Genomic DNA, 50,813 nt, shown 5'->3' on the forward strand with positions numbered 1-50,813 from the left:
AGATAGATAGATAGATAGATAGATAGATAGATAGATAGATAGATAGATAGATAGATAGATAGATAGATAGATAGATAGATATAAATATAGATAGATAGATAGATATAAATATAGATAGATAGATATAAATATAGATAGATAGATATAAATATAGATAGATATAAATATAGATAGATAGATAGATAGATATAAATATAGATAGATAGATAGATAGATATAAATATAGATAGATAGATAGATAGAAACTGTAGATAGATAGATAGATAGATAGATAGATAGATAGAAACTGTAGATAGATAGATAGATAGATAGATAGATAGATAGATAGATAGATAGATAGATAGATAGAAACTGTAGATAGATAGATAGATAGATAGATAGATAGATAGATAGAAACTGTAGATAGATAGATAAAAACTGTAGATAGATAGATAGAAACTGTAGATAGATAGATAGATAGATAGATAGATAGATAGATAGATAGATAGATAAAAACTGTAGATAGATAGATAGATAGATAGATAGATAGATAGATAGATAGATAGATAGATAGATAGATAGATAGATAGATAGATAGATAGATAGATAGATAGATAGATAACATACTTCATAGAACAAGTAGGTTTTATTTAAAAGGCAAACAAACTCAAAGAACTGAAGCCCTCGGTTCCACACAGATGCTAAATACTGTACAAAATTGCAGCAAACACAAAGGAGGAAAATTGCGACAATGTTCTGTATGAAACACTGTTTTTTTTTTCCAGAAAAAAAAAGATATTGTGTAGGTTACATAAGCTCCAAACACAATTATGTCTTTTTACAGCTCTGAGGTAGTACAGCAAGCTTACTAAAAACACAAAATAACACAACACAAAACAATGTTCTCAAACATATACGCGATACCAAACATTTATCAATTCAAATATATAACTTTTAAAAACATCAAACATGCCGTAAACAGAATCTTTGTAAAATACATCTGTGTGATTTGTGTGATTTGCAGCATATCATCCATCCATTTCACTCAATCTTTTCTATTCTGTTCTGAAATTGAAAAGAGATCCACATTGTGTGCGGACAAACTGAAAGTGTCTTGTTGCTAATACACTTCATTTCCCAATACAATCGCTCAAAAAAAAAAAAAAAAAAACATCTGCCCTGCTTCATATAAACAGAGGACATTCTTTGGGGGAAAAAAAAGCATTGTGTGGAATAAATTGAACACACTCTCATGTACAGATAATCAGCTCAGATATGCTTTAAACATCTCATGAGACATCATTCAGACTTCCCATAAGTAACATAGTTTTTCAAAATAATGCTACAGAATAAATAAATCCAGAGGTTTTTTGCTGAAGTGTTTCATAGGATGGAAATGAAAAATAACAATTTATGCTATGTTAACTAGCTACTCAATACTCACTATGTCTCTCTATTCACAATTCTCTCATTCAGACTCACCACAAAATTGCAGAGTCCACAGGTTTTTATAGGAGGGGCGGGGCCAACAGTAGTGGTACATGAAGTAAAAAGTCACCAAAATGTCTCATTCTCAGCCAATGGCAAAATTTGATTGTAATAGCCACGTTCCAACCCATAGCAGAAAGTCACATTTTTACAACAAAGTACACCAAAATTAAAACAGTTTGTTTAAAATGTCAAAAGTTGGAAAATAATATATCAACAGTACTATTTCATACCCAGTTTTAGCAGAAAAAAAGAGGTTTGGGTGTTTAGTTACTCTTTAAATTCTCATTTTAAATGTGCAAACTATAGTTAACTGTTAATGTCAGACCTTTGGTCCTCTGGGTTCAGAAATGACGTACCTGGTTGGACTGCTAAGTATTTAAGGCATTTAGTATGGATAGGAATCAGAATTATTGGTTATATCTTTAGTCTGAGTCTGGATCAACCTGATTTCCATGTGTTTAAATGTATGGCAGTTGAGGAAAACACAAGAGACGAACAAAATAGAAAATAATGACAGATCTTTGTATAGAAACATTCTGTAAGTGTGGCTCAGTGGAGAAGAGGTTGGCTCACAAACATAAAAACCTCTGTAGAGGCCTTTGTGAGCGAGGCCAGCATTAGCCTTAAACACAGAGGTTTTATTACAGTGTCAAAAAGTGTAAATGTACTGTATGTGCTTGAGAAATGTGTGGGAAGGGAAGTATTTAGAATAGGATTAGGTGGTTTCATAGTAGGGGAAGATAAGATGAACTTTCTACAGGTTAAAAGGGGCCACCTATTGGCTCACACTCAGGAAGCAGGAAGTGGACCAGAATGCTGGACGCCAAACGCCATTAAACGAGAAGAAGCAGAAGAAGAGGCTAGCATGTTCTTTTTGTGCATGCATAGGTTTTCTGCAAGTACGGTATTCTGCTTTACCTCATAGCTTGAAAAAAAACGCAGAGTATATATGAGTTTGTTTGGAGCTCCAAGTCCATATTTTGAGCCACAGAATACCTTAAAACATAAAACAAATTGCTGCACAATTGAGAAAAAAAAAAAACAAGCAAAAGAATTTTGCCTTGAGGTGCTACTTACTGCCACATGGTGACAGGCTCATATACTACATTTCGCTTTTATACTTTCAGACCAGCCATGGGTCTGCCCAACCTGACTGAATACAAGTCAAGTGAATAAAAAGTGTGAGAAAATGTGTTTAATCTGTATCTGTTTTGATAATTTTAGGATATAGATATATTGTCAGAACATAGGTAAGCATTGTTTATGTGTGATTGTCTGTGTGAGCTATTCAAAGTAGTAAAGATTAATATTCGTATTTTGCTTCATACTTTGAGGACGGTTTGATACATTCCAATGATCTACATTCAAATCGTAAGAATAGAAGTTAGATGAGAGAATATCAGTATGTTGCAGAAAGTGATTGGAGCCTTGATTCTGCCCTAAAGTGTAAGTACTTAGATGTTTGTTTCTTTGAGTTTCACATTAAGGCAATCTATCATCAGTCAACAGGGATCACTTGTCAACTTTGCTGCTGAAAGGGCAAGTTCAGAGTCACTGTGGCTTCTCGTGGCTCCGGGAGAGGTCTTCTAATCATTTCACATTCATTCTGTCGCACATGCTCCTCATGCATCTGTGATAACTCTGTTGAACCTGCTTCAAAGCCAGGCACAGTGTTGGCCACATGAACCACGTGGACCTTATTTCTCCCATTTTTACTGAGGAGGCAGCTAAACACTTTCTTGAAGCCTTTACGAAAGTGCTTAGACACCAGAGCGTATACGATAGGGTTGACACAAGAGTTGGCGTAGGCCATGCAGTGAGAGAGAAGCCTGAAAGCGTATGTGGTCCGATTGAACGGAAAGTCTCCATACAGGTAGCACAGGATCACCACATGGTAAGGCAGCCAGCAAATGCAGAAAAGCACGGTGACGATGATGATCATCTTGGTGACTTTGCGTTTGGCTCTCTTGGATTCCGACATCCCGTCCAGAGGATCAACGGCTGTCCACAAATACTTGATGGTTCGAGTGTAGGAAAGGCTAACAATCAACACGGGAATGACATAGCCAAACAGGAAGGTGCACGTGTCCAGCACTTTACGGTCCTGCTCCTCCCAGCCAGGGATACATACGGTGCTGTTATCAAACTCAATCAGATCATAGTAGCTGAGATATGGACCTGCGAAGACCAGGGAAAGCCCCCAGATGACCACCATGGCTACCACCGCATTCACAGGGGTTCTCAGCTCTCTGGAGCGCAGTGGGTAGCGGATAGCCAGATACCTAAAATAAATATATATAAAAGACAACAACAGTATAGCCACATTAGCATTCGCGACTTACCAACTACACCACACGCACAGATGTTGTAATCAATGCTCCTACTGTGAGATGTCCTACATTCTGTCATTAATAACTGGTGCATTCATTATTCATATACAGTGCATATATACATATATTTTAGATTCTATTCACATTCTTTTTGCATAAAGGTAGAAAGCTGTCCTGTGGGCAGGAATAGAAAATCATATAACACATCTCCTATATCTCTGCACAGGGTTGAAGCTGAACGCTGACAATCCAACCCCAGGGCAATGAGTAATGCTAACAAATGACTAATGCTGCAAGTAAAACTGTAGTGTATTTAAAGTCTCCTATGTCTGGCTATTTGAAGAAGTTTAAACCTGTTATTTTATTAGAACATTCTTGATTAGAACCTTGTTAACATTTGCTTTCAATCAATCAATGCTTCAGTGGTTTATAAGTTCACATTGGATTTCCACACAGACTAAAAACCATTATCTGTAAAATATTTTCCCTTGGTGTCCTTTTGAAAAATAAACCATGAACCACATCACTCTATGAAAACTGATATTGCAACATGATTGTGAAGGAAGTCCATCTACAACCCCAGCACTGATGATCCTTGTGCTTCTGCGCTCATTGTTACCTTAGTTCTTGCTGAAGGTTCTCTGTTGGTTAATACTCATTCACACCATTTATTGCTTCAATTGACCAAAAAGAATACCTCATGGAAATGTGATACATTGCCTTTGCCATCAGCTATTGTTTTTTTCTGTAATATCTGATCGTGGAGCTTTTAAAATAGCCTCAGTAACAGCACAATGAGTGGCTTCTGAATGAAATGAGCACATATAGGAGCTAAAACTATGAGTCCAGTGAAGGACCCCACATTCTTTTAATAAATAAACAAATCCTCCACATGCTTGGTTTGAAAATATGAGCTAAGGAAGCTTTTTGAACCTGCAAATCTAATCAACAATAGTCAAATACAAAAAGAAATAAAAATAATGAATCCATATGCCAAATTTACTACAATTAAGATAAGAGGATGTAAAGCAGCCTATCATTAGGACTTTGGTGTAGGTTTTTCCACGTGATGTGGAAAAACTGATTCGTCCTGTAGTTTGTGACAACATTTTAAAAATTGATATGGCAATGAATCCATTACTGAAGTTGAATTCATTTTCTTATTTTGTACGGATGATGTTTAAGGTGGAATATATCCAGTGACGCATTATATTAAAAGTAGGGTTAACGTGGTAATTTCATAAAGAGATGTAAAATATGACCTAAAATTAGATTAGGGGTGAGGGGGTCTATGTATGTATCAGTTAATATTGGAAATTAAGTGTCGATATTGGCAAAAAGTGAATATCGAACACCTTTAGTAATTAGATATAAGAAGTCAAATATGCCCATTATAATCAGATTCTGCTGCTAATGTCCTTCTTTCCTTTATGTCAATTTTTTGTAGTTGACAATCATTATTTATTTAGTTGTTCATACTATTTGATAATACCAGTCTTGATAATATATTCTATCTAATTTTCTATATAAGTAAAGAAAAAAACTTGAATCCACAAAAAGTCTGAATGTAAGGCAAGGCAAGGCAAGGAAAATGTATTTGTATAGCGCATTTCATACACAAGGCAACTCAATGTGCTTTACATGATAAAACATTCAATTGTTTAAAATCAATAAAAACATTTAAAATCATCAGTAAAATCAATTAAAATCATCAACAAACTTTGATGTAGGCAGTGTTTTGTGTTCTGAGGAATAAAAACATCTGGACTTTTGATAAAAATTTGAAGTAGACTTATCAAAAGGTTATAAAAATTGTGATTCAACTGTTTTTTTGGACTTATGGGTCTGGTATGATTTGTAGTTTAGTAAAAACCAGTGACATAAAAGTAAAAGCCAAATAAAATGCAAAAAAACAAAAAAAAAAAACATTTATAAGAATTTTCCAGAGAAAGTGATTCCATATCTTATATGTGTGTTTCAATCCCTGATACTCAAATACTGTATATCTATTAATTAAACAAACTATTAAAAAAGCTTAGTAGTGAGTGGTGACTGAGCTCTGTCATGTCATTGTTCTGTTTATTAAATGTTCAAGAGGTTTTGAATGAGTCATAACTCAAAAAACATATAAACTGCCTGATAGTACAAGGCTACTGAGTGAATAAACCAAATACTTCAAATTAATTATTCTACTGAAATCTGCTTTGGTTATATTCACCTTGAATACGTCGAATGATGGCACTAAAGTGGTTATTTTGTTTAATATGTATGCATACGTCTACTACTACGACTACTCCATCAGTGCAGGTGTGAATGATGCTGCTCATCCAGGCTAAACTAGGTTTTAATCCTTGTAGGGATTTCAGAGTGAAGAGGAAATGACTATTGAACCCGACACAGTGTAAACCTGGAGGGTGAGACGAGAGCAGCTATACACCGACTGTGCTTATTGACACCAATTATCACATTTTACAACACATTACCGGTAAACGCTGATGGCTCGTTGCCAACTCTGCAAGGAATCAGTAGTCAAGGAAATCATATGCTCATCCAAAATATCGGAGGCACGGGCGCTCAGTAAAAGGATTTAACGACACTTCTAATGCTCTGTTGCTCCTAATGGTAATACCGTCGGATGGCAAAACAAAACAATACGCTGTAAACCAGAACGTTCACGGTAATTAAATAGATTAAGTAGTTTATACTCAAAGTAATAGAAAAAGTTGGACTAAATTAATTATGTCAAGTTGGTGGAACATTTTCTTCCTTTTTGAGTAAATTTAACTAATATAAGTATATAAGTATACAGTAAATGGAACTATATTTGTTTATAAGTAAGCATAAATTGAGCTTAGCATTAATTCAGGCCCAGATTGACTCCCTATTGGTCAAAGCATACAGGAAGCACGACTTAAACCGCGACAGCTGCATCTTACCTCCTCAGCAAGCATCTCACAGCCCACCTCCGCCCCAACTCCTCCAGGTCAGTATGTATCCAACTAACTGGGTGTCATTTTTTTTTTTCATTAACATATGCTCTGATCTGTTCCAGGGGGTTTCCGCTAACCGCTCTCCTTGCTTTAGCCTTTAGCCAGGGCTCAGGGAAGGTCAGGGAGGAGTGCTCTCCCTACCTCCGGCTTTCCAAGTAAGCTTGCAGAAAGGGCAAGGAGGTCCTGGAACAGACCCATACCACCAAATATGTGACTGCATACATATCCAATAAAGCGCTCATAGGCGCTATATAAATTCTAATGCACATTTATTGGAAATAAATCATTTATTTTGACTAAAGCAGTCCTGACTGAAAAACATTTCAGTTCAACTTAATAGAAGTAATTACATGCTAAGAATGATAGTCCTGTTTCAAATAGAGATTATCTGGATCAGTGATCCTGATCATGGTACAGCGATCATTCACACTTTTAGGGCTTGGAAGACATTTATATCTCCATTAATAACCAAACAGTAGAACTAAATGTTTGGGCACCTGAAGTTTTTTAAAATCGCGATGAAATACTCTATCCGGATTTGGATAAAAGTTGGTAGGGTAACCAGACATGACTGAGCGAAATTTCATAAAGATCGGTCATTACAAACTGATATGAATTTTTGAAATTTCGCCAATGATGAGAGATACAGATCATCCATAATCAGCATGATGAACCAGATTCCCTTTAAAATGTAATGGAACCTTCAATCTTCCATGGCGTAAGGTCTATCCTTGGGTAAAATTTGTTCCATATCCAAAAACTTTTAACATCATCCTGCAAACAGACAAACTAATAAATAAATACTACTTCCTTGGCTGAGGTAATAAAAGCAAGTAAAATTCATGGTTGTGGAGGTCGACATGTAATTACTCAAGGAAGCGCTACATTCACTTAACTCTAGGTGTTTTTTGTTTTTTTTAGGTTAAAGTCATTCCTATCATAGCGTATAGACTTTAGGGTGTCTTTCTTGTCCAGCTGGACGTCATGCATGGATCTGTGGTAAAATGGCTGATAGTGAGTGCCCACCACTGGCATTTTTAATGTTTACTGCAATGTTGCTAGTCTTCTTATGATTAACATCATAACATCCAAAGAACAGGATGACAGGTCACTAAGAACTAAACGTTAGAACATCGGATTGAAATTCTATTTCACCAGAGACTCTCCATGGGAACGGAAATTCATAGTTAGCCTGACTCGTTGTTGACATGATATGTAAATGCTGATAGGCATAAATCTCCATAATGGTGTTACCCACATATAGAGAGATGTTACGTGTATTTAAAGGGATAAAGTTCATATAAAATGACTCCACAGACCTTTCTGACACAAATTAATATCAAGGTTTTTTATTCACCTTTTGACCCATCATCAGAAGTGCATTCATGAGATGGGTTGTGTAGCTCTTTAGATAAATTTAGACTAAATTTAAGCATCACAGATAACCTTAATAAAATAATTGTGTGTCTTTGTAGATAGCATTTTGTCAAATATGTTCATACATAATGTTTGTTTACGTTTGTATTTTGGCTAAAATGGCTGTGCGTTAAAGTTTTGCACTAAAATCATGAAAAATTTGAGCAATCAAAACTATTTTCATTTAAATGACTTGGTGGCATGCATGAACGAACGAAAAACAACACTAAAAAGATTAATTAAATGTAGTATTTGAAAACAAAACAATAGCTCAAGTATGAGTAAACCCTACATAATAATTAATTCAACAGAATGAATGATTTATTAACTGACTGGAGCAGCATATACAAACAGAACAAGGAAATGCCTGAATGGGTGCATGAATTAGTCATATGAGTGGGAGGATTATATATTAACGTCACGTAAGCCTACAGCACTAAAAAAATAATATTTTTATATTTAAAATACTAAATAAATAAAAAAACAAAAGCATACCAAACTGATTAATCAGCTAGCCTCATCATCATGTATTTTTGATGGCTGCCTTCTCATATAATTTAGTCTTCTATTTCCCTGTAGGACTTGAATTGTTTTATGATCAAATTAATGTGACTGCAGTGCTTTTAAGTATTATACTTAAAAAAGCATGTACAGTATATATACATATATTATATAACATAATATGAATGCAATGCTAAATTGTGTGGATGAAAGGGTTACACTATTGCTGTTTTCTCTAGAAAAATTGATCTTGATTAAAATGTTGCATTATTAAATCAAAAGATAATGAAAGAGAGGAACTATTTGGTTGATTGTATTACAAAGGCTATTATTTTCATTTCATTCCATTATTCTGTTCATTACATGACTAATCATTTGATTGAGAATTCTAATGAGCTCAATCTGTCAGTTTGTTATTCAATTCATAAAGGCAGTGGCTATCCGTACGGTTGCCATATCAATATACCGACATAAACTGACCTAACCCTAACCCTTCTATCCATATGCAGCGCCCCTCATTGGCCAGTTTAGGTCACGTGACTAAGACTAAACCTAACCCTAACCTTGAAAATTGTTGCGATATAGGTTTATAACCTAACCCTAACCCTAAACCTAACCGTAAACCCTAAACCTAATACTCTACATACGTGTACTTCGTAAACGTACCAATAGCAACGGGGTTGTCCGTACGGCAACCGTACAAATAGACACTTTCATTCATTAATGAACTACTTTTTACTGAATAGTGATTTGTCATTAGACAAAATGCTGTTCCAGAGTAACTGTGGAGTATTTTTTCTACTATTGAAAAATAATAATTATGTTTTACGACATTACGTTAATAAACATACATAAGGTGTGTTAATGTACCTGTGGGAGGACAATGTAACTTAAAGGTGGAGGCCGTAATCTCGTGCAGAAACACTTGTTGTTATTCTGGGTTAAATGTTCCTTCAATCCTAGTCCATACATTATGTATTCAGAAAAATGAATGAAAAGAATCAGAACTCTTTAAAACTCTCACCAATTGGTCCCAATAAAAAGAACTAGCGATGCACCCATAACTTGGCTGAACTACACCCCACACTCTTCTGTGCATGCAATGGTAATTCCTCGTGTACTGATTGCTCTACCTGTCTACAGAAACGGTGGCCAGGGTGAAGCTGCTGGCGTACATGGTGAGGTTGATGAAGAAGTGGACCACTTTGCACATGAAGGAGCCAAACACCCATCCCTCCAGAGAGTAGATGGTTGCTTGGAACGGGACGCAGAAGATGATGAAGAAGAAGTCGGCCACGCTCAGGTTGAGTATGAACAGGTTGGTCGTGTTGTATCCGAGCTGTCCGCTCCGCAGCAGAACAGCAAGCACCAGACTGTTGCCGATAGTACCGAGTAAGAATATCAGGGAGAAGACCACTGACACGATCACACTGGTTGGATTCAACTGGTAGCTTTCAGAGAAGTTGGCCTGCCCCCCTGGTTGGATGAAATCCTCCAAATCTGCCATTTTACACGTCTGGAAAGAGATACATGATAGGATACAAGTGTCAAGGCAGCAATTTTGGATCATTGCACTACCAGAAAATGTAGATCAACATAAATGGGCTTTTTTGAATGGAAAAAAAAAAAGCTACCTTTGTGTCAATCATTTAAACCCGATCTTTGTTGTTATATGTTTTTAGTTGTCTGATAGCTAAATGCAAGATACAATTTGGAACAAATGCAGATCACATCATTCAGTCGCTGAGTCATATTCCTGGAAAATGCGTAGTGCGAAAAGACTTAATGTGTAATTTGTGAGAACAAGGTGGCAGGATATTACATTGACCTCCCAACAAACCAGTTATAAACCATCATACATATTTTGCCAAACCGGAAAAAAATAGTAAAAGTAAATGGAGGAAAAAAAACTATCAGTTGTTTTATATAGTTTAAGACATGTACATGCAACACCTATGCAAGTTCAGCAATATTTAAGAAAAAATCAAATAAAGTAAGTAGGGATGTAACGATTAATCGTAAGACAGTTAAAAATCGATTCATAGGTATCACAGTTCACATCGATGCTGTGAAAATTGAATTGCAGTACTTTTTTTAAACAGCAAAAGTGTTGGCGGCGGGCAGAATCTGCTACTACTTTATTTCTGGCCGCCTTCTACTCTTAAACATATTCATAAATGATTCCTTATCCCTTTGGCACTGAAAGAATATCTGTAATATTATGTGAATATCTGTAAAAGTCACATTTTTCTATTAGCTCCGTCTGCTAGCGTAGCATCTCTTCTTCACTGCTAGAATATCTGCATGCCAACCAACCACTGTGTTACCAGCGCCATCTGCTGGTTCAAAGAAATTTCTGACGCAAATACAGTAAAATGACTTTGTTTGTTTTTTTAAAGTCCAATTGTTAAGGCACAAAATACATTTTCAGTTGCACTTTTAAAAAGAAAAAGAACTATTATGCAGTTTTGTATTGTTTACTATAGAACCAGAATTTAAATTAATAGGCTTCTTCTTCATTTGTATTATTCCTTTATTTATTTCATTCAAGATTTATTTTTCGTTAAATTGCATTGTTTTGAATAGTTTATCAAGGGATACTTTTGACAATGAAAAATAAAAGGAAAATAGTACAGTATTTTCCCAAAAAAAATAAAGGAATATGTTTCAGTCATTTGTCTACATTCCCATTTTGGAAAATGAATCGTGAGAGAATCGTATTGTGAACCCAGTATCGTGAATCGAATCATATCGGGAGTTGAGTGAATCGTTACATCCCTAAAAGTAAGTAAAAGCTAATCATTTAAATAGAGAAAAACAATCAATTTTAGTACTGACGATGACAACCGACCAACAAAAAGATGAGCATATGTTTCAGTTTTAAACAAAGTCTAACTTTTTTTTTTTTTTTTAAACTAACATCCGGTGGAAATTGAGGGTCAGAGAGAGAGAGTAGGCCTATCCATTATGAAGTTTTCAGGGAAATGAATCAAGCCACTCTGAAACCAATTCAACTACTTGATCCTCTACTCTATTCTAAGCCTCTCTGCTGCTCGGCTGCTGCCCTCTGATTAAAATCATTTCACTAAAAGCAAAAAGCAGAGTAGCGTACTTATTCCTTAGAAAATATATTAGCATTTAGCCAGTATCAGAGTGGACCATCTGTTCACCATGTGCAGCAGTAAAAGAGAGGTTTGAGCCCAAATTACAACAAAGTCATCTCAGTGCGCTTAACAAAATCTAAAGTCCACAGTAAAAAAGAAAGATGATGATGTCTGATGTGACTGCGCAACACTCAAATGTTACATTTTCAATGGACGTCAATGTGAGAAGTGTTAAGTTGGGACTGGAAAGTCAAAAACTGACTTTAAAGCTGCTGGAGACATTTTTTTTTAAATGAGATAAAGACATAGATCATTTGCTTTGAAAACATTTGTAAAAGGTTGAAATTGTTGCTCAAAAGTGTTCTTTTGATTTCCGTTGTAAACACTTGGTTAGTTGAAATTGAGGAGTTTTGCGCATTGTATTGTGAGATGTGAAGTTCCGTAGACGGGTGCATAGAAGTGTAACCCTAACCCTAAATATACCTGACCCCACTAGATACCTCCACCTAACCTAAAAAATGCCAACATAGCTCCAAAGGTGTCCTCATTTAGCAAACAACACCAAATGACAGCTTAATGACACCTAATTTATGCTAATAGCTAATAGCATAGCCAAAACAATGGCGGATGTTTATTTTGAGGTTTACGCGGAAAGATCCAAATCCGGGCGAAATTTTATGTCTCGCGGAGTGAAATGATATCACGTGGAATACTGGGAACAAAATAGAACAAAAACAGTGTCAAGCCAATCGCTGTCCTCCTTATCTGGAGATGAAACACAAGAAATCACATAAAAAATGAAGGAAAAACACATCTATGCGTTCGTTTACGGGACTCCACGCCCCACAATGCAATGTGTAAAACTGTTTCGCCAATGTCAACAAACCAAGTGTTTACAGTGGAGATCAAAACAAAATTTCAAACTTTGTACATGTTTTTTTTTTTTTTTTTTAATTATTTTTGATGTATTGATCCATGCGGCCTAAATTATGTCTTTATCTGATAAAAATGATTGTCTCTTCCAGCTTTAAAGACTCCCTCCAAACATATTATAAATAGAAATCAATCAGCCACTGTGTAGTTCTGGATAAAAATCCTTTGTAAATATGTAAATTATATCTGGCACCTTTTCACACTTAAAGACACCTTTTTGTAAAGTAGTTCTCAGTGCAGGATCGAGCTCATTTCTAGCTGACTCAACAGCACTGCATTAGCGTTATCTCTGAAGAACGGCTGTAATGGTGACTGAGTTGACAAATACACACTTCAAATACACACAATGACGACAGTGAGTCAGAGTCAGGAACAAGCTGCACATTTTCGGGAGCAACAAACTATTGCACTAAAAAAAAAAAAACCCAGGCTTTTATCATTATTGAATTTACTGCAGCAATAGTCGGTGTTGATTGTTTACTTTTAGCTATAAGAAGATATACGGAGGTGGGGGCGGATCCCAACCTGGCATCTAAAGATATAAATGGAGACATAGTCCTTATTGTGCATCCAGGGTAGTTGTTGCTAGTAAATGAAATCTTTTATGAATAATTTTTCACAAAAAGCTTACAAAAAACCATTGCACATTGGAGCATTGAGTGAAGCAAAAACATGACAGAGATGGCACATTTAATCATCTTATAACCATTTAATAACTGATACAAAGAGATAGTGATAAAGATTTGGAAACATTTTTATTTTCATGTCACCGGTTGCAATTGCCGCAAGATTTGCTGAAAAAAAAAATGTGTTAATCTGGTTTATTAAAAAAGTTAAAGAGTTAAAACTCTCTTTTCCTGGTACAGATACTGAATTTTCATTATTGTTATTATTATTATTATTATTATTATTATTATTATTATTATTATTATTATTATTATTATTAATATTTTCCAACACTTGCAGTTGCAAATCTCATGAGATGTCAATGAGACATAAATCAAGGGGATCAAGTTGAATAAAACTTTATTTGGTTCATGATTACTTTTAAAAAGGAAAAAAAAAATACACATTAAATACCAAGAATATACAGGCATAACGTTTACAAAAGATGAGCATTATTATGAAACTGTACAGCTTTAAATTGATATGATTCCACACAAAGTGGGCTTGGTTTTGCCACTTGTAGTAAGTCTATGTACTTCATTTATATTCTTAGTGAAGCTCATATTTTACTCTGTATGTGCCTTGCCTCCTGCACAATCAATTTCATGGGTTTTGAACTGCTAGGTAAGACCAACCTTGTGATAACAAAGTTGTCTGAGGTTCGATTTCAATACAAAATTCTCAGAAAATGAAAACAATTGTGGATTTCAGAGGCATACGTCGTCTATGGATTGATACAGTTTCGTATTGACCTTAAATGAAACCTCTCTCTCTCTCTAGTGAACAGACATTGGTAGTCGTGGGGCACGTTTGGCCCTTGAACTTAGATAAGTAGACGATGGTGCTGAAGTGGAAAACTTTCTTTAAAAACAGTTTTTACTTCATTTCTTGTGTTTCTTCACATCACTAAACAGAGATTTGCTTGACGGCATTTTTCGCATTTTTGTTTTTGTCATGTTTGTTGTTTCTGTGATATGACATATCTCTGCAAGACATTACATTTCAATATCAACATCTGTCATTGTTTTGACTGAATTTTTAATCTGTGAAAACATCAAAAATGCCATTTGGGCAGTGTGGATTAGAAGAACTTTTAGATTAAACACAGATACAGTTGCAAAAATGTAATCGTTACCAGCAACAAGGGCAAATCCCAGCCCAGATGATACTGTATGTGTACTTTCCTTTCAGATTTCACTCACTTGCTCATTTCTAGCTCACTGCGTGTGAGATTCTAGTGACGACAACGACAATTACATTGAGAAAACAACTCTTGTCATCTGTCCTTGAGCTGTTCAATCAAAAAAAAAAAAAGGCAGAGAAAGACCTATACACCTTAGTGCAGGTTGGTATCGTACATTTATACTCAGAATTTATGTTGAATTTTACGTTTTTTTGTCTTGAAACGTTAATAACGTTATGTATCACGATGCAGTATGGTACATATCCAGCATTAGTAGCCATCAAAACAGAAAACGAATGTTTTAGTCTGATAAAACAGAGAAAATTAAAAAAAAGACCTTTTCACAAAATTTTATCCAAGCAGGAAAGCAGCTTGATGTAAATTGAAGCAAAGATACAAGAGTGTAGTTTGCTAATTATTGTTTTCATATTAAGACCTTGAAATATTGCATGACCAAAGATTGGTTGTTACCAACAGTAAAATGAATGGCATTCAAAAAGAGCCCAAAGCAACAAATCTTTACTGAATAAACAACATAAAAAAACAATAACACAGTTATATCTGCTTCCTTCTATACAGTATATTATACAGATAGGGGAAAAGGGGAGGGGTCTCTGTATTTAGAGACTTTGGTACTTCATTTTTAATGAATGAAAAAACAAAAAAAAAGCAAAAGAGTTTGAAGAAAAATGTGCAAGCAGTAATACATCTTGCTGCTTTTCTTGAGAATTTTAATGAAAAAGACAATATTAATAAAACTTAAAGCAGATGAACTGTTTCGCCAACAGATGCTCCTTTTTCTCCCTAAAAAAAAACAGGATAAAAAAAAAAAAAAAAGGTGTAATAATCCCAGGTAAGGACATGTTCTGCATATGACCCAGAAGATGAGAGAACATCTATATTAATGCATGGCAGAGGCTGAGTTATAACATCGGCTGGCTGTGCTGCAGAGGAATCTATCTCACAGCTCTGTTGCCATGCTAGACTTTACAAACCTGATGTGGCTGATCATGCACTCCACCAATAGAAAAAAAGTCATTATTATGTTTAGAGCTTCAAACTGGAGCCTGCAGAGAACATGTTTCAAACCCAGCTGGGGTGGCAGACACAGTGTGAGAGTATAGTGACACGTGAAGGAATTATTGGAGAATCTCACTCAGAAAAGGATGACAACAGAGGTGTCTGGGTGTAGGAAGGAGTGGGAAATCTTTAAAAATGATGCTTTAAAGTATGACAGCATGTGACAATATTATACTTGAAACTGTCCTCAAAAGCCCGGAATGTAAACATTTCTGTCTTGATTCAGGGGAAGCTGACAGTCAAAGTTAAGCTTTATCATCTCTGCATCAGCTCTGATGTCCTAAATACTGAACATACACCCTAAATCCAGCACACATGGATGTTTTGGACTAAAAGAGGGGAAATGGCATGCAGCTCATGCAGATGCAGAGAGATGAACGTACCAGACTGTAGAAAGGTGGAGACACACAGCCCTTCCTGTGGATCTGCTCAAAACGCCTCAGTCTCACTTCCTCCAGTGTTCATTCCAATGTGATGCTGCTGCCGCTGCTGCTGTCTACACTTTCCCCCATCCACCCTGTCATACCCTCCCACTTGTGTGAGACGGGGAGGGGGTACCCCTCCTCCACATTCACTTTAATGATCCCACTACACTGCAGAACAGCGATGCAAGGATAATGTGTGAAGAGAATTCGTACGCAGAACTGAGAAGCCTCAGGAGATTTCTGACTAAATCATTCCTTTAATAAGGCAGGAAGATTAAAAACACTTTGCTTTGTTGTGACTGAAAGCTGATTAATGTGATTGGACAATGCTTTTGAGACACATGATAAAAATGACGGTAACACTTTACTTGAAGTTTTATACAAAAGGCTGGCAATACGCTGTCGTTATTGTTACATGACACCTGTCACTAGCATGAACAAGCGGTGATGAAGGCTGTCATTAAAGCTGATACCTGGAGTTTCTGAGAAATCTATGTTTATGTATGCATGTGTATAAAATGCGAAAAAATATCTTTTACTATGGTTTACTGCCGGTGGTCATTTATATACATTCATGTATATAAGTCCATCCTTCGTCCTATAGACCCCTATACAAATGGAAATGATCGCCGAGTGCGCCCAGCCAGTAGGCTTCGACTTCCTGTTTTTGAGACTGTCAATCAAAGTGAATGCGGAACTGTGCACGGAAACAAAGCCGCCCGTCACAACAGCAAACAGATAAATATGATTTTGGCTCTTACCTGACCCATAGACCTATATCAATGTGACCCAATGCAACCTTGTTTTGTTCCACAATGCGCATGCAAAAAAGTAGAGGCGTGGCTTCTGGTAGATTGCAGAGGCAGGGGGAGGAAGTGGAGCTGTTGAGGGCGGGACTTCAAGACCTTCGCTCAGAAACTCTGGTCATCAGCATTAAGTTTTGTTTGTTACCCTATCCCTAACCCTACCCAAGCCCACTAAATCTCTCCACGGAACCCAAAAAATGTCGACATAGCTCCAAAAGTGTCATATTTAGCAAACGACACTTAATGACAGCTTCATGTCAGCTTTATGTTGAAAACTTGAAGTGAATTGTTACCAAAATGACACACGATGTTTAAACTACTTATTAAAGCATCACATGGGGGCTGTTTGTGTGTAGAAAGCCATTGAAAAAAACTATGTCAGGATTACATTTAAACTGATGGGTTTGATATATATGATCTTTACTATTTATTTATTTATTCATTAATTTTTGTATTATTTATGTTGCTCATTCACTCGCTTACATGATTAATTCCTCTGTCAAAGAGGAAATCATTTAATTGCTTTTTATTCATTAGTTTTTCTTATAGCAAGATCAGAAATGATGGATCTGAATGAATATACAAATTCTGTATCAATTACAAAAATAGAAAAATCCCTATCTCACATTATTGGTGAAATTTTATATCAGTTTGTAAAAAAAGCAATCTTTAATACATTTGACTCAAATTTGACTTGTCAGGTTGGTTCCTCAATTACCCAACTGAGTTTCAAGAGTAATCACACACATGAGCACAGGAGGGGGAGGGGCTGGAGGTGGTCATTCTGGAGGTATGACTTTTAAAGTGTGAATGATCGCGATACCATGACCAGGATCATTGATCCATCTTAACTGTCCAATATCCGACAAATAAGATATTTGGCACCTGATGGCAGTTTGTGTTCTCTGAGTGCTGGTGTTCTTTTGTTTCTCAGATAGTAAGGCAATACAAATGGAAACCATGTATCTAAAAAAAAAATCAAGTGTAGAGCTAATCAGTATGGTGTCATGATAACATTCTTTTTAAATCGACAAGTTTCTTTTTGTTCTCGGACTAGTCTTAAAGAGGAAACAATCCACCCTTTGCATGGTCACGCCACACATTAATGAGTTTTATACCAGACCCCAATTTTTTTTAAGGGGCTATACTCCACAGCTATATTAGTATATCTGGGCTTCATCTAACCAAACATTCCCTGTCAGAGAGAAGCTGTCCTACGAAGGTCAATAACTACACGCTAATTTAAACCAATGATTTCAGCCTGTCTACGTGTGCGCTCACATAATAGTGTTAGAGATGACAGCATCTGACCAATCACTAAAATGGAGAAAACTGGCAGTGACCTTTTTAACAATGGAGGAACAGCTTATGATTTTGAACAAATATAATGAATTCAAAACCACAATGACAGCAAAGAGCAACAGTGTTAGTGCACTTCATAACCTGGTCCCGACCAGGTTATGAAGTATAATAATAACAATAATTCAAATCTATAATTCAGACAAAAAAAAAAAAAAAAAAAAACCATTGTTGCTACAGGAAGGCAGGAATGAGAGAACTCAGGCAGGAAGCTGCTGACGCTGTTAATGTGTGAAAAAAATGATATTAATCTATTGGATGATAAACGGATGGCGCTCTGATCAGTTAAACTTTATTACAGCACACACCTGTTTCTATTCAGGAAGACCTCTATTTATCTATTTATCACACACACACTGGGATGAGAGCACATTGTTTCACCGGAGTATGTTCCTGCTGATGCTGTCAGCCGCACTATAGCGTGTGAATGAATGAAAGAATGAATTATTGAATGATACGGAGACACAGGCTTCATCAGCTGACTGTAGATCAGTTCATTAGATATAAATCTATATCTTTACTAAAGGATGTCATCGGTAAATGAAAGGATTGCATTTATCCATTAATATTCTTTCTTTTCCTAACCGCAGTAGTCAGATCTGCACCAACCAAGATCTTCAAACAATGGGTAGGTCGTTTTCTAAGAGATATGATTGGTCAGGAGGCGGGACTTTAGTAGTCACCCAGATCCTAGCCAGAACAAAACTTGGCCCCGACCAGGTTAGTCGTTCAGCCTAAGTTACCATGTTGATTTAGCCTCGTAAGACTTAAGCCAGCTTTGTAGGACAGCACACACGGATTATATCCCGGAAGTTAGCACGATAAGAGGAAATCTAGCTTTGTAATATAGCCCCTAAACTTATGCCTGTTTTGTTTTCCATTGATTGATATATTAGTGTGCCTTTGTTCCTGTCTCATTGTTTCACTCCTGTGATTAACTATGTCTGCATGCACTGAGTCAGCGTGGGCAGGAAAAGGTTTGTCATCCTCCAAGATGCATTTATTGACGTAAATGTTTTGTTTTCATTGATATCCAGTATGAATGAAGTTTTCATTATTGTTAAAATCACCTGTTATATGGGACGGTTCTTGTGTTTTTTTTAGTGGGTACTGCATTCATACGTCTTTGTTTCGTGTCTTTTTATATACACATTAAAAATACGGTGTTTGTTTTTTTTGTTGTAAAAATAAAAAATAAAAACACACTAAAAAAAATCCCTCTTTCCAATTGTCTGATCGTCACTGAATGCAATAGCTTAAAAGAGCCTAAATGCAATTATTTATATAACGATATGCAGCAGAGTCAGGTTTAGTGTGGAACAGCTGAATCTACACATTGGACGACACACAGGGTTCACAATACAATACTTTCCAAAGGAAATATAGACAAAAATGCCATTATTTTTTTATATAACAATAAATAAAGTGCAAAAAACGCTTATCAAACTTAATTCAGCACTTCAAAGCATCCGATTTGTTCCACAGCAGAAAGTAAAAAGGCAAGGAAAGGAAAATGTATTTGTATAGCGCATTTCATACACAAGGCAATTTAATGTGCTTTGCGTGATTAAAAAGTGCAATAGAAAACATTAAACAGTTTAAAAATCAATAAGAACATTAAAATCAGCAGTAAAAACATTAAATTAACAATATTATGATTAAAATTCTCCCTCTCAGTCATGAGCAGTAGAGAAAAAGAGTGCCTTTAACTAGGATTTTCAAAATGTCCGGATTGGATGCTGACTTCTGCTCTGCTGGCAGTTTGTTCCACTTCTTGCAGCATAACAACTAAAAGCAGTGTCACCATGTTTACTGTGAACTCTGGGCTCCACTATCTGACCTGTGTCCATAGATCTGAGAGACCTGCTGGGTTCATACCTGACTAACATCTCAATGATGTATTCTGGACCAAACCCATTCACAGATTTATACACCAGCAGCAGAACTTTAAAGTCTATTCTGAGGCTGACTGGGAGCCAGTGTAAACACACCTGGAGTAATGTGATCTGACCTCTTTGTTCTAGTTAACAATGGCTCCTCCAAGTAGGAATTAAACCAGGGCTGCCCAACCCTGGTCCTCAAGGGCCACTATCCAGCATGTTTTAGATGTTTCCCTCTTCCAACACACCTGATTGAAATGACCAGGATCGTTATCAGGGTTCTGCAGAGCTTGATGATGAGTTAATCATTTGAGTCAGGTGTGATGGAAGAGGGAAACATCTAAAACATGCTGGATAGTGGCCCTTGAGGACCAGGACTCGGCACCCCTGACTTTAACCATTGCATTACTTTTCAATGTAGTCCAATCTGTTGCAATCTGTAAAATGTTCTGGTCCACAGTGTCAAATGCAGCACTGAGATCCAATAGAATGAGAACAGAAACTTTTATTGAATCACTGTTTACAACTTATGTCATTGATCAGTTTGATAAGACCAGTTTCTGTGCTGTGATGAGAACGAAAGCCTGACTAAAAGGTATCAAATATTCTATTTAAGGTTAAGAATTGACTCAGTTGGTTGAAGACCACCTTCTCAAAGATCTTGGCTGTCGATGGAAGGTATTTAGCCAGTACAGAGGCACCCAGTGTTCTCTTTTTAACAGGTTTCACAGCAACTACATTCAAGGATTTTGAGACGATGCCTGATACTGGAATGAGCAGTTGATTATCTGACACAAATTTGTCAAAAATAACTTTACAACAGTTCTCAAGAAGTTTGAAGGTATTGGGTCGTTGATGAATTTAGCTGCTGATTGTTTTTGGGTTCACTGTAATGTGTGTAATGTTCAGGCTTTTAGTTATTTTGCTGGTTTGTGCTGTTTTTTTTAAGTAGAAAAACGTGAAAATTGCATAAGATATCTTAGCCCCTCCAGATACGCAAAATCAATGAACGCAGTCTCCCCATGCTTATATCACAACTGCAGTCATTTATAATCTCAAGTTGTTAAAAGAACTCTGTTTTTTGTACAAAATCCTGCAAATTGTTCCACAACATTCTCCCAAATTAAATGAAAATTGGTCACAAAATCATGGAAATTAAGGTGAAGATCTTGAGTTTGGCAAACCTGGTCTCCGCCATAGATAGACTGTTTTTAGTCCACACACGTTTCCTTTGCTGACCTTCAGGGGCAGCACCATCCCTCTGTGGAATCTAGTCCACTAGAAGAAGATGGACAGCAACAGCAGAGGGCAGAGAGAGTCAACATGTTTCCCTCAAGGGAAAAACAACACTCAGGATTACATAACATGTGCTTGTCTTCCCTCTGGCACCTAAGTTGAGGAAAATCTTGACGCAACACTTTGAAACAGTCCTGCTAGACCTTTTTTTGTATCAGAAAATAGCATCTCTGACAGTGTGCGTACATGGCTGTCAGCAAACCTTTATGAATTCAACACACCAGGTCAAACATACTTTTTCCCTTGTGTATTAATAATTATGTATGACTGCTAGGGTGCTTTCTTTTGGCTCTATTGGTCTTCTACCTTCCACAATATTTAGCAAATTTAGAAATAAAACATCTATGTGATCCAAGCTTATAAAACTAAGGCTTTAAACTATGGTTTAAAGTTGCTAAAATAAACATCAACTTTTTGCAACATTTAGCACCAAACCAATTTTGAAAAAACATTAGTTTTTTTAAAAAAAATTTTTATCTTACTTTTGACCAGTGTCAATGAGCTATTTTGGTACTCCCAGTGGATTTGCATATTAGCTAAATATTTAGTTTCACCTCTGACATTTAGATTTAGCATTTAGATTTAACATTTAACATTTAAATTTTATATTTAGATTTAGATTTAGATTCAACATTAAAATTGAGATTGTAGATTTAACATTTAGGAATCATTTTTAACATTAATGTTTAAATATAACATTTATATTTGACCATTAACATTTAGATTTAACATTTAATATTTGGATTTCAGAGTTAAATTTAGATCTAACATTTAAGATTTAGATTTAACATTTAAATTTAAACATTGACATTATATTTTGGTCTAAATATCTGGTCTAAAGTAACATACATAAATGAATGTGTTTTTTAAACATGGTTTGTAGCTAAACGTTGCGTTTTATTTTAGCATGTGCAACTTAACAAACGGCGCCCCATATTAAACACTATTACAATAGTTATTGTACGTCACCCTCTTTGTTAAAACTCTTTACTTGCTCATACTGACCGATACTGCCCTAAAGTTAAAAAAAAAAAAAAAAAGAGTGTGAATGAATCTCGTTGAACTAACTGAGGTGGGGCGATAGATTGTGATCTTGGCGAATGAACATTCAGATACTCCTGGGTGTTGTAATGTGAGCGTTTCCATGGCAACAGCAGACAGATCCCATTTGAAAGGACGGCAAAAACAGAGCATTGATTGTAGCCTGATCACAGACAGTGCGTAGCATGACATTTTAAAGCTGCAGGTTTAGAAATAAATACATTGAATTATAAGTGAGCTTGTTGGAGTGAACATTGTACAATCAATGCACTTTTTTTCTGTTCCCTTTGTTTTGAGGAATTTTTTGAAGGTCTGCTTAAGAAAGAATTACCAAGACAATCAGTCGCAAACTCACACATGTCAGACTAATGTGACTTTCAGGTTAAAAGGAGTTGTTTTTCTTTGGGAGTAACATTTTTAATTTACTTATTAATTGGAGTTTTCCTCCAGCGACTGATGGGATGTCACACTGAAATGAAATTGTGTTGCTCTGTAACATGTGCGATGACAAATACAATTGATTGATTGTTGACACTGCTGTACTCATATCACGGTAAGTGGTCATTCATATGATCATTGAAAAATCTTATAATTTAAGGCATTATCAAGTTCTATTCTAGATATGGTTTTAGACACATCATCAGTGTCGTATCCTGGTATCATTCTATATATTAAAACATCGTATTACATCGTCCTGCTTCTAAATCCTCCGATATTATATGAATTGTTTTTATTATTAGACTTATTGAGGTTATTTTTTGGGATCTTTACATTTTTTTATTGATTTTATTTGAATATTCTTAGGTTTGGATAAAAAAATTACAGTATATAACCCCTTGGGTAATAATAAATGACAGGTTTTTTTGTCCAGTACAAACCACTATTACTGCCAAAATTAGTTAGTAGTTCCCAGTTTTACTATTATTATTATTGTTTTTTAACTAGTCTATTTATCAAACAAAAACACCTAATCCTACCCCTAATTAAAATATAATGCTGTGTGTGTCGTGTGGTGGTGGTTGAGTTTAACGAACAGCATTATTTTAATATCACAGGAAATAATTCTCTGGTACTTTTGTTTTTTTTTTTTTTCTGTTTACACTTAATATAATTATCAAAATTAAAAAAAAGTTCTAAAACACTAGTGTGTGTGTGTATAGCATATGTGTATAAACCTGCCCGTGTTCAAATTTGTACCTTATTAATCTTAATAATAGTGTGAGAGAAATTCTAATAGTATCATTAATTTCAAGAGCCTTCTTCTTTTGAGGATCACATGTTGCATGCTCAGTTATTTTCCATAATCCATCATCTTAATTAGTGAGAAGTGAAGAAAAGCAATCAAAAATCAATTATATTCAAAGAACATACTTGGTAGGCTGAGGGGGATCCTGCCTTACTGAACGCCTCCAAGTGCAGGAAGATCAATCCAGCCTCAGAGGATGAAGCGTTAAACTTCATAGCTCATGACCAACAGTGCACGTCCATTAGCTGGAACCTGCTGTGCACAATGAAAGAAAAGGTTGTTTTTCTTTTTTGCTGTGCGGATGAATTAGTTGAAGTCATAAAAGCAGCGCAAAGTAGTAAGAGGATCTGAAAACACACGAAATCCTATTACTTCTATTGTGCAAGTTAGGCGTTTGAAAGCATGATGCAAAGTGTTTTCCCTTTTAAAAGAACCATGTCCTGTTTTACAAATGTAGCCTATAATCATTGGATCTATTCCTGTTTCCATGTTTTCTTTGGCGCTGCTGCAACATCGAAATGCATAGTGAAAAGTCAAGAAGTTCATTCATACAGCGTCATCAACCCATATAGCTTTGAGTGTCTTTCAAGATGACAACCTCTTGGCTTTTTAATTATAAAAGAGGCTCTTCTTGAAAAGGCAATGTAAGGGATTATGGGTCAATGGTAGACTTTTTGTTTGCACAGATCTTCTAATAAGTACATTTAGAAGCTTTTAAGATAGACTTGTAAAAACAGTTGAGGGTCCTTTTAAGCTTTAAAAGTCAGGGCACAGCCATCCACTTGTACCCAGCAGAGAATGTGATCCCTCCTCTGAAAAATTAATCTGCTCTATTGTAACCTGTTATATCAGGCTAGTGTGAATTGGGTTAGTGATGTAGGAAAGCTTTGGGATTGTTTGAGCATAGCAGTGTTGGATGTACTTACCTTTTATGTTATTTGTATTTATGCACAACCGCAGCACCACGGGTGGCCCGGTGGACATTTTAACCAAGGCCCACTTAGGTGTCGTTCATCCATGCAATAACCAGAGCAAGCTTACATGAATCACTTCTAATATCTTGTTGCTGAAATATGCAACCTAATGTTGCCTTGCTTTGTTGGGCCAATGTAACTGAATAATCATAGCTTCAATCACACAAATATTATTGTTTCTATTGTAATTTCTCAGAATTTTCAAATGAGCAGAGTTCAGATTTCAGAGTTGCCTTGAACTCAGCGTCAGCTGCAGAAAAGCACTGGAACGGAGTTTGAAGGGAAACACGTTGAGTTGAGTTTATTATCCCCCGCCACCAAGTAGAAAGGGGGATATAGGTTTGAGCTCCGGCCGTCTGTTTAAGATAGTTAGTAACTTTATATTCTGGTGTTAAATATTATCTTGTGCATACATCTAAGTTCTTAGATTTAGGACATTTAGGAAAAGGTTGTGATTTATAATGACAACCAATCTGGCGGGGGATGTTGATGACTATGTCTTCTTGTTTTATTTAAAACAGGGACAATACATGTTAATGAACATATACATGTCAATATGCAAAACTATAGCCAACGGTTAATTTCCATCTTTAGTCCCTTTGGCAGGTTGATGTCAACAACATAAGAGAATAAAATCAATAAAACAACATTAACAACAGTTTGCCTTCAGTTTTCCTTTGGTGATTTTATATAATCACGAAGAATCACGTACGAAGCCGTCCTTCACAGCTAGTGGTGACAGCTTCTTTCACGGAGTGTGGGAGGTTTTCAAGGCTACCTGTAGTGATGGGGACGGTCTCCATTCTGACTCCTGACAATAGTTGAGACTGTCAGGAACACAAAAAGAAGGAAAGTGCAGGATAGAGTCTTAAGAGAATGTCAACAGTGAAAAGAAGTGACAGGAATTGTTGACGTAATGATTATCTAAAACCTTAGATTGTTGTCCAATCTACAGACTGTAGACACATGGACAAGCTTTTCACTTGTAAAAAACCACAAAGTGCTGTACAAACATTTCAGTATCATGTTGTCTACAGAAAACATGGAAAAACAGTCACATATAACATGGGAGACAAGAACAGGAAAACTGTGGGTCACTAAGGGCATTGGAGGCACCCCAAATTTAGATGAAAAAATGGGAAAAAACAACATAAGGAGAGGTGATGGGCGGAAAAGCAGATTTTGAACTGAATTACCTATAGGAGAACAAAGTACAGAACCATGAAAAAACCTCTTGGCTACAAAAAACACAGTCAGGAAACCACAGTCCTGAAAACCATAGAATGTGGGCAGGTGGGGGTGGGTGGTGGATCTGGGGAGAGGTATTGGGGGCTAGGGCTGGGCGGAGGGGGGAGAGGATATCCAGCCTCTAGGAGGCGCGAGCGAGCAGCTAGGGGGCGCTACTCCAGAACCTTCCATGGGCATGGAGGGTAGGGCGGAGGGGGGGATGGCCAGAGAAGACGTAGACAAAATAAACTTTGCTCTCCTCTGATACAGTCAAATGTTATGGTTCAGAAGTCGAGAGTCCAGATGGCATTAGGGAGGGGTAGAGTCAGATCTGTAAATATCACGTGAGATTGAACACATCCTTGACGTGGCGTGTTGGGGGAGGCCATTGGTACTTGCATGGAAGTGCAAGCCAGGTGCAGGCAATCAGCCCAATCAGACAGAACCATGTGTGGCACAGAGAGAGGGGACTTTCAGTGGTAGAAAGTTTAAAGTAAAACGGTACAGTACAAATAATACATATTTGAAGAAACTAATGATAAATGAACAAATATCTATTTTTGTTTAATGTTTTTGTTGAATTTGTAAATATTTATTGTGGTTGTTGAAATGTGCTAAATGTGGAACTCACCTGCATGGACTAATGGGTTAGTCCACTAACTATTTAGGGGCTGTACATGACGTCTGTGATTTTGTCCTGTTGCTTGTGAACGGGACACATTGTTTATCCTGTGTGGTGTAAAAAAGTACTACAACATCAGCTGGCTTCATCAGGTTTCTTTATTTTTCACTCGGACACCTCGGCTACTCCCTGTAAGAGAACCATCTAAATCTTACAACCAGTGATAGTTAAAGCTGATATCCGGAGTTTACGAGAGGACGTCTCGATGTCCCGCCCACAACAGCTCCACTTCCTCCCACTGCCTCTACCAATCTATCAGAAGCCACACCTCTACTTTTCTGCACGCGCATCGCGGAACAAAACAAGGTTGCATCGGGTCGCATTGATATAGGTCTATGGGTCAGGTAAGAGCCAAAATCATATTTACCTGTTTGCTGTTGTGATGCGCGACCTTGTTTCCGTGCACAGTTCCGCATTCACTTTGATTGACAGTCTCAAAAACAAGAAGTTGAAGCCTATTGGCTGGGCGCACTCTGCAATCGTTTCCATTTGTATAGGGGTCTTTAGGGCAAAGGAAGGACTTATATACATTAATGTATATAAATGACCACTGGCACTAGACCTTAGTAAAAGACTCGTTAGGTATATTTTGAGATTCCTTGGAATGAAAAGTGCATTATAAATTAAATTTATTATTATTATTATTATTATTATTATTATTAGTATTATTAGCACTGACAGACAAACAGACCGTCAGAGTCAGCCATGTTCCTGATAAAGGACTTTAAAAAGTCATTATGTGAGGACTGTGCATGTTTTCTTTCAGACTTTTCTCATAAAAAAAAAACGAAAAAAAAAAAACATCCACCCACATTAAAATACAAGTTGTTTTGTTAATCAGTGACCTGGTTAAATGTTTTGACCTCTGGTGTAGAAGCCTGTGTGAGCATGTATAATATGTCCTGTATTATCAAGTATGTGGCCTGAAGATTTGTGGAGGTGAAAGCTAAACCCAGAGGATTTAAAATGTAAATTTATTGTGAGAAATAAACATGAGGACTGGGGTCTTATCGATTTAGTGGTAATTACCAAATCATGGAAGTGATCGCCTAAAGCCAACATGGGTGAATTCGGCATTTTTTTTCACGTGTGCAGCCCACATATGCACATTCACATTCACACACAAAACACACACGCTTACCCGTGCTGCTGCTGCTGACGCTATAGTCCAGAAAAGGGATCGCATTGTGTCTGTGTACTTATTAATCCACTTTCAAATAAGCTCTTGTTTTAAAGCAGTCATCTGAAAGGCAGGTAGCTACTACGATGAGCAGAGTAAACCGTTCAACATTCAGTTATCGCTCAGCGATTTGCTGTGACTGCAGCTGTTTTGACGGATCTGGAAGCGGGGGAGGGGTACGATTTTTTATTTACATTTGTATTTTATTTTTATTTGAATGCGTACATTGATGAGTACAGACAACATAAGCCATGGGTTTTCTTACAAAATATTTAAAATAAGTAAATGAAAAGCTAACTCTGCAGAGGCGGGTGCTGTGGTTGAAGTCAGGAAGAGAACATGGGGGGGAGGGGCTCTGCTGTGGAGCGGTGGGCGATGACTCGGCTGGTGACAAAAGGTCCGAGGTGTCTCCAGGAGGTGGGGGCGGTCTCCTAGGAGGTGGGGGGCGTTCCTAGGAGGACTCAGGCGTATTTACACCTAAAATGGATGCCGTCAGTTTTTAAAGATTACTCAACGTACATGAATGAGCCAAGGCAACACTTCAGGTATGTTTTTAACGAGGGACTGATATACAGTAGTAACATGATACAAATCTTGAAAAAGTCGATTTTACATAATACCCCCCCCCTTTAAAGTTCCACGTTCTCTTGACGGGTCTGATAACTGATCTCAACATCTCTTAATCACCATCAATTACAGTAAACTACACTATCCCAAATATAACAGCTGATCAGCTATTCCCTGAGAATTTAATGATGTATTGTGTTGTATTTGCTTAAATTCTGAAAATATTAAAATGTTTTTTTTTATTCAGGTCAATGGGTATACAGATATTGAATATTACATTTCTATGTTTAGTTTACTACTAGTTTAATATGTTTAAATCATTTTGAGAATTACTTTGAATAAAGTATTTAGAAGTACTTGTGGGGCTCACGTTTTTGAAATTGATTGATTTTTTTTTTTTTTCCAGTCAAACAGAATGAAATGACATTTTGAAAAAAAAAAATGATTTTTTTTTTTTTTTGTGAAATGCTTTTTCTACTTCAGTTAAAGGACAGCAAAAGCCACGCTAATAAATTTCATCAAATGAGTAACAATCCAGCTGTGTATATCAGTGTTATGTGAGTATTTGTGATGTGGAAATTCTTTCATTTCTACAACCTTTTAAAGCAACAAAAGGTCAAGGCTTTTCTCTGTTGCTGAATAAGTCATCGCTGAACTAAAGACATGTTTATTACCTTTTACCACAAGACTTATCGATGTAGAAAATTAGCTCTGCTTACAGTTTGTGACTCTTTGGAATAACATTTCCACCTTTGTGGTGGGAAGTGTCGCTTGCAGTGGAGGTGCTTTGACTTCCCCTTTGTTGTCATAGAAACTCCAAAGGTATCATGCCAGCATAAAGCACGTGTTCTTTATATTGGATTGTGTAATATATTAGTGTAGGTGTGAATATATGTGTTTTTTTTTTTCCTTCCTGTGTTTGAAGTGAGATAATAAACATTTTTGATTGTATTATTCTGTCACTGTGTAATTATGACCATTTTAAGTAACTGCTCGTGTTGTTTTCATGCGAATCAATGTTGCTCTAAGAAAAGAACAACACTTAACTCCTCTGAGACTTGATTCACAGAAAAGGGAAGCATTGATTAGACACTTTAAACAAGGCTCTCCATCAATACAACAGATAGAGGTTTCTCAGTGTCACAGTCAGAGGATGCTCCTTTGTAATTAAAAAAAACAAACTAGCTTCCTGTTGGAGCTTCACACAGATTTATGTAAGGCTTAAGCTTAATAATAGATTAGAACATATATGTCATGCTTATGCTACATTCTATGTCATCGTAACACCTAAATCCCACTGCCCAGGAGCATTTTTCTCCATCGTGCTTTTCTAAGGCATCTCCAGCTGTTAGGAACAGTAAGAACCAATGATGACTAAAGTCTGAAGTGCCTTTGGGCACAGGATGAGGACTGCTGTGACAGCAGCACCTTTAGCAGTCTGAGCTGCTTTTTGTTTGAATCACATTACAGCCCACACTAGTGGCTGCTGCGTCATTGATGCAATAAAGTCCCTTGTGACTATTGTAATTCTGTTTTCACTTGTTTAAATATGTCGACCCTGAACAGACTCCAGATTGAAACAGAACGCTGCTGCTTCAGACTTTTGACCGGTGCTCCCAGAACATCCCACATTACCCCCATTCTGTCTACTCTGCACTGGCTTCCAGTCAAGTTTCGCATCAAGTATAAAATCTTTGTTCTGACTTTCCAAGCGTTACATGGCCCGGCCCCCCCAATATATCTCTGACTCGTTGTGCCCCTACACTTTAGGGCACAGCCTTTGGTCTTCAGGCCAGGGTCTCCTAAAGCAGGGGTTCTCAACTGGTCTCACCCTGGGACCCACATGTAGCCACGGTCAATAAATCGCGCCCCACTTTTTTTTTTAAATTCAGCCAACCAATTTAAATTTTTCAAAAATAGCTGTTGAAAACACACACATATAATCTTTTTTCATAAATCCAAATATTTTCCTGTGTAACATGCATTTCACAGCATGTCTGTCAAAAGAAAAGTTTCTTTCAAAATAAAAGAATTTGAGAGACATTAAAGTATATATTTTTTTTGACCAGCTGTCCGCGACCCACCCAGTACAGGTCCGTGACCCACTTTTGGGTCCCAACCCACCAGTTAAGAAATAATGTCCTAAAGATCCCAAAAACTAAGAGACTTGGAGTTCCAGGCTGTGGCCCCCAGACTCTAGAATAACCTGCACCAGTCTCTCCAGGAGCTCAACTGTGTGGACACTTGAAAAGTTAACTTTTAGTTAACTGGATTTTAATTTTTTTATTATCCTTTTATGACGCTGATCCTATGATGTAATGCATCCATTTATGATTATTTATGATTCAATTAAATTCACCTTTATTTGTATAGCGCAATTTACAACAAGTCATCTCAATGCGGTTATCAAAATATAAAATTCATAGCAAGAAAGAGAAAACCCAACAAGATCCACATTAACAAGCATTTAGCGGCAGTGGGAAGAAACAACTCCCTTTGAACAGGAAGAAATCTCCAGCAGAACTAGGTTCAGAGGTGGCAGCCATCTGCGTCGACTGGTTGGGGTTAGTGAACAGAAGGAACTGCATCTGTTGTATTATCTGTACAGCACTTTGTGCTATTATCTGCAAAACCGCTTTATAAATAAATTACTTACTTATTTAATTACTTTTAGAAAACTTTGTAATTATTTTAAAATACTTAATGGGGATTATTTATTTCAGTGAAAAAAACACAATTGTGAATAATCACTGTTGGGCAAAAAATAAATTTTATTGTAATAAATAACTGTTAATCTTTGCTGATAAGTCTCGAAAAACGTTCACTATATAATGCCTAAATCATCCTAAGTTATATTCAAAATCATCCCATAGAAGGTATTGGTTCTCAAAAGGTCTGCTTCTCCTCTTTTGAAGAAGCCATCCTCCATCACGACAAAACAGGTAAATGATAAAATAAATAAATAAATAATCATCAGTTTGTCACACATCAGTCCTACCCGGGCTCATGATTCCAGCGCGTAAATAATCCAACTTTTGGTCAGTACTGTGATGATGCTATCAACGCATGGCTGTTGCAAGCAGTTATTCCTGCGTTAACATTTCTGACACCTCCTGCTTCATACCAAAAGAAGTCAAAATGATCTATATTCAGCAATTCAAGCTTTTGCTTCTTCCAGGCACTCAGCATCATCAGGTCTGCTTGTTTTGCTTCTGAACTGCTCTTGGATTAATTTTTTCCCTAAAGTCTGCTTCCTTTGTGCCAATATGACATGCAAACTAAGTCAAGAGTGGATCAGGCAGGAAAACTCTTCTTCAATTAAGACACTTTGATGATAGAGTGTAAATCTTTACCCTTCATTAAACCAATATTTTAACGTCTGTTCTGGCTTAACACAGACACACACAAACTGTTGATGTGTGTAAAATGCCTATATCACTAAATTGACTTTCTATCAGGTCTTTGAAATGTTCTCAGCTTGAACCAATTGTTGAAAATGATAGTTATTAGAATGTGCGCATGCACCGAGGAGCTTCCCGCCGCTTGGAAGTGTTTCGTATTGACCACGGTGTCATGTGGAAGAGGATCGTTTCTTGTGCCTTGATCTTATCAAAGTAGGAGTGTGGGGGGGAAATGAAAGGCAGAGGAAACTGCAAGAAGGAGCACAAAGGCAAGAAAGCAACTCAATTAGCAGGAGAGATAGTTAGAGTGTGCCTGGGAGTGCTTTCGTAGATTCAACTATTTTTCAGTTAAAATAAAAAAAATAAAAGATGTGTATTTTCTGTGTTGGCTCACGTTTGCGTCTGATGAGGTGGATTTCATCAGGGAGGTGAGGTATTAGAGTATAGAGGCAGAGGGAGGATCAAAGCACAGAGAGAGGCAGCAGCAGGAGGAACACTTTCAAACTAAATCCAATGTAATGAAACTCAAAATACAACTAAAATACATAGCGGTACAACAAGGAGAGACGATCGTTGACAATCTACAGACAAATGCTAATGTCTGACAGCGATTGTTTTAAAGACCAGAGAGGACAATGTGATTATGTACATAACTGTCAGACTCATTACAAACAAAGTTATTTTTTTGTATAATTAATAATAATCACTGACATCAAAAGGGAGGAGGCAGGTTGATTACATACTGTAGTTGTCCTCTCTCTCTTTCTTTCTCTCTTTCTCTCTCTGAGTGTCTTTTCATGTTCCAGACATATATCCTTCTGTTAAAGGTGCAGTCTGCAACTCTCATAAAAGTGATTTTTTTGTCATATTTGCTAAAGCTTTCACTATGTAAGGACAGCTTTACATCAAACTAGTAGTTTGTGTGAGAAAAACAGAGTCATTGATTCCCTCCTGCTGCTCCTGCAGCCTTTGGCAGATTGCCAAAATGCACCGCGACCGAGCAAAAAGAACCAATCAGAGCCAGAATTGTGTTTGATGGGCTGTCTGACAGCTGTTGCTCACAGGCCCCGCCCCTTTCCCGGAGCTAGAGCGCCGTCTTTTTTACAGCGTATGGTCTGGAGGAGTAGAAGATGGAATTGGTGACTTTTCTGCTTGAAAGGTAATTACCGCTGCTTGATTTACATTATGTTTGATTTGTAATTGTTACACTAGAACTCTGTGGTGCATGTGTTGTTCATGTGCGTGCAACAGCCTCCGTGTGGCTGCTGTAAGTGACACTGTTGTTGTTGTTGCTGCTGCTAGGTTGGTGTACTGTGTGCACATAGAGAGAGAGAAGCGCTGCAGTAATATGCTTTTAACAGAGCATGTTATATTACTGTGATGTTGCTGTCAGACTAACGTTAGCTTGTTAGCTTCTCTGAGGGAGGGACTTTGGAAAGTTTGCAGGCAGGGAAAGAGAGCAGCGGGGAGGGAGGGGCAGAGAGGGATGTGAGAGTTGCGGACTGCACCTTTAACTATCTGCCTCCATCACTGGGGTCACTTACTTTCTTAAGCTCCTTTAGAACATCTCTATTTACTTACTTAAAAACAGATTGTCAATATTTTTAATGACAATTTGCTTGTTAATGTATAAACAAACAAATCACTCAACAGTCAAAAAAAAAACTATAGATTTGTGTTATATAGCTATGCATACGTATATATGTTATATATGTGTGCCTACGTGTGTAAACCTATGCTTATATATGTGTATTGTCGTGTATGTACTGTATATATGTGCATACGTCTGCTGTATTTGATTTTACGATGTGTGTGAATCTATATGTGTAGAACTATATGTACATATTACCCTGAGATGTGGGATGGTTGGAGATTGTGGACTGTGAGCAAAATTTTCTTTTCATCAGTATTAGTTGTTTTAATTGTCATAATTTGCTGTATGTGAAATGATATTTGTTCTTGGCCCCCCCCTCGAAAATGAGGTGTTCCATCTCAAGAGGCATTCCTTAAATACATTTCAAAGAACTATCAAACTCATGTGCAACCATCATAAACACACATACACATCCTAATGATACATCCACAATTAACAGGAAAAATGCAGACTTCCTTTCCTATGGGATATACAGTAATCATATACATGAAGTATTAAACCACAGGTCAGCATAGCTTATGCAATGTGCACAATATTAATATTCATCATGTCTGAGTGACCTGATTGACAGCATTCTCTTTTCTCTCTCTTACAATAATTATTTTTAAATGCATTCAAAATAGGACAAACTAATAACTGACAGCACAAAGTCAGTTCCAATGTAAAGGACAAATTAATAGTTACAATATGTCCTACATATATTGCTGCAATAATGCTATGGTAAGTCTGGTCTTCATGGCTCACTGATGTCGCTAACATCTTGTCTTATCTTTCCTCCTTTGAACAAAAGAAAATTGTATATCCATTTTTAGCTGAATGACACTAACATAGGGTGACCACACGTCCCGGTTTTCAAAGTTACGTCCTGTGTCCTGGTCAATTTCACCCAAACCATTTATTTGTCCCTGCTTTTCACAAGCTCAATTCCGCTTGTCCTGTGTATTAGGAAATAAATGTGTGTTTCCACTGACAGAAAAGACCCCAAAAGCAGCAGCACATTTCACTTAAAAACCTGATCTCTGTGGACTGTGATCTGTCAATCACAGCAGTTGCCATAGTAGCGTTTGCAATATAAACCAATTAAAAAGCTCAAAAGTCATCCACGCATTTGCGGCTCGATGGCATTGACACTATTACTCGTCTGCTTCCTCTCATGCTTTCTCCTTCAACATGCCAAAAAGAAAAATTATTTATTTTGATTATTCAAAACAATTTTATGTTGACTTAAAATTTAGGTTTGTTTTTTGACTGATGGCCACTTTAAATTTGGTTCAGCCATTGCAATAATACATCTCATCCAAAAGGAAGAAAAAAGAAATGTGATTTTATTACAAATAAAACCATATGCAAATTGCTGTCCCGGTTTTGAGTTTTTGAAATCTGGTCACCCTACACTAACAAGCTGTAAACTTTCAAAGAGGTGCTTGATTGTCTGTGACGGGTGGAATGACTGTCTGTGATTGATTGGGTGGGGATGATGGCTGATAAGATGCTTTGTGGCCAAATTACAACGTGATAGGCTGCTACGTGGATATGACGAATACTTGTTCATGTGGATCTTGTTGGGTTCTTTCTTTCTTTCTTTCATACTACGGACTTTATAATTTGTGAAACGCTCTGAGATGACTTTTCTGTAATTTGCGCTATATGAATAAATTTGAGTTGAGAGTTTAGTCAACCTACCCATTGACTACAACTAAAGCAACCCAGAGAGACACATGGAGGTACTATATGATCTAGGCAATTTAATATCTACCTTCCATAGCCTATATTACCCACCACCACAGACAATCCACCAGCAAACACACAGTGACCAAGTGCTCCTTAAATAGTGCAGGGAAGATAATCAGGGGATGAGAAACACCTGAGTGGAAACAGGAGGAAATACTCAATCTCTCTTTACTCATATCCTACAAGAGGTGCTGAAAACTGAACTAAAGCCCATACACAGACACAAGGTCAAACAGCAACCGAGTTAATAATAAATCAGGAAGTAGAATTATACAGGATTACAACCAAAACTGAAATAAAGCCCCACCTGGTATTGAACAAACAAACTTAGAATGTCAATTATAAGTACTGGACATAGTGTAACCAAATGGTTTCACAGACCCCAGCATGTAATAAATATGTATAAAATGGGATGTTTACAGATGTGACTCTCTGTCCTCACCCTCCCCCCTCCCAATTCCCTACTCCCAGCCGAACTCTCGGCTCTGAACTATAACATCTGACTGTATCAGCGGAGAGCAATATTCTTCTCTGCTTTGGTTTTTGCCAGCCCATCTGTGTTTTTGTAGCTGAGAGGTTTTCCCTGGTTCTGTACTTTGTTTCTCCTTTTGGGAATTCAGTTTATAATCTGTTTTTTTCCCCCTCACCTCTCCTTATGTTGTGTTTTCCCTTTTTTCATCTAAATAATGGGAGCCTCCACTGCCCTTGGTGACCCACAGATCTCCCGTTCTTGTCGCCCATGTTATTGTTACTGTTCTTCCATGTTCTCTTTAGACGGGATGATACTGAAATGTGTAAAGCACTTTGTAGTTTTTACCTGTGAAAAGCACTCTATGAATAAATATTACTTACTTACTTAAAACGTCAGATAATTAGTCTACATTATTTCTAATGCAATATTTCAAAATAAATAAATACATGTAATTGTGGTGATCCAATTACTTCTAATTTCACAGATGTATAAAATCCTGCATTTATAATCTCAGACGATTTTAACATTTGGTTTGAAGCAACGAGTAGCTCTCTGGTGCCCGCTTCATTCCAGAATGGTTCTGTATTATTCAAATGCCAGCTGTGCAATGAACCCATTTTTAGGATTTACTATAGGTACTAAACAGTTGCTGGTAATTTAACAAACTGGAAGCACTTTGCAACACCAGAACTTATTTTGTTAAGTGATAGTTCACAGAAGTGTGACTGCTGTGATGTCTAAACCCATGAAGTCTTACGCTTTGGAACTGTGCATAAAGAGCTTGTCAGACACATGTTTCCTGTGATCGATCTGTGTTCTTGGATGAATGGTCGAAACTCAACAAACACCAACAGATGTTGTGAGCACAATATTCGAAAAGGATGCCGATCAATTGTGGCGATGGCTGCATTTGTAAGAAACTGTTTCAAATGCTTCACTGAATTCACTGAGTCAATATCCTTAACCTCAATGTTTGTGTTGGTTATAATATAAATTTCAATGACATCTGTACTTGTATATGAAGTGTGCTTGTGTATTTGAATAACAGCCTTCCTACTGAGTGTAATAGCACTTACTGAGTTGCTCACATGTACAAGTTACTACGGTAATCATTGTTTTAACTTCAGGTTTAAACCCATTATATGATTACCAGGTAAACAAAATTAGGACCTCTTCTTTACAGCATAACCACTACAAAAGAGGATTACATTTACCAAGAATGTGCTTGAATTTCCCTAGAAACACTCTTCGGCATATCATGAGGGTTCAGAGTCTTGTTTTGTACAAGAATACATAAATTCCATTATTGACTATTGCTCCCACTTCTGTATCCAATTTACAGTGAGAATGTGTGCACTCTTCTCACCTACAAATGTTGTTTCATTTTAAGAGATATGCTTCCTTGTGAAGTGCACATGAAGTAGAAGATTGGTTCAAACAGCATTGCTGGACTTTGCTGCATTTTCATTTGCACCAACTAGGGTCGTGTTACTGATAATTAATTACAATTATGGCGTGATTATAACTGTAATTGTAATTTTAAAAATCTGTTGCTGTTGTAATCATAATTAAATTGTTATGAGTTTAGATCATTGACTTTATAATTGTAATTGCTGTTGTCACGGCAAATTTGCGGTTGCCCTCATTTGGAAACAGGATTTGTGGTCTGGTTGAATGATGAAGTTCAGTCAAAGCATGATGAGTTTATAAACTAAATGAAAAAAGTACAAAAAGGTCTTCCATCCTGTAGGAAGGGCAACGCGGGCAGCAACTAACTGGAAAGTTCCACAGCTTAAACTTTATACAGAAAAGTCCCCCCTGATGAGAGGAAAAGGAGGGGGTCAGATGCCCCGACGGTGGAGACGTTGGAGCAATAATATCTGTCTTGATAATGTGTGTGCGTCAGTTGGTGTGTGTGTGTGTATATGAGTCCACATGTGAGTTTGAGTTTGGCCTTGGTCAGATGCAGCTTATCTGTGAGCGTAGGTGAAAGAACCCTGTGAAAGGCATTAAACAAGAATCACATCTTATTTTACGTAGGCACTGTTACAGAGCTCTGTTTATCAGAGCTTTGGTATGAGACCTTCAGCAGAGACTGTTTGTTGCTGGCACTGTGAATACAGCACAGTCTGTCTGTACTGCGTGTAATCTAATGTAACATGACTTGGCAAAGGAGCAACGTCTCAGTTCAAAAGTACAACGATTTAATGCAGTCATTGTGTATAAACACATTTGATGACATGATGATTAATATATCTATATTAATAACACTATGACAATTCCATTAAAACTGTCAATTATAATTTAACGCAAAACAGGGGAAGCATGTTACAGTTCTATGTACAGATCTACACATATGTAGTTAACAATTACAATATATTTTTTGTCAAGCTTTCCCACATTATACCATTAACGAAAAAAAAATGTAGTCGAGGGGTATACTGACACAAAAAAGGCTCAGATGTCCGCCTATATTTTCTGACCAAACCCTAACCTAACTCTAAAAACAGAGACTGGCATGTATTGTCAATCTCTGTTTTAGCATTCTATTTAGTCTTTATATATGTTAAAGTTGATCTTGTTTTTTATATTTCTTTTGAGTTGAAAAAGTCATACCCAGAGTCAGTATGTAAGTATCCCAAGAGTAAATATCAAATAGAAGCATGATTGTTTTTGTAACTACATCAGTCAATTATTAACAGAGACATGAATTTTTGAAATTTTGCAAATGATGAAAAACAGGGATTTTTTTCACTTTTGAAATCGATCCAGAATCTGTATATTGACATGAATCTCCTCCGAAATTTAATGGAATCTTCCATGGTGTAAGGTCTACCTTTAGGTAAAATTTTGTCAAAGTTCGTTACGTACTTTCAAAGTAATCTTGTTAGTTCAAACAAACAAACAAAAGAGACCTCTGAAAAAGATCATCAATGGTCCCAAAAGGTTTCTGTGTTACACATGACAGACTCTACATAGCAGATTTACTATAAGATCTTAAATAAACAGGGGAAAATCTCCTGTATACACAAATAATATGGGTGCACTGTTTCCTCACCTGCTGTGCCTCATCTAGTAAGATTGCAGAACAAATCTGTGCCATGTGGATGTGGTTGAGAGCATCCTATTTAAATGAGCCTTTTGCATGTTTACAAGATGGAGAGTGTAGGAACGCTAAGTGGGCGAAAGTGAATTGGAAACCGTTGACAATGGAGCATCTGGTGCAGTTCTTTCTCTATATGAGCAAATTGTTTCAGGGAATACATTGTATTTATTCAAATATGCTACAAAATAGATATAAATGAAGGTGCTGTTACTTAAAAGGTGAAATGTAATTTGTAATTTTTTGTATCCATTTTATTGTCTTTAAGGAACATTTTAAATTTATACACAAAAACAGCAATAGCAAACAGTTCCAGGTTTGATAAATTAAATTTTGTATTAAAGAATTTGCCAATATTCAGCGAGCCACAGCTGTCCTGCCCAAATTGCACAATCATCAGAGTCAAACACGCTAAATGAATTGTGTGTTACGTTGTGTGTCTGATGCACACAATCCTGATTGCAAAGGGTTAGTAGATGCCCTACAACTTCTATCAGCATGCACTGCGTATTGACTTTAGCGCACATTTTTACAAGTGCAGAGCTTTGCATCTGCCCCATGGTTTTTTCCACAGAGCATTGACCTTTGAATCAATCACAGAGTTTTGGTTACCCAAAAGCATGGGGAAAACAAGTTTGGATGAACTACGGCAGGGCCTGCGGAACGTCTCTGCGCCAAATAGCACGTACCACGTTCAGTCAAATGAGTAAAAAAAGGTCTCTGAGAGGCTCTTGACATCCGCTCATAGAATATCCATGTCAAATTACAGCCCAATTCAACAAGCATTAACGGAGGAGTAGTCATTTAAAAAATGGGTCCCCCGGGGTCCCCCTGGTGCCCTCCGTGGCACATATAGAGTAATGAGCCCCATTCACATATTGGTATGTCAATGATTTGATACCACCAACTGTCGCAATATTTGACTCACAAATAAGTAAGAAAACAAGTTTTATGGAAATTACCGAAAAAAGGGGGGTGGCCCCCGGGCCCCTAATCGAATTGTGCGAGGCGTAATCGTAATCTACGTTGAATTAGTTTTGAAACGATATAACACATAAATTTGGAAACGCCCAGAAATTGGGGGTATTCATATTCATAGAGTATTTATACTAAACTGCAATTTGAACTAATGAGAACTAACGAAGGAGTAGTCTTTTGAAAAATGGGGCCCCCGGGTACCAATGATTCGATAGGAGCGTGTGGTGAACTTTTAGTTGGAATGGGGAGTTTGTGTCAAGGGAAATGGCCACATTGTTGGATTATTGGATATGAATGACCTGGAACAATAGGGCTGGTAGTCAATGTGGTGACTAGCCCGTCTGAAAACAACTTATCTTCAGTCATTCGGCCCCCTGAGATGAACAGCCTGTTGACAAGGTCTGTTTTTTTTCTCTACACTCTTCCATGGACAGTATGTTGATTCAATGCTCTGACCTTTACATCACTTTCCCATGAACACCTGGGATCTTCGTCTCGGCTAACAACTCTCAAGGTCATCTCTACGGCAACACCGTCCCACGTCATCGGCATTGAGACGAAATGTGAGAGACTGCAGCAGAGTCTCAGAAAACAGGCATATGCTCACATTATCACTCCCCCACACAATCACACACAACCCATTTTTTTCACCGCCTCCTCCGGCTCCAACCCCTCCTCCTTCCCTTCAGATGGCACCAGGAGGCGAGACCGTAAGGGCAGCGCCACCCTGTGGCTGACCTGCGAACTACCCATCCTAAAGACCCATCCCCCTGGTGGTAGCGTGCTGTTGTATTGAATTGAATGTTGTGTTTCTTGTTTTTTTCTCAATGTTTGCTGAGGAGTTTTTTTTTTCATGATCCCAAACTCCGCCCCCTCTCTACAAGGGCCTAGTTTGGTTTTGTCCTTTTTATACCTCTTCTTCTTACCCATTGTTCCATATTTCATCTAAGAAACGGAGCACTGCCCTGCTGTTGGCTGCTCCACAGTTCTTCCGTTCCTGTCCCCCCCATGTTATATGTGATTGTCTTTTCATGTTTCTTGGTAGGGATGTAACTGAAACTGAATTTCCCCTCGGGGATTAATAAAGTATAATCAATCAATCAGTGTTTTCTCTTTCTCAAACAGAGCTGACAGGTGGTCACGTAACCTGACTTATGCCACATAGAAAACACAAGAGGCCTATTCGTAGGATGTCTATGCATTGCGCAGTGGACAAGCGTAATTTTTCTATGCTGTGGAGTGAGACTGGGTTGTAAATAATACATCCTACTGAAGCAAACAGCAGCATCTGGGAACACCAAGCCTGACTCAAGGGACATGTGTAACTAACAGCACTGGAGCCTGTGCAGCTTTCCATGAACAAAGTGCTTTTATACAAAGAAACGAGTGCAAAGCTCAGCTCCTGTTGCTGACTGGTCTATAAAATATTGATCAGACTGTTGTTGTTGACACCTGTGGTGTGGTGTGTGAGGAGCGGTGTTCTGTCAGCTACTGAAGTCTTTAAGTGAAGCCAGATCGTGAGCTTCTGAGAAGACTAACTCGAGAAAAAAAGCTTGGTCTTTCTTGAATAAGACCCTAAATGTGCAACTCAACAGGGATCGAGATCTGCAATATGACAGCAAAGCCAAAGACTGTGTGCCATGTTTGAAATGGCAACAGATGGAAGTGTTGATTTCTGTGTGAAAATGAAGAGGAGCCACTAGAGCGTTTCATCCCTAAAGCTGACAGACACAGCAGAACAACTTCCTCTGACTCAACCCAACCCATCCTAATAAAAATGTGGATTTCTGCACCAAGATGCAACACTGGTTTTGATTCCCTCTGGCATAACAATGTACAACTTCATCAAACTGTTGTCATTTCCATAGATTTGCATCTACTTTAAGATACCAGTCACAATATATAACAAATCTAACTGGTCACCCATTGTATGGAGGCTATTTGTGAGCACACTTTGGAAGCTTTAACACCAGTTGTGTCAAACTCAAGGCCCGAGGACCAAAACCTGCCCACCAAAGTATACAATTTGGCCCGTTGGCAGGTTTTTACTAAAAGTAAAAATTGCAAAAAAGATTAGTCGAGATGTGTCAAACTAATTTTGACATGAGGTCACATTCAACGCAGTTTGCTTATTAGTGGACCAAATCAGAAGAATCCAAACAATTTATAAAATATATGATTTAACCATTATTGTTTTATTACCCCAGAAGAAGAAAAAATGGCTAAATCATCCCAAGGGCCAGATCAGATGCAATGGTCCTGAAACTGGACTGCAGACTCTAACGTGTGAGTCATTTGACAAACTCAAAGCAAAACGTCTTAAGAAAAAAGCATTTACAGTCATTAACACATGGAATAATTAAAACATTAACATCAAAACATAGAACAATAATGGTAAAAAATTGACTTTTAAAGAATGTCAGTATTCTTCTAGTCCAGTTCACTAAGATGAGATGGACATCCCTGTACACCGGTTACATATGACTGTGTGCATATTACCTTCTTTAAAAATATGTTTTTGGTCTGTTAACATTTTACTAAGAGTCATTTGTTCATCACAAACTCTTCATATAAAACAAGTCTAGATATAAAAGTACTCTGCTGCCCTCTGCTGTATGGATACTGCTTTTATATACCGCTTTTCCAGTACTTTAATAAAGTTAAGCAGAAAAAGGAAATCACAGATAAATCACTATGATTGAATTTTATGGTTCGCTGATAGATGTTTTCTACCGCAGTGTCTCTGTGGGAAAGGGCTGAGGAGTGAAGTTGCCTGTGTGTGTGCAGTCAGTCATCAATGACCTGTGCAGTCTGAATACATTAAACCATGACCGGGCAACTTTTATTAAAGTTAAGGCCACACAAATGCGTGAAGGTCTCCACAGTATCATCACCAGGAATGAAACCCAGCAGCATCTGCTATTGAAGACTTGTTATGGTGGTGGAGTTTAATACTTCAAGGAATAAAACTGTCATTGTCCAATTTTCTACTCATCCAACTGTGTATTAACTCATTTATTCTTAAGTTTCTCCTTTTTCTGCACTATTAACTGTGCACAGCTCATCATGTCACTCAACATTTTTAGATTTTTGCATTATTTGGTCTGATTACGGTAGTGCAGACATGAAAACAATAATAGTAAGATAATGATGTAAATATCAGATTCATTACTTAAAAATAAGGTCAAGTGTATCATTAAACCCAAACACACCAAACAGTTGTGTTTTTGAAATAATTTATTTAATATTCTTACATAGCAATAATGGATTCTTTATGATAAGCATAGAAAATATAAACAGAGCAAACCATTAGTAAAAATGAAAGAACCTGCTGGACAGCACTGTGCTTATAGTGTAGGAAGGCGGTTAAATGACAGCTAATTCCAAAAGGAAGTCTTCACGGAACAATCAGTGATCCTTAAATTTGACATCAAATATGCAGTTTGTGGTAAATGAATAGCTTTAAAGGTGATCTGAGGTTAAGAGAGGCTGCAGTTGGAGTGTTTGGACTCCCTGCCCTAAAAAAAAACACAACAAACACAGAGTCAGAAACCATCATTTCACTCATAATAAAAAAACTACACAAGCGTTTCATCTTCCACCAGATCAAATAGAGGATGAATTGCCATGACAATAGTGTACCTACATGTGCTCCTGTTAGCATGCTACTGACGGTTAAGCTTTCCGGGTACCTGTTGTCTCTGCTGCTGGCGACGGTATTCTTCTTCACTGGCAGCAAGAGCCTGAGCGAGAGCCAAATCCTCCTGTTCCTGAGGGCTGGAGCACAAAACAACCACATACTTCAAGTATTTACACACCAATAACACACTTAGCAGGATAAATGAGCACTTTGATCTGCTGCCAAAGAATTTCCAAGAAAGAATCTAATAAGAGGATGTGAAATAGGTGAAGTTGTGACCCTAAAGGTGGTGGAGCACTGGTTAGAAACTTGCTAATTAAATAGTGGAGTGAATTTTAAAGAAGGTTTGCCCACATTTGTTCTTTTCTTATTTATTCTGTGGATTGGAATAACACATGCTCTTATAGTCTGATAGCAGTTAGCCTTGGCACTAGCTTTGCCTTTTCTTTATGTGACTTAAACCCTCTTTTAGCTGCTCTATAATCATTTTTGAGCCACCTGTGTGGAGGTCAAAACAAAAAAACAGAACTGCACCACAGAATGCCAGGCCACACCCTATTTTGTAGTCGCCACCTACATTGCAAGCAGTGATTGTTGTGTGCATGTGCACGCAATGAAAAGTCTTACCAGAGTAGTAAAGACACCTGATGGAAAAACTGTGATTTCTTTTGATCTTTTATGTCTTTAAATTGTTCATAACAGAGAATCTGATAACATCTGATTTGAAGTTTTATACATAAGGCTGATATTACGCTGTCATTAGAATGAATAAGGTGTCATGAAGGCGATTGTTAAGTGTTGTTCACTAAATTATGACACCTTTCACTAAGTTATGACACTTTTGGAGCTATGTTTGGGTTAGGTGGAGGGATCTAGTGACACTTAATGACAGCCTTCATGACTCCTTATTCATGCCAATGACAGGTGTCATGTCACAATAATGACAGCGTAATGTCAGCCTTATGTATAAGACTTAAAGTTAAGTGTTACTGAGAATCATTTTGCGCCCTAAAAGCTTCCTCTTTGTTCACTACACATAACTTAGTTATATTTTCTAATGTTACAGTTTGAAAAATCTAAATATTTGACCATATTGGCAGCTGACAAGAAGGGAAAAAGCTCTCATGGTAGCATGAGCCCACAAACTCTGGACATATATAAATATGTTGTAGTTTAAAGATGCTGAATAGAAGTTGACGGTTGTTTATGAGTCACCACATCCTACTTTTGTATTTATCCAAGTAGAACCTTATGCTGTAAATAGCCCTCCACTGCTTTCCACAGAGATGTGCAGCTGATGACGGGCTACACGTGGGAGGATGATGACGTGCGTTACTCACGTGAGAGGCGGCGGCTGTGCCGCTGGCCTTGAATCAGCTAAAGACATCTCCAGAGCCCTTTGCAAAGCCTGCTCCTCCGTCTCCGGGAACAAACAGCAACGCACATATTTCACTACTGGAGTCTTGTTTTATTTTTAATGAGGTGAGGAACTGTGAGTTATATTCTTACCATGCCCGCCTGGAAGGATGCAGATTGTGGGATGACATTCTGTGCTGAAACTGAAGCCGGAACGCGTTGCGGGGCTCTAGGACAAAATACTTCGAGAGTTAGAATTGAAGGTGCTGAAAGGTGATGATAGTTGAGTTTATAAGGATGCTCACTCAGCACTGTGACTTCTGCTGGCAGCTCTCACACCATTAGAAACTGGCCTAGGGTTCCCTGAACCAGATGAGCTCGCAGCAGAGGCGGAAGTGGAGGAAGTAGCTTGGGTCCTCATTACAGCAGCATGTCTGAGTCCCACAAAGACAGCAGATTTAATTGGCAGCTCTGGCTGTTGTATTCCAGAGCAGTATGAAAATGCGAGAGGACTGATAAAGCACCCACCCAGACTTGGACAGAGGTTTCCCGTCAGTTGTACAATCGTGGTCAAGAGGGTGACGATGTTTGAGACAGTAATTAAGATGACACTGGTCGCAGCTGAGTCGTATCATTTCCTTCTGTTTGCAGCCTCCTTTTGAGCATTTATTTGTAAAAATCTAAAAATAAATAAATATTCAGTGTTATTGTTAGTATAGAATTTTTTTCCATCTATTTGACAAAAACACAGAAGCGCTAATGAACCTTTCTCTTCCTTTGTGCAGGGTCCGATTTACAGTCACGGTCGATGTGTTCACCCACTTTGATGTCAGGCATCTCCCCTCTCTTGATGGGAATAGGAGTATCACACAAAGGGCAAACTGGGACCTGGACATCCTACAGAGAATAGATACCTAACATCCAGTGTATCATCACTCTTGCAATAGGTTTTCATTGTAAACGCTATCAAATATTATACCAAAAGTGTGTGTGTTCATAGTAGTAATTATAACAATATTCAAGAAAAAGTGGAGACAAACACTACAAAAAAATAAATAAGAAAAAAAATTGTAGAAATATAGTAGGAGCAAATGTAAACAATACACCGAAATTTACCACTTGACCTCACATCTGGCTGAACATGGCTGCTTTCCATGGATTTTATTATAAGTTTTAGAATTGTGGAAAAAGTATTTCAATTGTGGTTTGGTTGGTTTTTTATATAAATATGCGCAAGTTTTGTTTAATTGGTAATATATTAAATACATTATGTATTATATAGAGTACATCACAAATATAGGTAGTGGTACCCTTTAAATGTGAGGTGATAACACAAGGAACCAACTAGAAATTAAAAAAAGCATTCAAGCAAATTACAGTCCTCCATGTCTAGTGAATAAACACAAGAAATCACAAACAGAACAGAGAAAAAAAAACACTTCTATGCTTCCGTTTACTGGACTCCACATCCCACAATGCAATGGGTGAAACTTTTACAGAAGTTTACAGAAGATATTGAAACTTCCGAGTGTCAATTTCAATCTCTTACATATTTTTACAAGCAAATTATATTTGATTTATTGATCTATTGATCCAGCAGCTTTAAAATCCAAAACAATAAATACACAATTATTTTCACAAATAACTATCTTACCTTTTTGTATGAAGATGTGCATCTATGGTTTGCATAGGTGATATGGTCTTTGCAGAATATCTCTTGACAGGCATCACATCTCATTGGAAGAAAATCTGAGTTGTTGAATACATTTAATTAATAATTAATAGGATTATTCACTCAAATACAGCCTGATAATTCAGAACCACAGGCAGTGTATGACTTCTCAGAGCACTTACCTAAACGTTTGCAGGTCTTCTCAGAACAGTGTTCTCCTAGATCTGGAAATTCCATATTGTTGAACTACTTCTTCAGCCAACAGTGCTGAGATCCCAGGCTGAATAAAGACAGCAGACACTGTGAAGTTGTCATGAACCTCATTACTTCTATTGTTACACATGAATCATGGGATTATGAGTCCTCAGCTCTGCATTAGTTCACTAAACTGGTGGCTAACAGACGATTAGCTTGATTACATAATAGGCTGTAGGTCTTTGTGTTTGTATCTATAAAAGACGAAAATAACAAACCGTCCTGAAACAGATTAGGAAAACAGGCTAGCTAATATATGCTAATATGCTAGAAGATACATATTATATACAGTAGAACTACATTTTTATTCCATTTTTAACACTGAAATAAAAGGCAATTTTTACTTACAAACAAGACGATTATAATATATTTGAGTGTATAAAACGACTTTGAGTGACTATCCTTAAAGCCAAACATCTAGAATAATGTAGTTTATATCTAGCTTATTTGTTCAATCTGTTTTGCTACTAAAGCTAGCAGTTAGCTTATCTCAGCTTGTTCATAATGTGCTCTCACCAGGTCCTAATCTCGTTCTCGGCCCGCTGGGCTAAAGTCTGAAGTATCGGTGGTATCCTGCGATATCCAGAGAGCTGTTGACAGAGTTTTATTCTCTTAGAACAGACCGAAGTCCACACCGAGTACCGCTGTATCCTTTAGCCGCTGACTTGTCTGTTTGTGCAGTTTTTTGATGCATCACGCACGCCCCGCCTTCGTCATCACGTAAAAACAACGTCGCCAGGATATGCAACGTCACGATTAGACTGCAGTCAGGAAACACACGTCATTGGAAAAACAAACAAACAGCAAAAAAACAAAACAAAAAAAAAAAACACGTCATTGGGGAAACGCCGAGAAAGTTCCAGTGAGGTCCAAACTTTTCCACCACAAATAAGAATGACCTGCTCTGTTTTTTCCTGTTAGTTTGTTTTTCTACAAACAAAGACTTTAAGACTCTCCAGGATCCAAAACCCATGCTAAATTTAAATACAGCAAAACATTAAATCATATTTTTACCTGAAAATCCTATCTATTACGAAATCAGTTAATTTTTTTATAGATCCTGGTTTAGCTTCTAGCCAGAAGCGCCTCCTTTCCTCTGATAACTTGTGATCGTTCTCCCTGATTTGTTATGATTTTTGGCAATCTATACAATTCCAAATGTGTCTCACTGTTTGACCGATTGGTACGGCCAAAAACACGGCAATAGTTCACCATTTTCGTCTCTAAATTCGGGATTTTCTTGTCTGAGTGCTGTTTGTAGACATGCTGCTTTATCTCCAAAATGGCGACTTCCGGGTTGATGACGTGATGGATGAAAACCCTCTATTCTGGCACCCAAACACACAACAAGACGACATTCTAAAGCTGTAACATTACTGGCCTCCACAGTCTTGTTTAGCCAGCTGCGTTTCCTGTTTTTGCCTCCAGCTAGTGTTGTGACGTCACTTGTTAACGTGGGCCATTTAGGGTCTATAGGTACGATAGAAGATAATTGGCTCACGATATAAATACAATGCAATATTTTGGAAGGGAAAAAAACCCCAAACTGCCTTGGAAAAATAACCAAACTTTTAGTCTTGACGTACTTTCGTACTTGCTCTGACTGTGACCTTTTCTACTCAATAAGAATCAGAAAAAATAAAAACAAACCATAACAATCTTGTGTGTAGTAGATTGGGTGGATTTTTTTATTTTTTTATTTGACCCCCTAACCTCTGGCAAAACCACTCGTATTCATTCATACTTATTACATTTTAATAACGTGATATATCTTGTTGCATGATATATCGGTCCATCTTTAGTGGTTACTGAATGTGTATAAGTAAATGGAACTGCACTCCAGAATTCACATCTGGACACTACAAACCAATCCCACATGTAATATATTGTAGACATTGCGTCTTTATGAGGTGTACAGTTAACCAAACAAAGTAATGGGCTGTGGTGACTTTAAAACTCCCTGCAACTCTAAAATAAAGAGCAAGCAGGTCAGAAAATGGATGGATGAATGGACTTTAGAATCGTTTTTTCAGTTAAAAAAATATTAATGGAAACCCTAGGATAAATAAAGTTCTTACTATCTCCATAATGTGCTTTCAATTATCTAAAATGCAGTTACAGAACGTAGAACATAATCATAGGCTCTGTCCTCGACAACTAAACAACAAACCACCGCCATTGTTGCTTTTGTCGCCCTCTAGTGGACAAAATATATAAGCGCTTTAAACATTGGTTACACTTTCCTAGCTTTGCTCCAGAATGTCTGGATGAAGAGGTAGCTACTGCCCACAGACAGGTCAGTAGGTACGCTACAATAGTGTCACAGGTTCTTGGATGGCATTGCAGACCAAACACAGTTCAAGTGTCATAATTCACAGAAATTTAATCCAGATTTTACAATAGATTACGCTAAGGGTCGAACTCTTTACAGTTCAAGGCAAGGCTCCTCCAAGTAGGATTTAAACCATACTTTTCCATGTGTTCCAACCCACGTTTTCAATCTGTGCTACTAAATGTTATGGTCCACAGTGTGAAACGCAGCACTTACTGTATATCCAACAGAACTAGTGCAGTGCCCGTAGGAAGTATGTACTGTATTGCTGTAGAAAAGTGGAAGGTTAAGTAGCTTTTTCATGGATGATTGGGAGCTTTAATTCCTCTTTAATTCAGAATAAAAGTTTAGTGAAGTCAATAAAAAGATCTTGAAAACACTCAATTCCTAATGTAAATTTAATTCTGAGTCACACACACACGACAGACACAAACCTCAGCAAACAGAACAGGCTTTACCGGGGCATGAAGAAGCAGAGTTTTACTAGTGATGCGTGAATCATTATAAAGTTCATTTTTACACTCAACGTCCTGAATAGTGGAGATAGAACAGCTGTTGAATTAACCGCTGGCTTTGATTGACCAAAGTACGGACTTGTATCTCCTTTCTCCGTTGTTCTCTCTTCTGCTCCGCGGAGCAAAGCAAAACTGTGTTACTGTCGAGCTACTCCTCCTCTGTGTTGCGATGGCAACGAAAACCTGACTGAATTTATCAAATATTCTGTTGAAGATTAAGAATTGGGATCTATACTTTGTCATTGTAATTTTCAGCGGTGTTAAATGGTTAATAAAGCAGTATTTAGAATAATATTGACATCCTTTCTTTAAATCTTTCTTTGTTAATAATTAACCATTGGAATAGTGAGGTGCTGCAAATTCCTTTCACAGTCATTTTTTTTGTTCTATTTGGACCTGGAACTTGGAAATGTTCCTGATTATATATTGTTGTAATTTGACTTCAAACATTTAGCGTTAGCTCACTGATTGTTGTGCCTCCTTAAAAAATATTTCCCATGGCCATATGTGTCAGACACCTGACCTCTGACATCACTACATCTTTATTTCTATAGACAGAAATACCTCTGATTACTAACTCCAGGCCTCATTGTATCTGATAAATCAACTCCGTATTATTTAAAAAATAATTCTGGACCAATCAGTGACTTTTAAAAACATACAAGGTTTTATTTTCTGCAAGAGAGAAAACAATTTGTCAAGATTTGAGATTTTTACATGTTGTGCATTGAAGGTGTTGCTAACACCTTGTTATTGTCTGTAAACAAAATAAATAAATAAATAAAAAATTTGAAGAAGAACACAAATCAAAGAGAGGCCAAGGTGCTCTTGTGCAAGGCACCGAACCCCAACACTGCTTCCTTCATTGTAAAGTGACTTTGAGTACCCAGAATTTTTTTTTTTTTTAAAAAAATAGATAAATAAAAAATAATAATAAATAAATAAATAAATAAAATAAAAATAAAAATAATAGTAATAATAATAATAATAACCTCATCATGGTTTTTAAAATGGATTGTCATGGTCTTGTCTGGGTCTTGGTATTGACTCAGTCTCGACTGGCAAAAGTCTTTGTCTTGTCTTTGGATTAATCCATTCTGGTTTATCAGAATGCTTACTTCTTTAACTCTATCTTCCTATATCTTTTTAACAAATATGACCTAAGTAAGTGGAGTCTTTAAAATTTCAGTTCAGTTTAATATGCATGTCCTTTTCTTATTAAAACATGGGATAAATCCATATAATTCCAGTCGCAAAGTTTCAAAAACAAATATAGAACACAGCAATCTTTTAATCCTCTAACAGAGAGCAATTTGAATGCTTTTAGATTTAAGGTTGGACATAAAAC

At 37.2% G+C, this 50,813-nt stretch overlaps 2 protein-coding genes across 4 annotated transcripts; both read right to left on the reverse strand.

Moving 5' to 3' along the window:
- Nucleotides 1-2,749: 2,749 nt before the first annotated feature.
- Nucleotides 2,750-16,165, reverse strand: galr2b (galanin receptor 2b). The gene is made up of 3 exons (XM_028455536.1): nucleotides 16,057-16,165; nucleotides 9,841-10,223; nucleotides 2,750-3,752 (listed from the first exon to the last, which is right to left on the reverse strand). The coding sequence occupies exons 2-3, from the start codon at nucleotides 10,212-10,214 to the stop codon at nucleotides 2,990-2,992; spliced, it is 1,137 nt and encodes a 378-aa protein (XP_028311337.1). The 5' UTR covers nucleotides 10,215-10,223; nucleotides 16,057-16,165; the 3' UTR covers nucleotides 2,750-2,989.
- Nucleotides 16,166-42,917: 26,752 nt separating this feature from the next.
- On the reverse strand, nucleotides 42,918-47,307 carry LOC114468242 (AN1-type zinc finger protein 2A-like). 3 transcript variants are annotated; one of them, XM_028455026.1, is made up of 10 exons: nucleotides 47,135-47,307; nucleotides 46,546-46,643; nucleotides 46,346-46,440; nucleotides 45,457-45,537; nucleotides 45,220-45,371; nucleotides 44,997-45,125; nucleotides 44,845-44,920; nucleotides 44,676-44,755; nucleotides 43,388-43,472; nucleotides 42,918-43,213 (listed from the first exon to the last, which is right to left on the reverse strand). In XM_028455026.1, exons 2-10 carry the CDS (start codon nucleotides 46,598-46,600, stop codon nucleotides 43,175-43,177), a joined length of 792 nt encoding a protein of 263 aa, XP_028310827.1. In that variant the 5' UTR covers nucleotides 46,601-46,643; nucleotides 47,135-47,307; the 3' UTR covers nucleotides 42,918-43,174. The 3 variants fall into 3 exon arrangements, with proteins under 3 accessions (XP_028310827.1, XP_028310825.1, XP_028310826.1); XM_028455024.1 differs by having other exon boundaries at nucleotides 45,457-45,588; XM_028455025.1 differs by having other exon boundaries at nucleotides 43,342-43,472; nucleotides 45,457-45,588.
- Nucleotides 47,308-50,813: the final 3,506 nt, after the last annotated feature.

The sequence above is a fragment of the Gouania willdenowi genome, chromosome 8 (assembly GCF_900634775.1).
Source record: "Gouania willdenowi chromosome 8, fGouWil2.1, whole genome shotgun sequence".
Lineage (NCBI taxonomy): Eukaryota > Metazoa > Chordata > Actinopteri > Blenniiformes > Gobiesocidae > Gouania > Gouania willdenowi.

What these genes read in the sequence shown, in the direction of transcription:
- galr2b (XM_028455536.1), bottom strand. Translation starts at nt 10,214, where the DNA reads ATGGCAGATTTGGAGGATTTCATCCAACCAGGGGGGCAGGCCAACTTC. An exon ending in GCCACCGTTTCTGTAGACAG is followed by an intron (nt 3,753 to 9,840) that starts GTAGAGCAATCA and finishes TATTTATTTTAG; the next exon opens with GTATCTGGCTATCCGCTACC.
- LOC114468242 (XM_028455024.1), bottom strand. Translation starts at nt 46,600, where the DNA reads ATGGAATTTCCAGATCTAGGAGAACACTGTTCTGAGAAGACCTGCAAA. An exon ending in AGCAGAAGTCACAGTGCTGA is followed by an intron (nt 44,921 to 44,996) that starts GTGAGCATCCTT and finishes ATTTTGTCCTAG; the next exon opens with AGCCCCGCAACGCGTTCCGG. An exon ending in CATCCTTCCAGGCGGGCATG is followed by an intron (nt 44,756 to 44,844) that starts GTAAGAATATAA and finishes TTGTTCCCGGAG; the next exon opens with ACGGAGGAGCAGGCTTTGCA.